The 71,090-nt window shown below is 35.1% G+C and overlaps 7 protein-coding genes and 1 pseudogene across 8 annotated transcripts in view; 7 read left to right on the top strand and 1 right to left on the bottom strand.

The window, feature by feature from the left end:
* Positions 1-305: 305 nt before the first annotated feature.
* LOC132616036 (uncharacterized) lies at positions 306-11,609 on the bottom strand. Of its 2 annotated transcripts, XM_060330646.1 has the most exons (5): positions 11,407-11,543; positions 9,947-10,021; positions 9,082-9,151; positions 6,889-8,533; positions 306-575 (listed from the first exon to the last, which is right to left on the bottom strand). In XM_060330646.1, exon 4 carries the CDS (start codon positions 8,531-8,533, stop codon positions 7,217-7,219), a length of 1,317 nt encoding a protein of 438 aa, XP_060186629.1. In that variant the 5' UTR covers positions 9,082-9,151; positions 9,947-10,021; positions 11,407-11,543; the 3' UTR covers positions 306-575; positions 6,889-7,216. The 2 variants fall into 2 exon arrangements, with proteins under 2 accessions (XP_060186629.1, XP_060186630.1); XM_060330647.1 differs by lacking the exon at positions 9,947-10,021 and having other exon boundaries at positions 11,407-11,609.
* A 3,473-nt stretch (positions 11,610-15,082) lies between these two features.
* On the top strand, positions 15,083-23,300 carry LOC132612606 (uricase-2 isozyme 1). The gene is made up of 8 exons (XM_060326703.1): positions 15,083-15,389; positions 16,437-16,529; positions 16,861-16,936; positions 19,998-20,107; positions 20,673-20,764; positions 20,888-21,061; positions 21,199-21,292; positions 22,809-23,300. Exons 1-8 carry the CDS (start codon positions 15,189-15,191, stop codon positions 22,890-22,892), a joined length of 924 nt encoding a protein of 307 aa, XP_060182686.1. The 5' UTR covers positions 15,083-15,188; the 3' UTR covers positions 22,893-23,300.
* Positions 23,301-24,657: 1,357 nt separating this feature from the next.
* Positions 24,658-28,709, top strand: LOC132612604 (uncharacterized). Its single transcript, XM_060326702.1, has 4 exons — positions 24,658-25,077; positions 25,731-25,987; positions 27,087-27,532; positions 28,293-28,709. The coding sequence occupies exons 1-4, from the start codon at positions 24,968-24,970 to the stop codon at positions 28,560-28,562; spliced, it is 1,083 nt and encodes a 360-aa protein (XP_060182685.1). The 5' UTR covers positions 24,658-24,967; the 3' UTR covers positions 28,563-28,709.
* Positions 28,710-34,373: 5,664 nt separating this feature from the next.
* Positions 34,374-36,790, top strand: LOC132612739 (ankyrin repeat-containing protein NPR4-like). Its single transcript, XM_060326836.1, has 3 exons — positions 34,374-34,926; positions 35,939-36,075; positions 36,200-36,790. Exons 1-3 carry the CDS (start codon positions 34,374-34,376, stop codon positions 36,788-36,790), a joined length of 1,281 nt encoding a protein of 426 aa, XP_060182819.1.
* Positions 36,791-44,799: 8,009 nt separating this feature from the next.
* On the top strand, positions 44,800-46,333 carry LOC132615408 (uncharacterized). Its single transcript, XM_060330015.1, has 2 exons — positions 44,800-45,003; positions 45,348-46,333. The coding sequence occupies exons 1-2, from the start codon at positions 44,891-44,893 to the stop codon at positions 45,577-45,579; spliced, it is 345 nt and encodes a 114-aa protein (XP_060185998.1). The 5' UTR covers positions 44,800-44,890; the 3' UTR covers positions 45,580-46,333.
* A 2,800-nt stretch (positions 46,334-49,133) lies between these two features.
* On the top strand, positions 49,134-53,247 carry LOC132612740 (protein ACCELERATED CELL DEATH 6-like). The gene is made up of 3 exons (XM_060326837.1): positions 49,134-49,765; positions 51,269-51,776; positions 52,657-53,247. The coding sequence occupies exons 1-3, from the start codon at positions 49,203-49,205 to the stop codon at positions 53,245-53,247; spliced, it is 1,662 nt and encodes a 553-aa protein (XP_060182820.1). The 5' UTR covers positions 49,134-49,202.
* Positions 53,248-57,443: 4,196 nt separating this feature from the next.
* LOC132614945 (uncharacterized) lies at positions 57,444-59,676 on the top strand (annotated as a pseudogene).
* Positions 59,677-67,935: 8,259 nt separating this feature from the next.
* Positions 67,936-71,090, top strand: part of LOC132615380 (vacuolar protein sorting-associated protein 60.1) — a 4,528-nt gene continuing 1,373 nt past the window's right edge. The window contains exons 1-3 of the mRNA XM_060329983.1: positions 67,936-68,150; positions 69,995-70,146; positions 70,326-70,419. Coding sequence (XP_060185966.1) covers positions 68,082-68,150; positions 69,995-70,146; positions 70,326-70,419 — 315 coding nt within the window. The 5' untranslated portion in view covers positions 67,936-68,081. The remainder of the gene's footprint in view (positions 68,151-69,994; positions 70,147-70,325; positions 70,420-71,090) is intronic.

Raw genomic sequence — 71,090 nt, forward strand, 5'->3', positions numbered from 1 at the left:
TTATCAAAAGTGTATTGTTTGAAGTCCAAACCTACTGGGCCCAGGTGTTTTTAATCCCTAACAAAGTCCATAAACAGATCACAACAATATGCAGAACTTCTCTTTGGAAGGAATCAACTGAAAGTAGCAACAAAGCTCATGTGGCTTGGGAAACACTCTGTAAGCCTAAATCATCAGGAGGATTGGATATCATAGACTTTATCAGTCACGACCCAATTTCGCGAGTCGTGATGGCACCTACACTATCCCTCCGAGTAGGCGAACCACATTACTAATAACAAGTTAAATAAGCGGAAAATTAAGAATAAGTTATCAAGTCTTAAATACTTATCATAACTAGAAATGTCACGACAATCCCAAAAATATGGTCAAAGGGTACAAGAGCGCTAACATATTACCGAATAGAAGTCTGAAAATGCCAGAAGGCTACATATTGTCTGTAGAATACAAAAACAGAATAAATAGAGGAGGTCCTTCAGGGGCCACGGATGACCAAGTAGCTCACCCTGAATGACTGAAAGATGTCACCCTCGCGTATCAGCCACGGGGTGTAGAACTGGAACCTGGATCGTACTCTGCACTCAACAATAGTGCAGCAAGAGTAGTATCAGTACAACACTTGTACCGGTAAGCATCATAGGCCGACAATGATTAGATAACGCATGAAGAAGTCGAAACCAACAAGTAGCACATAGAGCAAACGGGTATGGTCACGTATCATATACAAGTAAGGTGTAAAGGAATCATGAAATCAACCAAAACAGATATAATTCATCAAATGATCAGTCAAGTATATGAGTGGATGAATGCAATGCAATGCAATAGTCACCTCTCTCACTCCACTCTCGTACACACATGCTAAGGGCAGTGCCTCAAAGCCATGACCCATGGGGGACCCGCGAAGTCCATGTACCACTCGTGCTCTCCGGCAGAAACCTCGGAGGCTTTCAATCACTCTCAATCTCCGGCAAAGACCTCGGAGTCCCTCTGTCACTCTCAATCACCGACAAAAACCTCGGAGTCTCTCAATTACTTAACTCACCATCATCCCAAGAATAATATGAAAGGCATGTCATGCATGATATCAGTCTCAACAATAATACTAATATACCATCAACAAATACAAGTCATATTAATGTTACCATTCCTTTTCATATGATGAGTGAGCTAGTATGTGACAGAGATACAAACAGGTGATAATCACAGAAAATAACACATATGGCGACAAGCCCACATAACAGCTGACAGAGCCAACCTAATTGGAATCCACCTCCACTTCATGCCCGAAGACCTATATGCTATCCCCGTCACTTTCTACAACTACATGCGATTCTCTAATCAGAGTCTAACTAAAGTAGACCGTAACCTACCTCAATGCCGAGCGGGTGCCACGAACAATCAAACTAATGTCTTCCCTTTGCGTAGAGCCTATGAACGATCAAAATCTATAAAATATGCGATCTACGTTAGAATACGAATCTAATGACACCCATATTGCTATATTTCGAAGCCCAAAAACGCACCCCAAAAGTGGCCTTGGGCCCACAAGGGCAAGATTGGAATTTTATTTGAAAAATAATTTCGCCCATTATCTAAGGATTATATATTATTAAAATTGGTCAATTTCATCCATAAATATACTATTCAATCTTTAATTCTCCTTTCTTAGGACTAAGACTCGAAACCTTTAATTACTCCAATATCTTTAACTTCGGACAAAATCTGACTTTTCGTAATTCAAATACCATGATTACGAAGGTATTCATATTATTCACTACCAAATATTCAATTACATATACCTTATGTATTTAAAATTAAAGTGGCAAACTAATAACACAAAGACAAAATTCAAAAATGGAAGTGAAATAATGAAGCCGAGGACCTTCAGCAAAAGAATACGAACAGAATTAAACATAAGACTTAATATGTAAGGATTTAAATATTGGCAAGACAAACATAAAGGACACTTTCTAAAGCAAAAGCAAATCTGAAAATTCCTTACAAAAGCATACAAAAACGTGTGAAGTAATCATTTCATTTTTTTTAAAGATAACAATGAGGAAAAGAGAACAAGACAAAACTTGTTAATTCTCTGTACCCTCATTCTCAATTTTATAAAAACCAGAAGCTTTTAATAAGTAGCCACATGTATTATTTTATTTTTATAATCACTTGTATCATCATACCTATTTATAGCATAGGTGAGGACATCATTATGACATCCACTAACTTTCACCTAATTTTAATACCCAAAAACGTGAGATTGGTCTAACTGAAATCAAATTGCATCCCATGTGCATATCATCCAAGAAATACAACATCAATACTCAGTTATATTTCACACGATATTAAACAATTGGAATATATAATATGAACTAAACCCAAGTAAAAGAAATGGACCTTTAATTATATTTTAACTTCATTTTCATATTCCTAACAACTACCTTGATTATTAATTTATTAAATCCTTATCAATTCTTAGTGTACAAACATTTCTAAATAAACCACTAAATCATTTAATGGCTGGGAAGGAAACGTGACCATCATTACAGATGTGATGATTTTCTCTAAGTTCATGTATGCTTCACTTGGGCTCTATAATAGATATTGTCTTCTAGCATATCCTTATCAAGCTAAATAAAGAACCAATTTTTGTAATGACTAAATCATGGGACACTTTTCAAAGCTTGTAGAAAGCTGGAAATTGCTACGGTGTATTCAAGAAAAGCAAGAAAATGTGAGTCATAGATTTCCATAACTACCATACTAAACTAAACTTCCTGCAACATATTCTCTTGTAGGAGTGTATAAAACTAATTGTACCATACCTGATTGCCTTTGTATTTGGTGGAAATAAAATAAAGCTTCACTGCTCCTTCAACATTAATTGACAAAGCTCCTTCTGTTCGTCCTTTTTCTCCCCTCTAGGTTAGAAATAAGTGAATAATTTTTCCTTCTATTTTTTCCTCTTTCTTTCGTAATATATCTTGCACATAACGAGATTTTTCCTTCTACTTTTTTCCTCCTTTTGGAATATAACGTGCACAACACAAGGTTATGATGACTAAATGCACAAAACAAGGATGGACAAAATAAGGGATGCATAAAACAAGGAATGCATAAAACAAGGAATGGTGGGCTAGCCTACTTTATTATTATTATTTTTTTTTATTTCAAATGCCACTCATTCCTAGCATCATAATGAAAGTGGCCTTCTTTATTTATTTTTCCTTTTACATATCAAATGTCTTCCTAAGATATCAATTGCCCTTTCACCGGATGAAATATATCATTAGTCCTCAGATTACTTCGCTCTATTCATCATCTCATATAAACTATAACATGTATTCAAATCATATAAATAAATACAATATAGTCCCATACCCTTTTCGTAGTTTTAAAGTGCTAAACGACCAAACGGGTCGTTACATCAGATACTAATCAAACAATCGCTCGTCCTCGAGCGACTAGGGTAAAGGTGGAGAAAAGGAGGTACTTGAACTGTCGAACAACTGAGGATATCTACTCCGCATATCTGCCTCGGTCTCCCAAGTGGCCTCCTCCACCGGACGCACTGCACCTTTACTGAAGCAATATCCTTGGACCTTAACTTTCTCACTTGCCTATCTAGGATTGCTACCGGCTCTTCCTCGAAGGATAGATTCTGATCTAATAGTACCGAATCCCACTGAATGATATAAGACCCGTCTGAATGGTACTTTTTCAACATAGAAACATGGAATACCGGATGAACACCTGCCAAACCTGGTGGCAAAGCCAACTCGTAAGCCATCTCACCGACACGACGAAGAATCTCAAAAGGGCCAATAAACCTGGGGCTCAACTTGCCCTTCTTCCCGAACCGCATTACACCCTTCATGGGCGAAACCTTCAATAGGACTTGGTCACCAACCATGAACTCCATATCACGAACCTTCCGGTTAGCATACTCTTTCTGCCTACTCTGAGCTGCCAGAAGCTTTTCCTAAATAAGCTTGACCTTGTCCAAAGACTCCCTTAGCAAATCTGTACCCCAAGGTCGAACCTCAAAAGCATCAAACCACCCAATAGGAGAACGACACCTCCTACCATATAAAGCCTCGAATGGCGCCATATCAATACTAGAATGGTAGCTATTGTTGTACGCGAACTCTGCCAAGGGTAAGAATCTGTCCCAATGACCACCAAAATCAATAACACAAGCCCTCAACATATCCTCAAGCACCTGAATAGTCCTCTCGGACTGACCATCTGTCTGCGGGTGGAACGCGGTGCTAAAATCTAACTGATTTCCCAATTTCTTCTGTAAAGTCCTCCAGAAATGGGAAGTAAATTGAGTGCCTCTGTCGGAAATGATGGAAATAGGAACCCCGTGCAATCGCACTATCTCTCGGATGTAGATCCTAGCTAACTTCTCCGTGTTATAAGTAGTCTGAACTGGAATGAAGTGCGCAGACTTAGTCAACCTATCCACGATAACACAAATCGAATCAAACTTACCCAGAGTCTTTGGAAGACCAACCACGAAATCCATGACGATCCTTTCCCATTTCCACTCAGGAATGGGCATCCTTTGAAGTACACCACCTGGTCTCTGGTGCTCATACTTAACCTGCTGGCAATTCGAACACTGAGCAACAAACTCCACAATGTCTCTCTTCATTCTACCCCACCAATAGTGTTTCCTCAAGTCACGATACATCATCGTTGCTCCTGGATGAATGGAGTATCTGGAACTATGAGCCTCTTTCAAGATCAACAGAATCAAATCACTAACTTTAGGAACGCAAATGCGCCCCTTAATCCTCAAAACACCCTCATCATCAAGAATAGCCTCTTTGGCTTCTCCACTTAGCACTTTATCCCGAATCTTGCACAATTTTACATCCTCAAACTGTTGGACCCTAATTTGCTCTAAAAGTGACGACCTCGCCTCCACACAAGCTAGAACCTTACCAGGTTCTGAAATATCGAGCCTCACCATACTATTAGCCAAACACTGAACCTCCATAGCTAACAGACGCTCTCCCACAGTCAGACGCGCCAAGCTGCCCATACTTACTGCCTTTCGACTCAACGCATCAGCTACTACATTGGCTTTTCCCAGATGATAAAGGATATTAATATCATAATCCTTGAGCAACTCCATCCATCTACGTTGCCTCGAGTTCAAATCTCTCTGACTAAACACATGTTGAAGGCTACGATGATCTGTGAAGACCTCACAATGAACTCCATACAAGTAATGCCGCCAAATCTTCAAAGCGAAGACTACTGCAGCCAACTCCAAGTCATGAGTGGGGTAGTTCTTCTCGTGAACCTTCAACTGTCTCGAAGCATACACAATCACCTTACCCTCTTGCATCAACACACATCCCAAGCCAATGCGTGAAGCATCACAATAAACAGTAAAATCCTTTCCCTCCACTGGTAAAGCCAAAATCGGGGCTGAAGTCAATAAAGCCTTAAGCTTTTGAAAGCTCTCCTCACACTCATCGGACCACTGGAAAGGCACATTCTTTTGAGTCAACCTAGTCAAATAGGAAGCAATAGATGAAAATCCCTTCACAAATCGGCGATAATAACTCGCAAGGCCTACGAAGCTCCGAATCTCAGTCACCGAAGTAGGCCTGGCCCAATCTCTAACCGCCTCGATCTTTTTGGGATCAACCATAATCCCATCCTTGGAAACCACATGACCCAAAAAGGCCACGGAACTGAGCCAGAACTCACAATTTGAAAACTTGGCATATAATTTTTTTTCCTTCAACAGGCCAAGCACGATCCTCAGATGCTTCTCATGATCTTCCTTACTCCGAGAGTACACCAGCATGTCATCAATAAACACGATCACAAATTAATCTAAGTAAGGCTTGAATATCCTATTCATCAACTCCATGAAGGCTGCAGGGGCATTAGTAAGCCCGAAAGACATCACCAAGAACTCATAATGACCATAACGGGTCTTGAAGGCGGTCTTCGGAACATCCTCCGCTCGAATCTTCAACTGATGATAGCCTGACCTTAAATCAATCTTAGAAAAGATCGACGCACCCTGAAGCTGGTCAAATAAGTCATCAATGCGGGGTATTGGATACTTATTTCTGATTGTAACCTTGTTTAATTGCCGATAATCGATACACATCCGTATGGTACCATCTTTCTTTTTCACGAACAGGACGGGAGCACCCCAAGGGGAAATACTGGGTCTAATAAATCCTTTGCTCAACAAGTCTTGCAACTGCTCCTTCAACTCTCTCAACTCTGCCGGAGCCATCCGATAGGGTGGAATAGAAATAGGCCGGGTGCCTGGCTCCAAGTCAATGCAAAAGTCAATATCTCGATCAGGCGGCATACCAGGAAAATCTGTAGGGAAAACCTCTGAGAACTCACAAACAATTGGCACTGACTCTACGGAAGGAGTATCCACACTAGTATCCCGAATATGAGCCAAATATGCTAAACATCCCTTATCCACTAACTTCTTCGCCCGAAGAAATGATATGATCTTCTTAGGTGCTGGACTAGGAGTACCCTTCCACTCTAACCGTGGAATACCTGGCATGGCCAATGTGACTGTCTTGGCATGACAGTATAAAATAGCATGATAAGGAGATAACCAGTCCATGCCCAAAATAATATCAAAGTCCACCATATCTAAAATAACCAAGTCTACCCAAGTATCATACCTCATAAACGTGACCACACAAGACCTATAGACCCGATCTACTATCACAGAATCTCCGACAGGAGTAGATACACGAATAGGTACATCAAGCATATCACAAAGCATATCCAGACCCGTAGAGAAATAAGTGGACACATAAGATAAAGTAGAACCCGGATCAAATAAGACAGAAGCTGATTGGTGACAAACCGAAATAATACCTGTGATAACCGCATTAGAGGCCTCGACCTCTGGTCTACCCGGAAAAGCATAGAAATGGGAACGTCCACCTTCGGACTGTGTGCCTCCACGACCACCACGGACTGCCTGAGATCCTCCTCTCACTGACTGAGTGCTTCCCCTACCAGACTGATGACCACCTCTGCTAGGCTAATGGCCACCTATACTCCACTGCGAACCCCATTTATTAGAATATCCTCCTTCTCTAGCTGGCAGTGTTTGCGGCCTAGATATTTGAACCTTAGAACCCTGCCTGGATCTAGGACACTCTTTCGCGTAATGCCCTGTCTCACCACACTCAAAACATGCTCATCTGGCCATAGGCTGCTTAACTGTCATAGAAAAACCAGAATACCCACCGGGGTCTAAGGGTTGAGAGTAAGATCCTCGGGAAGTCTGTTTAGAACTTTTCCCACTATAATTTGAAGAACCACTTGCTAAAGCCTGTAGTGACGACTGGATGGGGCGGCTGTAGGGATGATGACGAACCCTGTCATGGTGTCCCCCACCTCTAATAGGACCTCCGAAACTGTCAAATCTACGAGCTTTCTTGTCGCCACCCCTATTATGTGCCCGACCCATCTCTGACTCGACCCTCTGGGCATGCTGTACAACTGACGGAAATGAGGCCCCAGAAGCCTCCAACTGTAAGGTGGCCAGTCGAAGCGGAAGGTCCAAACCCTTCACAAATCTCCTCACTCTCTCAGCCTCCGTGGGAAGTAATGCCGTCGCATAACGGGACAAAGCGAGAAATCTGGTCTCATACTCCACGACCGTCCTACCTCGCCGCTCTAATGTCGAAAACTCATCCTTCTTGTTGTCTCTCAGAGTACGAGGAACATATCTCTCCAGGAACACCTGGTAGAACTGGGTCCAGGTCAAAGGTGGCGATCCAACTGGTCGACACTCCATGTACGATCTCCACCACTGCTTGGCATCCCCAACTAACTGGAAAGAAACATAATCGACCCCATGAGACTCCACTACACCTAACTTATGAAGCATCTCATGGCAGCTAACAATAAACTCATACGCATCCTCCCCGGGAGTACCATAGAACCAAGGAGGAGACATTTTGGTAAATCCCTCGAACAATTTTCGCTCCTCGCTGGTCAACACTGGCCCATCCATAGGCCCTAGAGCAAAATCAGGCGCTGGAACAGCATCAATACGGGGAGCCACTGCTGCTGCCGGCAATACCCTCGATGTTCTAAATCCTGGAGCAACCGTAGCATCGGGAGTATGACCTCCCACTTTAGTCTGCGAGCCATCTGGAGCAACTGGAATCATGCCCGCCTGAGCCAAACTGTCAAAGTACCCCAACACTCGAAACACATCCTCCTGAAAATCAGGAGTAGCTGCGACCCCAGGCTGTGCCTCAGTAGCCCTAATCTCCTCTCCCGAAATGTCGTCAAGCTCCCGAGTTAAATCTCTGTCAGGGTCCTGAACAGGTGCTGGTGCTTGGTTCCTATTTGGATTAGCTGCACGGCCTCTGCCCCTGCCATGTCCTCCGCCACGTCCCCTGCCTCGCCCACGGACAGCTGCTCGGGCAACGGGTATGGATGCATGTGCGGGTGCAGGTGCAGGCTCCTGGCCTCCAGTAGCGGTCGATCGCGTCCTCACCATCTGTGCGCGAACATAGAAATGAGGTTAAGATACTAATCTGAACAATCTCGCACGAAAAGAATGAACCAGATACCAATCGGATTGAACTAGCACGAAACGAGAAAAAGAAGTGGAGTGTTTCCTAAATGTCCTATAGCCTCTCGAGGATGGGTACGGACGTCTACGTACCAATCCGCAAGACTCTACTAGACATTGCTCTTGTACTTATTAGACCAATTAACCTAGAGCTCTGATACCAACTTGTCACGACCCAATTTCGCGAGTCGTGGTGGCACCTACACTATCCCTCCGAGTAGGCGAACCACATTACTAATAACAAGTTAAATAAGCGGAAAATTAATTTAAGAATAAGTTATCAAGTCTTAAATACGTATCATAACTAGAAATGTCACGACAACCCCAAAAATCTGGTCAAAGGGTACAAGAGCGCTAACATATTACCGAATAGAAGTTTGAAAATGCCAGAAGGCTACATATTGTCTGTAGAATACAAAAACAGAATAAATAGAGGAGGTCCTTCAGGGGCCACGGATGACCAAGTAGCTCACCCTGAATGACTGAAAGATGTCACCCTCGCGTATCAGCCACGGGGTGTAGAACTGGAACCTGGATCGTACTCTGCACTCAACAATAGTGCAGCAAGAGTAGTATCAGTACAACACTTGTACCGGTAAGCATCATAGGCCGGCAATGATTAGATAACGCATGAAGAAGTCGAAACCAACAAGTAGCACATAGAGCAAACGGGTATGGTCACGTATCATATACAAGTAAGGTGTAAAGGAATCATGAAATCAACCAAGACAGATATAATTCACCAAATGATCAGTCAAGTATATGAGTGGATGGATGCAATGCAATGCAATAGTCACCTCTCTCACTCCACTCTCGTACACACATGCTAAGGGCAGTGCCTCAAAGCCATGACCCATGGGGGACCCGCGAAGTCCATGTACCACTCGTGCTCTCCGGCAGAAACCTCGGAGGCTTTCAATCACTCTCAATCTACGGAAAAGACCTCGGAGTCCCTCTGTCACTCTCAATCTCCGGCAAAAACCTCGGAGTCTCTCAATCACTTAACTCACCATCATCCCAAGAATAATATGAAAGGCATGTCATGCATGATATCAGTCTCAACAATAATACTAATATACCATCAACAAATACAAGTCATATTAATGTTACCATTCCTTTTCATATGATGAGTGAGCTAGTATGTGACAAAGATACAAACAGGTGATAATCACAGAAAATAACACATATGGCGACAAGCCCACATAACAGCTGACAGAGCCAACCTAATTGGAATCCACCTCCACTTCATGCCTGAAGGCCTATATGCTATCCCCGTCACTTTCTACAACTACATGCAATTCTCTAATCAGAGTCTAACTAAAGTAGACCGTAACCTACCTCAATGCCGAGCGGGTGCCACGAACAATCAAACTAATGTCTTCCCTTTGCGTAGAGCCTCTGAACGATCAAAATCTATAAAATATGCGATCTACGTCAGAATACGAATCTAATGACACCCATATTGCTATATTTCGAAGCCCAAAAACGCACCCCAAAAGTGGCCTTGGGCCCACAAGGGCAAGATTGGAATTTTATTTGAAAAATAATTTCGCCCATTATCTAAGGATTATATATTATTAAAATTGGTCAATTTCATCCATAAATATACTATTCAATCATTAATTCTCCTTTCTTAGGACTAAGACTCGAAACCTTTAATTACTCCAATATCTTTAACTTCGGACAAAATCTGACTTTTCGTAATTCAAATACCATGATTACGAAGGTATTCATATTATTCACTATCAAAATATTCAATTACATATACCTTATGTATTTAAAATTAAAGTGGCAAACTAATAACACAAAGACAAAATTCAAAAATGGAAGTGAAATAATGAAGCCGAGGACCTTCAGCAAAAGAATACGAACAGAATTAAACATAAGACTTAATATGTAAGGATTTAAATATTGGCTAGACAAACATAAAGGACACTTTCTAAAGCAAAAGCAAATCTGAAAATTCCCTACAAAAGCATACAAAAACGTGTGAAGTAATCATTTTTTTTTTTTTTTAAAGATAACAATGAGGAAAAGAGAACAAGACAAAACTTGTTAATTCTCTGTACCCTCATTCTCAATTCTATAAAAACCAGAAGCTTTTAATAAGTAGCCACATGTATTATTTTATTTTTATAATCACTCATATCATCATACCTATTTATAGCATAGGTGAGGACATCATTATGACATCCACAAACTTTCACCTAATTTATTATCCAAAAACGTGAGATTGGTCTAACTGAAATCAAATTGCATCCCATGTGCATATCATCCAAGAAATACAACATCAATACTCAGTTATATTTCACACGATATTAAACAATTGGAATATATAATATGAACTAAACCCAAGTAAAAGAAATGGACCTTTAATTATATTTTAACTTCATTTTCATATTCCTAACAACTACCTTGATTATTAATTTATTAAATCCTTATCAATTCTTAGTGTACAAACATTTCTAAATAAACCACTAAATCATTTAATGGCTGGGAAGGAAACGTGACCATCATTACAGATGTGATGATTTTCTCTAAGTTCATGTATGCTTCACTTGGGCTCTATAATAGATATTGTCTTCTAGCATATCCTTATCAAGCTAAATAAAGAACCAATTTTTGTAATGACTAAATCATGGGACACTTTTCAAAGCTTGTAGAAAGCTGGAAATTGCTACGGTGTATTCAAGAAAAGCAAGAAAATGTGAGTCATAGATTGCCATAACTACCATACTAAACTAAACTTCCTGCAACATATTCTCTTGTAGGAGTGTATAAAACTAATTGTACCATACCTGATTGCCTTTGTATTTGGTGGAAATAAAATAAAGCTTCACTGCTCCTTCAACATTAATTGACAAAGCTCCTTCTGTTCGTCCTTTTTCTCCCCTCTAGGTTAGAAATAAGTGAATAATTTTTCCTTCTATTTTTTCCTCTTTCTTTCGTAATATATCTTGCACAGAACGAGATTTTTCCTTCTACTTTTTTCCTCCTTTTGGAATATAACGTGCACAACACAAGGTTATGATGACTAAATGCACAAAACAAGGATGGACAAAATAAGGGATGCATAAAACAAGGAATGCATAAAACAAGGAATGGTGGGCTAGCCTACTTTATTATTTTTTTTTTTTAATTTCAAATGCCACTCATTCCTGGCATCATAATGAAAGTGGCCTTCTTTATTTATTTTTCCTTTTACATATCAAATGTCTTCCTAAGATATCAATTGCCCTTTCACCGGATGAAATATATCATTAGTCCTCAGATTACTTCGCTCTATTCATCATCTCATATAAACTATAACATGTATTCAAATCATATAAATAAATACAATATAGTCCCATACCCTTTTCGTAGTTTTAAAGTGCTAAACGACCAAACGGGTCGTTACATCATCTTATAGAATAAAGCAGCCATCCTTAAGCTACTATGGGCACTGGCTAAGAAAAAAGATAAACTCTGGGTAGTTTGGGTGCACAGTGTTTATATCAAGAGACAAGACCTGCAGGAAATGGAGACTCCCAAACAAGCAAGTTGGATCATGAGGAAAATATTTGACACCAGAAAAATGCTGACCATTGGACTTGAAGAATTAAACTCATATGAGGTACAGAAGAAATTCAAAATCAGCAAAGCTTACAGAGCCCTTCAACCATCCTGGCCAAAGGTACATTGGAAGAAATTGGTACTGTTAAAAGGATTGGTACCAAAGCACCAATTCATTCTATGGTTAGCCATACAAAGAAGGCTGGCAACAGTAGACAAACTTCAAAAATGGGGTATACAAGTGGAAAAGAAATGTGTTTTATCTGAAACAGATGTGGAGGAAAAGCTGGACCATTTATTCTTCCAATGCTCATACTCTCAGTTCGTATGGAAGACTCTTATGACATGGCTTGGGATCAACAGGCAGATTGGCAACTGGGAATCAGAGATTACTTGGCTAGCTCAAAGGACAACAAGTAGAAATTCAACATGTACAGTTCTTGGAATTGTATTTGCAGCATCAGTCTACCACATCTGGCTGGAAAGAAACACCAGAAGATTTCAACAACAAAGAAGAGAGAAGACAACAAGGGTTAGAGAAATAGTATTACTGCTACATATAATTGGCCAAAACTGTAAATGGAAAGGAGTCCTAGCTACTCTAAATAGTTATCCATGTTAGTCATATGATGTACACACTGAGGAAAATTGTCCAGGAACAATTCTTGAACCTGAGATAATGGACAGTGTTTAAAGTTTATTAGAAATTATGTCTGTGTGAGACCCTGACTCTATAGTCCAAAGAGCAGGCAGTGTAACTATTTCCAAATGGTTGAAATAAAATTTTCCTTTTCGACAAAAAAAAAAACACTTAATGGAGAAAAAATATAACTTTAGATATAAATAAAAATAAAATTAGTCAAATAATTAATTTTTTAAAGGAGGTATAATATAAAAAAAGACAAATAATGAAGAGCACATGGTCACGTGTACCCATATCTCTTTGGAGAACAAACAGATCGACCGAAAATGGGGGAATTGAGCAGACTGAAACTAGCGCAAAGGCATGGAAAATCAAGAGTGAGAGTAGGTAGGGTTTGGCCATAATGCAATGTTAACGTTTCATTACAATTGAGATTGATGTATATACTTAAAAAAGAAGGTAATATATTTTAAGTATTTAATTTATTTTTATTTTATGTATTATAAATGAGAACCACAAAGTGTTGTCTTCCTCAGAGGGTCAACTTGGTAATTTTGTTTTTGGATGCTCTGAAGTTGGACACGTGTTGTAGCTGAGCTTTGCCAAGGATTTTGCTGGTTCTGGAAAAGTAAAATATATGAGTCCCACTATCATATCTTATCTTAAGTTATCAATTTTCACATTTACGCATGTAAACTTTTTCTATTCATCTAATTCAATTTTGGCAAGATTATTTATTTTTAACATGTTCTTTTGGTAATCGCTTGCTAAAAAGTCAAATTACTATTACTACCATTATTATGGTTTAACTAAAGCTAATCTAAGACTCGAGATCATGACCATCTGTGTCTGATTATTGACAGAAGTTCAATGAAGAAATTTGCCTTTGTAAATGGTTTTTTTTTATGGTTTTTCACCTGGTATACAGTATCCACATTCGAGCCCGACTATATTGGGATTCACGTCGGATAAGACCCATTACTGAGTGAAGCTCTCTCTATCAGGGATTTCTCCATTCTCAAGGCTCGAAGCCGAAACCTCTGGTTAAGGAGGTAATATTGCTCAATTCTAAAAAAGAATCTAATAAATAGCATAACTCAATAAATAATACTTTGTATTTTTTTTAATGCACATGAAAAAGCCAAATAATAATTAAAATGGAATGGAGAAGGTATTTTCTTATGAGGCGTGAAATAAGCATAAAAGTAAAATGAATTGAATACTTTAATTATTACTCCTATTAATTAATATCCTTATAATATCATTAATAGGTAAATTTGAGCAAAGTCCCTAAACCAATGTTATAAATAATGTCGTATAAACTTGAAGCCATTTAAATTTGTTATTGTATTAGATGAAAAAATGCGTTTTGCAATAGCTCTTGCCACATGAAATTATGAGTAAAATTAAAAATTAAAACTTAAAAAATATCAAAATATATTTATTTCTATCTAAAACTAAGAAATTACATGCTCACAAATTCATAAAAATGCCAATGTTAAATTTTATATCATATATTTCTTTTTTTATAAAATATCGAATTACTTGCGGTCTTTTGATATTTTTAAAATTCTTCAGCCAAAATTCCTTCATCATAAATAATTTCTTAATTTAAAATTATCCAATTGTAATTAAGAATTTTAATAATTATAAAGTCTTATTAACAAGACTTATTTAACGTGCCATAAAAATTATATTCTTTATTTAATGAACCTACGTGCCTATGACTTCGTTTCTCAGGAAATTCGCGCAGCGGAAGATCCTGAATCTGAGACTTTCTACACCAAAAATATTCTCTTAAACGAAGGTACTCGCGCTTGGATGGCGACTCAAGATCAGCCTCATGAAAACCTTATATTCCCTGAGGAGGTTCTACCACGTGGAAAGGCTCTTTAATGGAACTTTAGCCTTAGCTGGTCGTGACCAAGAAACCACTGCTTTCGCTTGGTGGGCCGGGAATGCCCGACAACTCCATTTATCTGGTAAATTATTACTTTTATATCCTGAGTTTGGACCCAGGCTTAGCACGGACATAATGAAAACTAGTATGTGTATACGTGAGAACACACTCAATTTTTTTAAATATCTTTTTTATTATGTGTTCAATTGCTACAAATTTTGATTACAAGGTCTAAATGAAATTTGTTTAATGCCTATACTACACTGGTAGTAGTTGATGAATGTTCCACTGCAAAAAGCGCCCATGGTTTCAGTGGTGGGGCCAGCCAATAAATAAACTCTAGTTGTATTGAAAGAGATAAGTACTAATATGGGTTAACGTGGCAGTGCGACTATAGATAGATACGTGTCCAAATACACAAGTACAATGTACATCGCACAGAGCTTTGACTAGCAAAGACAAAAAGAGAAACAGATCAACCGAAAATGGAGGAATTGAAGGGACTGAAACTGGCACAAAGGCATGGAAAATCAAGAGTAAGAGTAGCCAGGGTTTGGAAAGATGGAGATGGAAAACATCACTTTGCTGAATGGAGTGTTAATATCAGTCTCCTCTCCGATTGTATATCTGCTTATATCGCTGGTGATAATTCTGATATCGTCGCCACCGATACCATGAAAAACACTGTAATTTCCTTTTTTTTTTTTTTTTGTGTGTGTGTGTGTGTGTAACAGTTGAATCATATGCTTGCGTGTAGAATTTTGTTAGATCAGGTACATCTGATGCTCAATATCATCATCCTTGAAACTTCAGAAATGTTATCTTTTTCTGATACAATTGTGGAAGATATTGTCTGATCGCGAATTTTCTTCACTAATATGCTACAAAAGTTTTAGACATTCAGCTTTTACTTGTTTGGAAGCCTGTTTGGCCATGTGGCAACGCGGGTGAATTAAAATCAGATCAGGGGTATTTTTATGTGTGACAATAGTTCGGGGACTGATACCAAGTTTAGGGGTATTTTAGTGAGAAGATGCCTAACTCAATTCATTATTTCCTAATGTATTTAAAAAAAAAAAACTAGAAAGGGCTCTTAGATATGAAACAAAATCGCATGTTTCGTTTTTTTTTTTTTGGACAAAAATATTTTTTTTCCTTCGCCCTTTGCATTGAAAGACCGGATTAAAAAAATGATTTTATTCCACAACAACGAAAGCACTTTTTCGCTCTTTCATGTACTAGGGGATTTCGCTTGGAAAAGAAAATGTTCTAAGGTCGGTGTGTTGGCCGATTAATTTAAAAATTATTTTGAGCAACAATTAATATTTGATCAAGCTTTTAAAAAGTACTTTTAAGAGTCCGTTTGGATTGACTTATAAGCTGTTTTTTGGTTTTTTAGGTGTTTGATAAACCAATTTATAAGCTAAAAAAGTGTTAGAATAAGCCAAAAAAAATAAAATTGGGGTGGCTCAATTTTTTTTTTTTTGGGTTTATAAGTTGTTTTTTGTCAAACTAGCTTATAAGCCACTTTTTTTAAGCTAAGCCAAACAGGCTCTACGTGTATTTTCTCTGGGAAAAAATTACTTTTTTTTTAGCTTCTCAAAAAGGCTTTTGCTACTATTTCTTGCAAAAGCTTGGCCCAACAGGCCAGATCGGATTAATATTGTGTTCGTGTAAGTTAGATTTTCCTTTGTCTTTTGGTTTTAATTCTAACAATTGGACACCTGAAACAGGTGTATGCCAAAGCTAAGGAATGTTCAGAGCAACTCTCAGCTGAAGATTTTGCCATTGTACTTGCAAAACACTTCACTTCCTATTATCAGCAGGTATCATTTTATCTCGTCACTTCCACCTATCCACGTCGTTATTCTAGCCACTGAATTTAGAAATTTCCGAAGGGTACTCTCTTTTGTAAACATCTAAGGCATCTCTTTTTTTTGGGCACAGATCAATCTTATTTCATGTCCTTTAATCTCATAATTGCTCTGTTGAGAAGAATAAGCAATTGTGTGTTTGTTGCATTCTGTTGTGTGCAGAGTTGGGGAGTTTTTGTGCTTTGCTCATGGCATTGTTTAATTATAGGACTGACTTATATGTCTTCTACAGCTCACCTTACATGGATCTTCTTAAGTGCTTTTTTATGTTCTGTTATTGTAGGTAACTGCTGCAATCGTTAATATAGTTGAAAAGCCATGGGAACGCATTAGCATAAAGGGGCAACAGCATGACCATGGTAAGCCTTTTGAATTACGACTGAATGTGTTACATACTTCCATATTGAATTTCCCCTCCCTTTAGAAGTTAAAATGAAGCTCTAACTTACATTGTGCTGCTAATTCTCATGAATTGTAGTGAGTATTCTTCTTGATTCCTCGTCTGCCGGTTGGCTGATTTCCTCCTTTGCTTGACTGTGTTTCATCTCCTTCGTGTCAAATTAATTTTCTTAGACCACCACCATGAGTGATTTGGACTTCCACTCCTATTGTAAGTTATGATAACACATTTTGTGAGTAATTCCCATATCCAATCCCCCCCTCTCTCTCTCACACACACACACATGTTACCATCTCTTCCAGAAAATCAGCCAGTGTCCCAGACATCTGAGCTTTCATTTAACAATATGGGGCCAAATTTGATAAGGCAAGATCAAGTTCAAAGTCAAGTCTGAGACAATCTTGCTTCCAAATAATGATTTCTTCCCGTCAAAGCTTCCTAAATGGTCTGAATTTTTTTTGGGAAGGCTAAATGGTGTGAATTTTCCTTTTTCTCATCTCATCATGATCATTTTTTTTTTAAATTAGATCTTAATGAAATGTTAAAGCATTTTGGTTGGTAATGACTACAAACTGGTTAATGCAGTTAACTAGATAAACCTGATCTAACATTGTAATCCTTGCTTGGTAGCATCATGAATTTCCATAGAATGTATTTGCTTGCTTTTGGTTTAAATTAGAATAAGCTCAATCTGGGTGATATCTTCTCATATCTTCTCATCTGCCTAAGTAGTCTTAGTAAGCAGAGTTACTGGGTACTTGTGCTAGTGGAGGTACCAAGTACCCGGTGGATTAGCAAGGTGTGTGCAAGCTGGCTCGGACACCACAATTATCCAAAAGAAAAAGAAAAGTAATCTATGGAAGAATCTACTTCGACTTTCCAAATTTGCTGAGCAATTTAGTGAGATTTCTTTCAGGAAATAACTGTTACATATTTTCTTTAATCAAGAAAATGATGGGTCCAAGTGGATCAGGGTGATAAAAGAAAATTTTGGCACTATCCACATCTTCAGGGAAACAGTAGAATATTTGTGGTCTATACAAGTTTCGAACCTGAACCTTCACGTTCAAGCAAAAACTGGAACTTCTTAAATTAGCTAATTAAATTTTCGCAACAAGAAACTTATCTTTCCAAAACCTTGTTCCCTTGATAAAAAGGACATCTATCTTCCGGAAACCTAGTCTTCTCCATGGTGAAAAGACTATACCTTTGTAGCTTTCTCCTTTTCTCCATCAATCACCATTTGCTACCCTCATACTGCTGCTCACTCGGATTTATTTCAACTAGTTTTCCCTCAACTTATGCATTTGTCAGCATTGTATAATAAGCTGAAATAGTTAGGTAGTTAAGATATCTTTTTTAGGAGACTGGATCTCCTCATGGGACTAATTGAAATGACAACACAGGGTTGACTTGCATAGTTGGTATCAACTCTACAAGTACCCACCAAGGTTTATCCCCTCTTTTTAAGTTCACGCTATGTAGCATTGTGCATGTTAAAAAAAGGTTAGATTTGACAAAGGCATGGATGCTCAAAAAACGATGGCATGGAGTAAAATGGTTTCCAGTGGCTGGAAATGTTTGCTCATCTTTTCTCATGTAATTCATATCAGATCGTCATGTAGAGACTACAATGACCTCTTAAACAATCAAACTATTTAGGGATATGTGCACCACCTCATGGGATGAATGATCTTCAGCATTAAATGCTGTTTGTAACTTGATAACTTGACTGAAGATGCTTGAACCTTGTATTTAACAGCTTGCTTGTCATCATTGAACCCCTTCTTCCTGGTGATTCACTAAAAGGTTACATATAACACCAGTCCCTGACACGCTGTCAAGCGTGGGTTGCGTAATCTGTTAAGCATTCAACTAGTTATCAGTCACAGATGTTAAATTAGAAGCTAAGTAATGTTAAATATAGAGTGGTGGTGGATCTTCTTGAGACAGTTTGATCACCAAATTAGAACATTAATGATAGATCTGGCCCAGCTTATCCACACCATGAGTTTCTCCTTGCTACTTTCCACCAGCACATGTATCACGTAACATCTAACTCTTCTAACAAAGGTGGCAGATGATTCTTGGTTTGTTGGGTTCAAACCTTGAAAGGCTCGCACCCGCTTCACTGACCACTAGGTCACTCTCTTTGGTGCTAAACCAAGGCTTAGGCAGATGTTTTTTTGTCTGTGGAAGGCTTCCTATTCTTCTGCTCTTCCTTGTCAAAATGAAAAAAAATTCTTCTGGTCTTTAATGCAACTGCAATCTAGGTCTTTCCTTTTGTTGTAAGTAGAATTCTTTTAGTTACTTTCTATCAAAAGACTGAAACGAAATAGGTCCTAAAATTATCAACTCGCCATTTTGGGCAAGTAATTTGACAAAATCCTTGCAGGTTCATATTGGACTGAGAATAAAGCTCTATGTGACCAGCTTTTCTTTTGCAAAATGCTTCCAAGAGCTATTTTATGGCTGAAGCAACTTTTCTGGAAATACTGTTCAAATCCATTTTAGCTGTTCATATCAATTTTTAGCTATAAAAGGGCTTAAAGTTCGACCTGTCGTATATTACATGGAGGTATAATTTTCCCTGGAACATAGTTGCGACCTGAGAGTTGCAGTTTGTGGACCTCCTGTTTCTTGAATTTATTGGCTTGGAATACGATCTAATCTAGGAGCTGAATTTTCACTGGATGAGACCCCTTGAAAAGGGTTTTGGAACCTCAAAAATGGGCGTCGTTGTATGAATCGAAAAACAGTTGTTGTTTTGTTTCAATGTTCAATGAAACTTAAGAGAATTCAAGTGGATTGCAGGGGAAAACATCTAGCTTGGGATGCCTAAGTGCCTTAAGCCGTTAATTTCGCTTTTGTTTGATATCTCTAACTCGGTGCACCTCCTAACTTTGCCTTCCATTTATACGATCTGATTTTCTATCTGATGAAGAGATCCACTGAGATTAACGAGGAAACTGGTTTTCCTTGGGACTAATTCTATTGTTCTATGTTGCCATCATTATAAGGTTTTAAGCTTGGCTCTGAGAGACACACAACTGAAGTAATGGTCGATAAATCGGGAATATTGCGCATGACATCTGGTATCGAAGGATTATCAATTCTGAAGACAACTCAGGTAATCCCTGTTACACATCTGCCTAAATTTAGCTGTATTTTCTGCTTCAAGTTGTTGCGGGTAAGGCTAAAGTTCCACATACCTCAAAAAACAAGAAAGAAAAGGGTTCTGGAGTTTAAGTGAAAGCTGTTTGCACTAGTTCTATTAAGATATGCGATCCTCCTTAATAAAAAAGAGATATGTCGCTCCCAAGGAAGTCTTTTTAGTTTGTTTTTCCCGCACCACCCGGACGGTGGTAGTGGAGGTGCAGGGCTATGGATCAGGGCAAGGCAACAAGGGTAGTACTCTCATGAATGATGGAGAATAGTCAATATATAGTTTATATGTGGGTAGACAAGATCCATTTGGCCCCGCACAGGTCCTTAGTCTTCTTTACTCTAAAATTGAAGTGTCAGCACCTAATACTTCTTCCTATGGGAATAAAGAACAACTTCTTCTTTTTTCACGCGTGATAAAAATTTGTAGCACACGTTTCTTGGTACACCACCCTAAACAAATGGCTAACAGAATTTCATTCATAATAAGTGCATTATCCATTTGCATAACAAATAGCTCATTGAAACAGTCAGGTTTTGAAGGATTCATTAGGGACAAGTACACTATCTTGCCTGAAACACAGGAAAGGATGATGGCTACAGAGGTCTCTGCATCTTGGAGGTAAATTATTCATCTTGTTAAAGTTAGATCTTGGTCTTGCTTTGTTAGTTCTTCATCATTGGACCATGTTTCATTTCTCCCCATTGTTGACCGTGTTGTGAACTTGAACATTGGTTCATATAGGTACTCTTTTGAGTCTCTCTCAAGTCTTCCCCTGAAGCCTCTGTATTTCACAGAGAGATACATGGATGTGAAGGAGGTCCTGCTAAACACATTCTTTGGCCCATCTAAGGAAGGAGTATACAGTCCTTCTGTTCAAGCCACGCTTTATGAAATGGCGAAGGCTGTTCTTGGAAGGTCTTTCTCTCAATTCCAACTCATAAGACGTTTTCCTAGATCTTATAGAAGAGAAACTAAACCTCAAAAACGCTTTATTTTCTTCTTCAAGTTTCATAATTGCCTTGAATCACAGTTTCTAGGTATTATTCTTTCAGGTTTCCCGACATTTCATTCATTCAGTTGAAGATGCCAAATCTCCATTTCCTGCCAGTCAATTTGCCAAGCAAAGATAATCCAGTAATTGTTAAGGTAAAGTTTCCCCTCCCTCATTTGCTGGACTTCAGTGAAACTGTGTGCTGACATGACAGTGAATTTGATGACCAAGTTATTTCCCAACACTTGTAATGATATTTACCAGGCAACATCCCTTCCAAAACTGAACCAATTTCCATGAGATAAGATGGGTCAGTTACTTAAACCTCCTCTCTAGCTTAGGAAAACTAAATAAACCTTTGAGAAAAACTTTTGAGGCCTTCCCTTTTGTGACAAGAGAAGAGGATGTTGTCAAGTTTAACAATAATGTGACCAAAATGGCGTCATTCGTGTGAATTGATTCTTTAAGAAGTTTTGAATGATATACACAGCGTACATATAAATTTAAAATGAAAGGAAATTCACAAAAGTGAAGAAAAGAAATATATAGTAAGAAAAAAGAAAGATAAGAAGTTAATCTTCCTGGCATCATCCTTAGTACTAGTTTATATTTTGTGGTATATACATTAATACATGTTCCAAAAAAAAAAAAAAAAGGGGGAGAGAAAGAGACCAATGGAGAAACTGAGCTGTTGTAGGAAAGTGCAAGACAGGCTGGGTTAGAAGGGGAAGGAAGGGACTAAGGGCCAGGGAAGTCAAGGCTGCTGGGGCATTTGTGCAGAGGAGTTATGGCTGGGCTTGGGAAGGGGAGCAATCATGGTAAGTGAATCAATGGAGCTGGCATAGAAGATTCATAGTGATAAGGTCCAATTTTTATTCATGTTAAAGAGAACTTCAAAGTAGATATATTGCAACGACTTCAAAATTGATGCTTGATAAATGCACAAAAGCTAGAGTAGCTGACACTGGCTAAGAAGAAACATCCAACAAACTAGGTGGATGTTCTCTTTACCAACTTTTGCCATGGCATAATGCAGCTTAATCATATAATGGTCTAATCTCTGGAAGCTGGAAAATATCTGAACTTTTTCGAAGCATTGAAAACGTGTCATTAATGGAGGGATGGCCTGCATGGATTTGGCCTCGGGGAGGAAGAGAGCAGTGGTTTGCCAACATTGTCAAAGGGAATCCTCCTGCGGGTCAAGGGCTCCTTCTCCCATCCCCTTCTTCAAACTCTGATTCATATTTTTCATAGAGAATTCTCTGATCAAGGATAGAACTAGAGCCCTTTTGCATCATAGTGTGATCCCCACACGTTCCCAATCTGAGTATAACAAATCCACATTCTCAATTTAATACTAATAACTTAATGCCAAGTTGCGGTGGTACAGTATCTACATGTATTGGAAGAGTTTGAAACAAGAGGAGTTAATGCAGTGGGTACAGTTAATAATCCACGTAAATGATTCGCGAGTTACATATCTTTAACCATGTATTGTCCAGTTGCTTCAAATGTTTAGTTTTCAAGTTTCAATGCTGCACAGCAGTCTGCCTTCTTTCGGTCAGAAATGTTATGCTGCTATAAGTTGATCCTCTTGGGCATTATATACCTCTTATCATATTCTCATGAGCTTGAATCAATGGCTGATATTAATCCATTGTAACCTTTCAGTTTGATGATGATGTTTATTTGCCTACGGATGAACCGCATGGAACAATTCAGGCCACTCTCAGTCGTATTAGGTCAAAGATGTAAAATGCTGCTGATCAAAGGGAGCCCATTTTCATTTTCTTACATTTAAGTTGTTACCACCCCAAATCAACTCAAGGGGAGAAGTTCCTAGCAAGAAGCAACAACGTAACATGGTTCTGAAACTTGGAAGTTTGCTGTACACATGTAGCACATGGGTGTCTAATTGTCATTGTCGTGTAAAATAAAGAATGTGATATTTGTTTCTCAAGTTCTTGGACAACATGATTTGTCATTGTGATATAATTGGAATTGTGGCTAAAAGAGGAACTACCCCTCCCGAGTCGACAATAAATCGATGTCTTGTTTAAGTCGTGTTGGTCATTGTACCTTATACTGATTATGTAACAGACAGCTCTGAAAATAGTATCAGGGGAAAATCTCTTTTATACTCAAGATTGAGATTAAAAACCTTACTCCTCCAATTTACAAAATGTTAAGGCTAAACACATCTACTTTTCAGGGTGCAATGAGACATTGAATCTTTATTTCTAGCAGATGAGTTTACTGATATACGAATCCTGGGGGATAAATTATAGGAAATGTATTAGGGCTCCGTACTAATCATAATGATCTTACATTTAAAAATAGTACTGAAAAAATCACAGGAAGACAATTGACTATTTAGTTCTACGAAACCATATACTCTCTCTGTTTCAGTTAATGTAGTAATATTTTATTTTTAGTTCGTTCCACAAAAAGAGGTAGCTTTTTAATTTGGAAATAATTTAACTTAAACTTGTCATTTTATCGGTGATAAACGTTATGAAATATAGTTGCTTGGTCACTACCCAGTGTAATCCCACAATAGTGGGGTCTGGGGAGGATAAGATGTACGCAGCCTTATCCCTACCTGGGTAGGGAGGCTGTTTCCGATTGACCCTCGGCAACCCTCCTCCTTTATCCGGGCTTGGGACCGGCAATGTGAGCGAGCTCACACAGGCGGAGTTGTTATGAAATATAGTTATGATGACAAATTTTGAAAGTGTTATGATCACACAATATTATGACATCCTGATGAATGATGATCAAACGTTTCAAAAATTTCACTCCTTTCGTTAAATTTGGTATTTTTTAAAAATATAACTGGAAGGGATAAGCGGCGGATGCTTTTTAATTTTTTTAAATTATTAATATATGGAAAGAACGTCAAGAGAAATAGAGACAGTGAAACATAAATACGATTATAATATGAAAAATTACTGTCCCTTCGAGCTAGATTTTGGTCTTCTATTTGAACTAATAACTAAGCGAGAAGAAACTCTTTCACACTAATATTCCCTCCATTTCGTTGTATGTGATGTTACTTAATTAAAAATAGAGTTGAAGAATTTTCTTTTTTGAAATTTGCGATTGAAAATAAGTCTCATGTGATTATATATTATCACATTAAGAATCAGATGAGAAGTTCAAGTTAAAAAAGAAAAAAAAAATCATTAAAACAAACTAAAATGGAAAGTTCATTAGGTAAATTGGGACCATTGAAATACTAATATAGTACTAGTATTATTTATATGCATATTAATCTTTAATGTACCTAGCCTCCAAACAAAGCAATGGGAGGATTAGAGAAGACAGAAACAAAGAACTCTTTAAATTCTTCATTGGTTACCTCATTGGTTTTAATAATATAAAAAAGGAAAGACAATTTAAAGACAATTTCTCCTTTTCCTCTTCCATTTTTAGTATTTAAAAAACAAAAAATAAACATTATTCTGTTTGCATTAATTCTTCTACCAAGTACCAAAAAGAAATCCAAGAATCTTCCTCTTGCTTTCTCTTTCTATAATCAGAAAAAACAATTCCCTTTTGATTTTCATGTTCTAGAATACAGGTTTTTGACTTTTGGTTCATCTCTTAACTAAGAAGATTCCATTCTTTTTATTATTGGGGCACACACCTTTTTTCTTGTATATAAGTGGGTATTTGATGTTCTATTCTCCCCACAAAATTAAATTGCAAATTGTGCATTAATACAACTTGGGTATAGCTTTGTTTTGTGATACGGGAAATTGGGTCTGCTATTTCTTGATTTTTTTTCTTAAAGTTGAGATTTTTTTTTTTTAACCTGAAATTTGGATATGAGTTTAGGGGGAGAAAAGAAAAATGTGGTAGTTATTGGGGGTGGTGTTGCAGGTTCTGTTGTTGCTAAAACTCTTCAAAATGAGGCCAATGTTTCCCTTATTGATGAGTAAGCATTTCTCTTTTTATCAACTTTTTACCTCTCATTCTTCAATTGCTTGTTACTCCCTCCGTCTCAATTTAAGTGTCTTAGTTTAACTAGACACGGAGTTTAAGAAACAAAGACAGACTTTTGAATCTTGTGATCTCAGATTAAAGTTGTGTACTAAAATATCCTTTGATTCTTGTGGTTATAAACTTGCTAGCTAGGTAGAATGTTTGAATTGTCAAATTATTAAATATAGAGAGAGACACTTTTTTTTGGGACAAGACCAAAAATAAAAGTAAGACACTTAAATTGGGACGGAGGGAGTAGTTGTTAGCTTTAGGGATTGATCATTTCAAGTTCTTGATTTTTATCATGACTACTTGTTTGAACTTGTTTATTACTACTCCATTTCATTTTATGTGTCTTAGTTTGACTGAGCACAGAGTTAAGGAAGATTTTTGAATCTTGTGATCTTAAACCGAAGATGTTAAAATGTCATTTGATCTTATGGTTTTAAATATGTCATGTAGGATGTTGGATTTTAAGATTTACTAAACATGAAAAGTGGCATTCTTTTTTAAACAGACTTAAAGGGACAGTAAGTCACATAAGCTGAATTGGAGAGAGTATTAGTTTGTTGTGCGTAAATTAACTGTATGCATGAAATGGAACAGGAAGGAGTATTTTGAGATAACATGGGCAAGCTTAAGGTCTATTGTTGAACCTACATTTGCTACAAGATCAGTGATTACTCACACTGAGTACCTTCCTCAAGCGAAAATCATTGCATCAGCTGCAGTTGACATCACAGACACCGATATATTAACCAAACAAGGCAATCGAATTCCCTATGACTATCTTGTTGTTGCCACTGGTCATACACAAAGCGGTGCTTCAACGAAACTGGTGAAGATTAGTCAATACCTAGCAGGTATTGGTTCATCTCATTCAATGTAGTCACTTTTGTGTTCTGCTTTCATAGAACGCAAAAGCTTATGTCCAACTAGTTTTACTTTTACCTTAAGACACCAACCTTAAGAAATTCAACGGTTTTCTGATAGATTCTTAAATACTCAAATGGTGATATATTTCCATCACTTTACTAACAGCTTGTCTTACTTCACAATCCCATAGTTTTGAACATGCACAATTACCTTCCTTTAGATTGTCATTTTACCTGTATTATAGCTATGCATTTTTATTTTTTTTTGACTTTCTATCACTCCAAATACCATATGATTGTAGGAAAAAAGTATGAGGAGGAGGCCAAGATATATGGAAAAGAAAGGAACAAAGTGACCAGAGAATCACTTTTTTTCTTTTGTCTGTTTAGGAGCCTAGAGAGGCTAACAAAAATTCTTAACTCTGGTCATGTTAGCAGCACAGATGTCTGAATGTTATTCGTCGAAACCATAGATTGATGTAGGCTCTTACTATTTGATACCACGTGTATACTGGAGCTTAAATCCACAACTTCATTATTTATTTATTTTTTTGATAACCGTGGTGTCCATGCCAGCTTACGCGCACCTCGACTAGTTCCACGGGATACGTGCCACCTCCCACCAGCAATAGGTACCAGGTAACTCTGTCCACCACGGCTAGGACGGGAAGAAATCACCTAGTGTTTTTTTATCAGAAGCAGTCTCTCTACCTTCACAAGGTAGAGGGGTAGGCTGCGAACACACCACCCTCCCAGACTCCACTTGTGGGATTACTCTGGGTATGGTGTTGTTGTTGTTGCTGAGATTTGAACCTTAGACCTCATGGTTCTCGACCCACTTCATTGACCACTGGGCCATACACTTGGGTGCTACTTCATTAAAGCTTTACCTTAAAGAAAAAAGCAGAGAATGATAGCTCTTCAATCTGTTTTGCCTGAGAGGAGGATGACTTACCTAGGGATGACTGATTTATCATGAAAGAGCAGTAATACAAATCTAACTTTCCATTGTTCATCAAATGAAGCTGAAATTGTACTTAATCAGGGTAAGCATACTTGTGCTTAACTGTTGTTCCTTGGTTTACAGAGAATGAAAAGATAAAGGCTGCAAACTCCATATTAATAGTCGGAGGAGGGCCAACAGGTGTGGAGCTGGCTGGTGAAATTGCTGTTGATTTTCCTGCTAAGAAGGTGACGCTGGTGCACAGGGGATCAAGATTGTTGGAATTTATCGGAGAAAGTGCCAGAAAAAAGGCACTGAATTGGCTTACTTCAAAGAAAGTTGAGGTCATCTTAGGGCAATCTGTCGATGTAAACTCTGCATCAGAAGGCGTTTATAAAACATCGGGTGGAGAAACCATAGTTGCTGATTGCCATTTTTTCTGCATCGGTACACCATTTGGTTCAGCATGGCTAAAAGAAACTATCTTAAAGGATAGTTTGGACAGTCGTGGAAGGCTAATGGTTGATTCAAATTTGAGGATCAAGGGACACAACAATATCTTTGCTACTGGGGACATTACCGATATTCCGGTAAGTCAATCAAACCCTTTTTAATCTTTTCTTAAGGGTTTTCATGTCTCATACTTGTTGTCATCCCTATAAACCTTTAAATGTTAACCTCCCTCTTCCAAGACAAGTGGTAGTACTTAAAAAGTATGTTTCAATTATTGTTCAAGAACCCCCTGTCTATGCATCCTCTATTCCTGGTTCCCTTTTCCATAGTCATAAACCGAGTTTGGGTCTAGAGTTCAATTTTTTTTTTCCTTCATTTTTTGAGATTGTTGCAGCTGTAAAAGATTAATTACTGAAAGCTCTTGATATGCTATATGTCCATTTCTTGTTATCACCAAAAAAAAGTGTCATGTCTAATTTTATCATCATAATCTGCTTACCTATGTTTGTGTTGGTGTTTATAGAGCTAACAATATGTTAAATCTATTATGATATATGCTAATGCTACTTAAGTACTTGAATAGCAACTTCAGAAAACATGACGATGGTGTTGCTATCTCCAATGCATTTCAGTATAACATTAACCTTTGCTAATATAGCTGCAGCTACTTGTTCATACTTTTCCTTCCCCTCCTTATATAGAAAAGCCATGAAAGTAGCTAGACTTGGCTAATTTTTTTATTTTTTTTTGGAAGTAGCTAGACTTGGCTAATATGCATATATGTAACTGGATAACTATTACTCTACCAGTAAAAGCTCCAATAGATCATAGTAATTCTTGCGTCATAAGAAGTATTTTATCTGCAAGTCGTCCTTACTTTGTGATGGTGCAATACAGGAACTTAAACAGGGATATTTGGCTCAAGAACATGCAAAGGTAGCAGCCAAGAATATCACGTCGTTAATAAAGGGAGCGGAAGACGATCACAAATTGGCTGTGTATAAGCCAGCAACCAAGGCATTGGCTTTAGTTTCTCTTGGGAGAAAAGACGCAGTGGCTCAATTTCCTTGTTTGTCAATTGCTGGACGCGTTCCAGGCATGATAAAATCCGGGGATCTATTTGTTGGAAAGACGCGCAAGGGACTTGGTCTACAGCCCGATGTTTAGTTGTCTTGTATATCAAGAACTACGCATGTTATATAAGTTAAATTTATTTATTTATTAACTTTGTTGTTTGATGGTTCTTCTAAATATTCATGTTCTCTCGTTTGATTTTCTTTTTTCAATCTTAATACAAGAGAGTGTGTTTTTACAGCCCTCAGTTCTTTTATTTTCCTAACCTGCTGCTCAACATAATTTCCTGAGCAGTTAAAAATTGGCATGCTACCTATAAGTTCACTGGCAATATACCATTAACACTTCTCATAAGGCATAATACGTATACTGACTTTCAAACTTGGCCTCAGCTGGCAAGTATGTCTTCGAACTTTGGGTGTGCATAAGTAGACAACTCAACTTGTAAGAAGTTAAACAGGTAAACATAAATGCTGATGTGGCACTGACGTGACACATAATTTTTTGAGATGTCTAGATGATTATTTTGTAAGGTGGAGTGCACAATTGCCAAAGTGGAAACAAGTTGAAGTGACTACTTGTATACACCCAAAATTGAAAGGCATACTTGCTATCTGAGGTCAAGTTTGAAGGTCTGTTTATGTATTATGTTCTTTTTCATAACAGTATGAACTTCTGGGCAATAACATAGCACAAAGAAACTTCTGTTTGTATACCGTATGTATACATAGGTGTGTTCATGGGTCAGTTTGGGTTAGTTTTAGGTTAAAACCAAAACCAAATCAATCTAGCCTGTTTTTAAAATTATTAAAACCAAACCAAACCAAATAGAATACATATTCATCGGTTTTGTTTGGTTTGGGTCGGTTTTTATGAAAATTAACAGTATTTCTCTCTTTCATGTTTTTTTTCCCTACAATTTGGAGAGAATTTTCTATCCTTTTCCAACTTATAATTCATTACTACCCTTTTATTGTGGTAGCTATAGTTTCTTGCATTATGGAGAAAATGTCTTAAAATTTATGATTTAAATTAAGTGAATAAAGTTTATAAGAAATACAAAAAATAAATCAACGTAAATCTCATATAGTTGTTTCTTTGAATAAATGAGTTTGATTTCATGTTTTTTTTTTTTTAACTCGGCTTACAGATAAAGTTCATTAGCCTATTAAAAATGAATAAAATTTTACTTAAACAATATATAAATTATTTAAAAGTATTTATAAAAACTAATATATTGTATATATATAATTATACAAATTATCTATAAAATTTGTCGGTTCGGTTCGGTTTTTTCTTCAGTTTGCTTTTAGTAAAACCAAAACCAAACCAAATATTATCGGTTTTTAAAAATTCAAAACCAAACCAAACCTAACCCAAGTAAATATCGGTTTATTTAATCGGTTTGATTTGGTTTTCGGTTTGGATCGGTTTTTAACCAAACCGTGAACACCCGTACTTATGCATCCCTTTGAATTATCTAAACACCGATGCAATTCCACACCCAAAAAACACGGTCGCAAAGCTCTACACATCGTATTTCGATGTTGCAAAATGTATTAACTTGACCTGGGAGGTGTGATAAAATAATTTCAAATTTGATGGGGTAAGATGAGATATCCAGAATTAAGTATGAGATTAAATGTATACTGTGTTTTGGTTGATGGTATAAATTTAATGTGGGATAATTTTATACCAACCAAGATAAATTTAAACCGTCAATCAAATACAACATAAATTTAATCATGGACTTAATTCTGAATATCCACCTTATCCCGCGTAGCAAACCTAAGTCCTAATAAGGTTTTGATAAATGAAAATGAATTATGGATATAAGTAAAACTTTTAAGTAGAAAATCAGAATATCAATTACCAGTAAATATATTTTTGCATGATGTAGGCGTAACAGAGGTTTAAACAACTCTTGTATTTAAATCATTTGCTTTCTGTGATTTTAACCCAATTTATTACACATAGAAGTGTGCATAGCGCAGTTTCTTTTTCTCTCATTTGAACTTCAAATTGCAGGTACAAACTCCAATCTTTTCTCTGTAAAATTAGAGGGTGAATCATATGATTTTAATTTCTTATTTATTTCTGTCTCTTTGGCTGAACTTGAGCACACTATCTTTGATCTTCTTTGTTTGAGTTAAAATTTTTGGGTACTTCAATTTCTGTTACTATGTGCTGCTTCTTGTAATTCGATTATTGTTCTATTTTGTTGTAGTTACTGTGCATGATGTTGTACGCTTTCTATTGTATTTTGTCATGACTTCTTCATTTATGTTATTACCTTTTCCGGACTGCTTTGAATTGTTTTTTCCTCGAGCCAAGTGTCTATCAAAAACAACCTGCAAGGTAGGGGTAAGGTCTGCTACTCTGCTTACACTCTACCCTTCCAGACCCCACTTTATGGGATAACACTGGGTATGTTGTTATAAAATTTTTGGGAAACAAAACCTGCAATTGGGTAAGGATTTGAGACTCAATCTGTGTACTAAAATTTGGAAACAGAGGAGAATTTACACTCCCGAAATTGTTTACATTGACTAGAATTCCTTCCTGCCCACAAATGTTTGTAATAGTCCCTCAAAGAAAGAATTAGTTGCTGCCTACCTGGGTGAATGTAAAGCCTGTGTTGATTGTCTTTTGGGTTAAGTATTATTTTCCTGGATTATAGTTCTGATATACGTGCAATGTTCTCACTTGTCCACTTAAGAGACAATAATTAAACCAAAATGGGGGTGTGCTTTAGTGAAAAATACTCTTTATGGTGACACTGATATGTGCTGCCCTGTTTGAAACACTTGGAATTTGCTGACTTGTTGTGAAACATTAGTTCAGGGTTTGGTCAAAGAATGTACTTCTTTTTATATCGTATTATCTCGTTGTTGTTGTTTACTGCTTTCATTTTCGTATTTTTTTTTTTCAAATTTACTTGATTCGAGAGTCTGTCAGGAACAACCTCTCTATCAAGACCTCACCTATGGAATCACACTGGGTATGTTGTTGTTGTTGAGTTTTCTACTGCTCACACTTGAACTTTTTTTGTGTTGGTTAGTGTTAAATTCCTTTGCAAAAAAGGATGAGTTGATTCTGTCGAGAGGGGGTGAATTAAACTGATCATCAAAACCCTAATGACTTTAACAATATTCTTAGTAGGGGTATATATTCTTAAATTTTCTAAAGTTTATCAAGAAAACCACCGTTCCTTGTCTGCTTTTTAATTGTTTGCTTTCTAATTGAAACAAAAGTCAAATATCATATTCCTCCAGTTTGGTTGGTTCAATTTTTCTTTTTCATTTTTAATATTTTTTAATTAAATATATAGTAAGAAAAGAGATCTTCTAGATCTTTTTACCCTTGTAAAATATTCTAACCCCGCGTTTGGGGTTGACGATGACACTCTCAACGACTCAAAGCCAATAATTAAAACCTTGAGGTTGACAACTTTTAAATAAGTAATATCAGCTGGCCACAACATGTGAAACAAACACTCTTCAAAGATTCGTCAACATTAGTCTTTTCCAATATCGAAACTATTAGCAAGTGATTCATGGTATGTTTCCACGTTACTTCGAGGCTAAAGTTACTTTAAAAAATAAAAAAAGGCCTTATTTTGAAATTTGAGGTGTTTGATGAAAAAAAAAAAAAAAAAAGGTGCTTGTGAATAGCAGTAGAAACATTTTTTTCTACCTGTTAGGAAGAAGCTACAAATATCTACTTTTTGCCACAGCATGTGAAAATTAATATTTTCAAGAATACAATTGTCCTTACCATAAATTTTAGGGCAAATGATCAAATTTACCCTCTAAGTATGATTTATAGTTTAAATTTACCCTACGTCAAAGTTTGAAATCAAATTTGCCCTCCCCGTTAAGATACTTGATATATTTACCCTCATATGGATGGAAGTCTGACTTGGACTGCACAACACAAAAAAATTAGCTATGGCTCCCAATTATTTTAACCCATAACCCGTTTTCCCTTCCCATAAAATCATGCAACCCTAGATTATTTTAGAAAGAGAGAGAATCACCCCCATTTGGGTCTTCTTAAACCAGATTGTGCCTCACATCTACTTTTTTGGTGTAAAATCATATATTTATCATATAACCCTAGCCCTATCCGTTTTTTTTTCCCCCATCTTATTGGATGAATTGAAAGTTTTTATGTTTAATTGGATTTGAACTTATAATGGTGATGAAGTAATTCAAATAGGTGTTTGTTTTGATTAGGGTTACTTATATGCTATTGATTGTTTTATTTGAATTGCTTGATGGGATGTGATTAATGGGTACATCTCTATGTGTAGTTATGGTTTATGGAGTATTACAGAGATGGCATTCTGGTTAAGCGCGATAATTTTAGAAAGAGTGATAGAGTTTGGAATAGGAGTACCAAAACATCCACTTTTTTGGTGTAAAATAAGATATTTATGTTTTGAAATCAAATTACACCGTTAGAAATTACGGAAAAGAGCAGATTAGATGAAAGCTATAAGCTGTATTTGGTGATCCTGGTGGGTGGGGAGTATTGCCTATGGTTGGCCTCTATGTTAGGATCTAAAGACCCATATGGGGGTGATTCCCTCTCTTGCTAAAATAAAATGAGCTAGGGTTGTATGATTTTATGAGACGGGGCAATCGGTTACGGGTTATGCGTTAAAATAACTGGGTTTGAGAGCTTATGCGGCGCCTACGTGGATCTGACCTGGCTAATTTTTTTTTTTTTTGTGTTGTGGAGTCCAAGTCAGACTCCATTCATATAAGGGCAATTTATCAAGTATGCTAACGGGGAGGGCAAATTTAAACTATAAACCATACTTAGAGGATAAATTTGACCCTTTGCCCTAAATTTTATTTATCAAACTACCCTACCTTAATAAAAGGGATAAGGCATCATTACCCTCCTGAACTATACCCGAAGTTGTTACGACACACCTTATCTTTTCTTGGGTCCTATTACCTCCCTAAACTTTTTTAAACGAAATAATTACCCCCTAAACGTTGATGTCCACTCTCAGATGGGAGAGTGACACACACTCTCCTTGCCATACGTATATTTATTTGTTTTAAAAAAAAAACGCTTACGTGTCAACTTTTTTTAGAAAAACTGAATTTTCTTCAAAAAACAAAATGAAAAATGGATATTTAAAAGATACGAAAATTTATTTTTTTAAACCTTTTTTTTTAAACAAAACTGAAAATATGGATTTTTTTAAAATATGGAAAACTTGATTATTTTTTAAAATGTCTTAAAAAATCTTGATTTTCATGATTTCATTTTCTTAGGACAATTTTATTTTTCAAATAAAGTCTGGATTATTAAAAAGAAATGAAAAAAAGTGTTTTTCTTGTCAAAATGTGAAAAAACTAAATTTTATAAAAAAAATTGGAAAAATTAATTATTTTTTTAAAATGTGAAAACCCCATTTTTTAAACTAAATTTGGAAAACTAGATTTCTAAAAAAATGGATTTTTCAGGATCTCTTTCTTCTATCGCTCTTTTTCCTATTTGGAGTAACAATGCCAATGCTATAAAATATGTGAGTTAATATCTTTTCTCGTAGCATTAAAATCTTTCATAATAAATATTCAAAATAATTTTTCTATTTTAAATAATCTTAATTGAAAAACGTGCCTTGATACTTTTCTTTTTTTCATAATTTGATACGCAAAAGCACTTTTAAAAATGATTGGCCAGACACAATGTGCTCATCAAATACTGAAAAAAGCAATCGTCAAACGAATTAGCCAAACAAAAGGTGCTTTTCTAAAAAGTTGTATTGACAAAAATTTATCAGAATAAGCAGTTTTTGATAGCTTGAAACATGCTCTTGGTCACAAGATCTTATATAATAGGGAGATTTCCCTTAATACTACATCCACTAAATCAAAAGGGATGGATCCAACCTTGTACAAAGCAGCTGTGGAAGGCAATGTCCAGCTGATGAAAACAGATGTTGAAGTTGGCTGCCAAGTTACTCCACAAGGCAACACCATTCTGCATCTTGCAGCACTCTATGGTCACTTTGATTTGGCCCGAGAAGTTCTTGCTGTTTCTCCAGCATTACTATGTCGTCAGAACAAGAAAAATGAAACCGCACTTCATGTGGCAGCAAAGGAAGGGCACACAGAAGTAGTTCGCTTGTTACTATCTGGCGCCATAGGAGAGGCGAAGGAAACCCTTATGAGGATGACAGATGACAATGGTGATACAACCTTGCACAAGGCCGTGAGGAAGCAACATGTAGAAGTGGTCAGGGTCTTGGTGAAAGAAGATCCTGAGTGTGAATTTCCAGCAAACAAAGCTGGGGAGACACCACTTTTTCTTGCTGCGGAGTCTGGTTTTTATGATGCTTTGGTTGAAATCTTGGAATCCTGCAAGACACCAACTTATGCTGGTCCATGTCATCGAACAGCTTTGCATGCAGCAATAATTCATGGACGAGAAGGTAACTTTCCTTATTGATCTTACTTACCGCATGTAATAGTTTGATACTGATATACATCTTGAGCGAATAGGTTAAAAAATCCATAAACTACATTATTTAAAAAAAAAAGGCATATGCACAAAGAGGCTGTCAAACTTGGCTTCAACTGGCAAGTATGTCCTCCAACTTTGGGTGTGCACAAGTAGGCACCTCAACTCGTATAAAGTTGAACATGTAAACACAAATGTTGACGTGGCACGCAGGGGTGGAGCTACAGTGCAACATGGGGGTTTGGATGAACCCAGTAGCTTTTGCATAGACCCTCTACTAGTACTAGACAATCTAGTAGATATATTTCAATATAATTACGTGTGAACCCCCTAACAAATAAGGTATGCACCAAAACTTCCTACTCCCTCCGTCCTAATTTATGTGGCACCTTTTGAAAACGAGTTTCTTTTTACCAGAATTTTTGCATATGCCTTTTAAATATTTGAAGTTGTTCACTATTCATGTGATTTATAGTAGTATTTTTCACATAGTTTCCAAATATATAAATTTGATTTCAAAAAAAGTTAAAGCTTCTATGTCCGAATTCATAGTCAAAATTAAGAAGTTTGACTTTTAAAATCTGAAAAATTGAAACAAAGAGGAATACTTAGGCTCCCCTTTCGTAGCATGACTAGATTTCATTCCATTTATGTTTTTGGTGTTGGTAATACATGTGTTGACTCTTGCCTAATAATTTTTCCTTTTTTCTTTTTGAAATAAAACAACTTAATAAGGTAGCTGAAATTTAATAAATTAAATGCAAATATTTAAAGCTAGCTGTAAAATTGACAATTTTCGCCTTGTTTTGGAGCAACCGTTAGTACGAAGGGTATTTTTGAGCTACTTGGCCAGTTGGAGGGCATCTTTGAGTTAATTGACTAACGGCGAGAGCATTTTTATGCCAAAAACGTCATGGAGGGTAAAGTTAACCTATTTCGAAGAGTTCAGGAGTGTTTTTGACCCTTTTCCCTTTTTACTATAGCTATGCCTTTTACAGAACTGATGTTTTTTTACTATAGCTATGCCTTTTACAGAACTGATGTTTTTGGCATTTGTGTCCAAAAAAAGATATATGGAGTTGTGGTTCTAAACATTGAAAGCATATACAAGCTGCATCACGTACAATTACTTCTTAACCTGTCTTACTGTACCAGAATTTATTATTTCCTTCAACCAATTTTTTTCAGCTAAACAAATTCTCTGTTCTTCAACTTTGTGTATAAACTCAACTGTGAAAACTTAGGGCTCACTGCTGAAGAATTTGTTAAGATTTGGTCAATTCGGAGGACGTGACTTTGAGATAAAACGGGAGGAAAAGCGAATGCCAACGACAGAAAATGAAACGGAGACGAGGTGGGAGAATTATAAAGGAAGGATCGATAATTATATGAAGGTAGCTCAGACTCATCTAGTTGTGGCCACACTAATAGCTGCAGTCACCTTCACAGCTGGTTTGACATTGCCGGGAGGCTTCGATAACAATCCAGGTCCTAATCAAGGGATGGCACTTCTAATAAGAAAAGCGGTTTTCAAAGCATTCGTTGTTACAAATGCCATTTCCTTTGTATGCTCTTCTGGTGCTGTATTCAGCTACATCGCCATGGCAGCAATCGATGCATTTGCCAAGAATCTCGCTGCTATCACGTTGTTATACCGACTCTCAACTTTTTGGCTGTTTTTTGCTTTGGCAGCAGTTATGCTTGCATTTGTAACTGGTACATATGCTACTTTAGCACATTCCACTACTACTCTTGCCATTGTTGTCTCTGCCCTCAGCAGCATCTACTTTTTTATGCTGTTTGTGTACATGTCAGCCATGAAATACGGCCTCTAGGTTGATTTGCCAAAGCATATTCAATCAATTGTAGCTTTAATTTCTTTGTTGAAATAAGTTGTTCAGTAAGATCAATATTTTCACCTTTTGTCAAAGACTTGTGCTACATATATAGGATCAGTTAATTTGCAAAGGATCAACTGTTCTATTATTATATACCCTTTCAGTTTTATATATACACCAATTGCCAAGAATATTGATTAGTAGAAATAAATAGGAAGTTTAAAATTAAATTGCTTCTAGATATTAAAATATAACATTACTGAAAAAGAAAGTGTGCCACGTAAAACGAAACCATCCAAATTAATATTGTTCAGTTTTTAATTTCCATTCATTTTGTAAACTTTCTTTTCAAAATCCCCCAATTTCACAAGCTGGCTTTGAAGATTTGAACTTTTCTTCACCTCAGCTGCATTTTTGGCTCCAACCATATCATGAAAGTAGCAGATATCCAACGGTTTAGTCGAGGCGCATGTAAGTTTTGTTCGGAGACCACCTTAATAGATTGAAAAAAAAATTAAAAAGAGTGTTTGTCTTTAAATATCGTATCAATATTAGTCTTCCCAGTCGTAACTTTTCAAGAGTATACAATATTTTATAAATCTATAAGCACTCGATTTTATAATCTACCAAAATAATAATAATAATAATAATACTCCCCCCGTCCCAAAAAGATTATCCCCTTTCTATATGTAAAAACAATTTAACTTTATGAGATGATTTACAGTCAAACAAATATCTAAGGCTTGTTTTGGACCACACATTTCAAAAGTCTTCCTTTATTTTTTAAATTTTGTGTCAAGTCAAAAGAGGACAATTTTTTTGGGACTAAGGGAGTAATAATAACAATGACCCGACATTTTTCTGGAATTATTATAAAAATAAATAGTACAATTTGGAAATTCTTTTCTTAATATGCACAGAGACAGAAGGTCTAACCTAAAATATTTAATATATATTCGAGAATTATTGTTTTTTTGAATTTGATATGAGATCTTTATTCTTAACTCTCAAGGAGCCTTAATTAACAAAACGAGTCGAATGAATTACAAAGTTCACCTGGCAGATCATGCAGTGTGAAATGAATGTTAACTTTTTCAGACTATTTTAGTACTAGTGAATTGGTCTGCACGAATACCTCATTAAATATTACAATTTTTTTTTATAGTGATGAAATATTACAATTTTTTAAAACTTCAAAAAATTTAAGCACTTTTTATTTTTCAAACAAATGAATTAGATTAGTGAAATGCCTTTCTCTAACTTTGCTTTTGTATTAATATAATATAAGTAAAGATAAAACTTATTTCCGTCAAAAATTATGTATAGGAGAAATGAACTTAAAGAAGAATTAATCAAGGTATATAGTTTATGAGTTTAAGTTTGGTGCACTGTCGGTGTATTCTTTTTTCAACACCATCAGGTAATTTCTAAGTTTTAAAAAAAAAAAATTGTAACTTTCTTAAGTTATTATAGTAATTGAGTAATTAACAGTACCTTTTAAATATAATTATAATTTAAAAGAAAAAAGACAATAAAGGCAAGTTAGAGTCCTATCGAATGTTTAACCAAAATTAATTCTAGAGTTGTACCCGTACTCAAACTCTTTCCTTTTTCTAATTATCGAACCTCATCGTTCTGATGCTTTCATGGTTTTCTTACCAACAACATCGTCCAAAGCAGTGAAGTTTTTCCCGGCTCATACACTGTGACTCTGTAGGAAGTAATTTTTCAACTCTCAAGATTAATAGAACTTGGGTAGCTTCTTCTGCTTAACCGTATGTCCTCAAACATTCACTTCAGATTTTATTTTTTTGGTTTACAATCATCCAATGACTTTTTTATCTCTGCTTTTACTTGTTGAAATATTATAACTTTGCATTTATTTTGTATTTAGAGGTATACTAACCTCAATGCAGCATATAACTTTGAATTAAATTAGTAGACTACGTAACTAAAAAATCTAAATTAATATTGCACATATAAGATAGATTTTCTATGTTAAATTCCATTAATTTCATTACCCGGACACGGGCTGCACAAGCGAAGGCGCGTTGAAACTTTGCCATTTTTAGCCGGAAAAAGCTGGAATTCACGTGGAATTGTTGAAGGGTTTTGAGGTCCATTTTGGTTTAAGGATTCTGCTAGTGTTTGCTGGATGAAATGGTTAAGGTTTGTTTTTGGGGAATTAAAGGGTGTGGGCTGGATTAGAGTTGTTGGGCCGGATTATTTAATGATTTGGGTTGAAAAGAGGTCTGGAAATGGGCAATTCGCAGAATTGCCCTTTTTTTGGGGTGGTATTTAAATTTTGCCCCTCATATTTGTGGTCTTTAAATTTTGTCCTTCGGCTAAAACCCATAGGTTCCGGGTTCGAACCCCCGCTCAGTCAAAAATTTTAAAAAAATTTGCAAAGCAGAGTTTAAATTTCGTTGTGCCCCCTCCGGCAGACTTTTAGTCATGTTTAACTAAAAGTCTGCCGGAGGGGGCAGACTTTGCCTTGAAGCATATATACGTTTTTTTTTTTTTTTTAACTTTTCAAGGTAGACTTTTAGTAATGTCTTAACTAAAAGTGTGCCCCATGAAACATAACTAAAAGTATGCCCCATAAGGCGTAAGTTTTCCTTAAGGCATAACTAAAAGTTGTCTTATAAGGCAAAGTTTAAATTTTGCTATGCCCCCTCCCGCAGACTTTTAGTTGTGTTTAACTAGAAGTCTGCCGGAGGGGGCAGACTTTTCGTTGTGTTTAACTAAAAGTCTGCCGGAGGGGGCAGACTTTTAGTTGTGTTTAACTAAAAGTCTGCCCCCTCCGGCAGACTTTGCCTTGAAGTATATATATATATATATATATATATATATATATATATATATATTTTACTTTTCAAGGTAAACTTTTAGTTATGCCTTAAATAAAAAGAATGCCCCAAAGACATAACTAAAAGTATGCCTATAAGGCGGAACTTTTCCTTAAGGCATAACTTAAACTTTGCCTTATAAGGCAAAGTCTATGCCTTAAGAAAAGTTCTTGCCTTATGGAGTTATGGGGCATAATTTTGTTATGCCTTAACTAAAATTCTGCCCCATAAGGCATAACTAAACTATGTCTTAGGAAAAATTCTGCCTTATGGGGCAGACTTTTAGTTATACCGGATCCAACATAACTTTAGTTTTTCCTTAAAGATTGTATGTTGGATCCGGCATACACTCCCCAGTCCTGCCTTGCGAAATTATTTTTTTATTTTATGCCTGAGTGGGGGTTCGAACCCAGAACTTCATGTATTCACCCACCTTTCCAAGCAAAGGGCAAAACTTAAAGACCACAAATATGAGGGGCAAAATTTAAAGACCACAAATTTGAAGGGCAAAATTTAAAGACCACCCCAAAAGAAGGGCAATCCGCGCAAAAAAATGTCTAGAAATAAAGATAAGGTAAGACATGAGTTATTGAAATAGCCTTTCTCGTGTCAATTATAACCACAACCTGTCTAATAACCAATTTGAAATTGATTTGAGACGAATTAATTAAGTTTCTTGACTTAACCAAGTAAAATACTTATTTCGTAAATACGGACTTGTTATAGTAATTAAGTCGTAAATGACTTTGATTGACTATTTAGAATATGTACACGGTTACAAATATACTTATCTTTTTACAATATTAGTTACAAATATATGATTATTAATTAATACATTTTCAAGAAAAAATATGTTATTAAATAACAAATTTAATATCATTTATAAAGGCACATATTTTTTAAATATTAATTTTTAAATTTTTATAATTAAATTTTATTTTTAAATTAAACTAACTGTGTAATTACACTTTTGCAATCAAACAACACGTTTGTCATTACACTGTAATTACCTTATGACAAATAAACATTTCGTTGTAATTACAATACTGTGTAATTACAAATGTGTTGTTTGATTACGCAAGTGTAATTACACCAATTTCTTACGAGGTGGCTTTCCAAACAGACCCTAAATGAAATAACTTCGTCATTTTAGAAAGAAAAAAACTGTACGTTTGCAACTTTAATACCGCAATCATTTAAAGGTTGTAAAGGTTCATTAGTCTAAAAAGACTTTTAGACTTTCTAGTACAATGTAAAATCCGAGGAAAGCTTTTGCACGTTGCTTAGCATCTCCAAAATTAAGTTTAATACTTGTAAAATCTGAGGAGGCTTTTTCACGTGGCTTGCATCTTTAAAATTAGTGAATTTATTACTTCGCACAGTCATTAAAGACATCAATATATATATATTATTTATATATTAATTAACCAAATAAAAAATAATATGCTGACACTTTTCATACCTAAAATAACATTACATGTTAAAAGTTGTCCATAAAATGCCCATACAAGTGACTCCATAGAAGAAAACATTTCTTTAGTAGTTAGTAGATTTTCAGCAAAGTCATAATTTACTATTTTTAATCAAAGAAAATTTATTTGTACAAATTGAGTAAATATAAAACATAAAGCATTTTCAATATATGCCGGCAATTTTCATACTTCAAGCAATATTATGTGTTAGGAGTTGTCCATAAAATGCCATACAATTGATTCCATAGAGGAAAACACTTGTTTTATAGTTAACAGATTGTTTTATAGTTAACAGAATTTTAATAAAGTCATAAGTTACTATTTTGAATCAAAAGAAATTATAAACTTACGCCATTCAGAAATCATACAAAAATCAAACTAAAGAAAGATCAAGAGAGCATAGGAAAAAATAAATAAAGAAGAAAATAATACAATACGCACATCACTCTTACAACCTTAATCATAAAAATATAGACGTAAAAAAAAATGAAACCAGAGCATAATTTTCTGAGCTTTTATCGACATCCACTACCGTAAACCGATCATCATTCAAGAGTCTTCTTCTTTGTCAAGCCAAACTAAAGCATGAATATAATACGGTTGTAAATATAATTACTACTTCAAATATGAAATGTAAGGTAACATTGGGTAGGGCTCGTGAAACAAAAATTATGAATTTATGATATCTAATTCTCAAGAAGGGTGACATGATTTACTAATGTGATCATTTTTTTTTCGCAACAAAATCTTACAATGCATCTATTTATAGGACTACAATATGGAGTATCAAGTAATGTGTTGAACATGTCTATTAATGATTTAGGTATTATGGTGATAATAAGTTCTGGGAGTAACGAAAATAAAGACCATTAAACTTTTACATTAAAGAACATGAATGAATGGTTAATTGACATATTTATTCTGCTACAATAAAACATAAAGATGTTGGAAAATTGGAAAAAAAAAGAGAGAGAGCGAGCTAAATAGAATCTTTAACCAAAGAGAAGTGTCACATCACTCTTATTTGATGCTTTTAATTTGTATTTTGTTTCTAAATGTGAATTGTTGGCACTTAGATTTGGTAGATCGATATTTTCTCATTTCTTCAAATATAAAATTTAAATTAAATGGAAAGAATAGAAGAAACAAAAAGAAAAGATGAAAAAACATATGCAAATAAACTGTAAAGATAACATAATGCAGACAGAGACATAACAGCAAGAGTTATTGGTGTCTTTGTAAATTATAAATGTTACCTGATAAGTTGATATTTTACCAACTTATCTCTTCTTTAATTTTATATTTTTGCTATGTTTCATTGAGAAAGTAGTGCATTTAATACCGTTTATATCTACTTTACAGGTTTTATGTGATTTAGAAGTGATTGGAAGAAATCAAGTGAAAATAAAGTCAAAAAGAAATGTAGGGTAGTTTTGTTAAAATAACCTTATTCTCTTGTTTGTTTACCTTTCAATTTATTGATTTTTTTTGCTACTTTTTCAGTTTATTGTATTCTTTTTGAAAGATTCAATTGGTACCAATGGAAAAGAGGCTCAACACAAATAGTTAACCAGAGGTTCTATTGTCACAGTACCAATTGAAAAATTGGCCACATCAGTGATTTGTCTTCGCATTTTGCTTCATTCTCTGCTATTTTTCCGAGTTTCCTCATTTTTTATTTACTCAGACGGCAAGTATGTTTTACAAACTTGCAAACTGGTTCTTGGATATGCAAAATTCTTTTTCTTCCCTTTTTCCATGTGTGTCCCGTTTTAAAAAATCCCAAGTTGCAGGATAAATGAATTAGATCAGTCGACATTTTCTCTTTACCTTCCTATTTATCTTTCCATTTACTCATTTTCCCACCAAACTACTAACGGTTCTTTCCTATTAAATAACAAGACAAATACCAAATGCTCATCCTATTTTCATTTATTAAGGGATCTTTCCCTGACCGCGAGTCAGAAGTGCCTAAGTTGCTGGCACCGCGGGTTCCTTGTCTTGCTCGGTTTAGGGGGGGGGGGGGGGTATGTGGCCCGGGCTGCGGAGGGTTCTAAGGTGAAATTCACTTTGTTATCTAATGACAAGGCGTGACATTGACACCAACTTTCACTCTGAGTCAAAATTTTGATTGGCGCAATCCTCTCTAGAACCCACCCTTCTTCTTCGTACTTGCGAGGGGGCCGACAGCCCGTCTCTGATCCTCTTAGGTTTGGTGACCAATTCTTAATAGTAACAGTTACAAAGCTATTAAAAGGGTTCAGAAATTGAGGCCATATTTTCCATACATACAATTACATGATATACATATGTAATCCTTAATATCAAAATTCTTGTGTTTTCCTGCATTTTTTGTGATTTACATTTAAATAGAGTAAAAATATTCTTACAGTGATCAATTCTTATAGATGATAGATCATGCACGTTAAATCGTTTTGAATAATCGTCAAAGTAAATTGTGTATGCTAAATTTAACAATTGTATTACTTTGTTGTTCTTTAGAATTAACATTACACTATCTTTTATTACATATGCAACTAAAAAGTTTCCCTAGATGTGATATGAACAAAAAACTCACAATTGCGGATTAATTTTTTGAAAAATAAACAAGTCTAATTGAGAAACAAAATATATAAAGAAGTTTTACCAGATCATGTAACGAGTGGCTGCGAATATATTTGTGTATGTACAAATATTATGTTATTGCAATTACGATTTTTGAATTACATTGTTACACATAAATAATTTTAAATGGCACCTAATTTTACATGTCATTGTTAAGGCCGAATGGCTAAAGGTGTTGATTTATTTATTTAAATATTTTATGGGTCCTTCTCATTTGACATATCTCCTTCATTTTCTTAAAATATAACAAATCAATCGGTTATTAGGGAGTATATATTCGGCTTATTGCTGCAGAATGTATCACCTATTATTTATTTGATTTTGAATTGTTGAGGTTGGTCTTTTTCTACATTTGGTATCAACACTGAGAATATAATTAGTACAATTGATAGTGTTATGGTGGGAAGCTGGAGAGAAATTAAAATTAATCAAAGAGTACGGATTTCTTAATTAGATTTTTTTTTATTTTCTTTAACAACCGCGCGAAACGCGAGAAAATTCCCTAGTAATGTTATATTAGCAAACATCACAGTCGTTAAGAAATCAATAAATATAATGTGAAGTTTACTAAATTAACTCTATTTATTAAATATTTATTGATAATTGAGCATATTAAAGATGACTACTTTTTTAAACACTTGTTATATTTCTATTGAACGGTTAAAGTGACACTTATTTGGATATAATTTTTGTTGCTGATGTGACCCTTATTTTGGGACGGAGGAAGTTGTAACAACTAACAAGCAGTGTACAGATTCATTTTTTTTTTCAACCAGCTACTATAAATCTATAATGTCTTTTGTTTATTCGCTGTCGGCATATACATATTTATAATACTGCCTCCTCGTACCAGCTACCTAAAGGAAAGCTAGGAATCTTCCTACATATATCTCTATGTAAAGCCAATTACTACTTGATTTTCTTCTTCTAGATAACGATTTTTTTTGTGGGGCTTTTCACCTTCTAGATTCCACATCATTTCTTGTTTCCCAATTTATATCTGTGTGTATATAAATGGCTATTCCTTCTTCAGTTCTCCAAGCAAAAGCATATTGTGAATTTTGTTTAAGTATATTAAGTGCAATTACGTCTACTCTTTCTTGATTTTCTTGCTCAAAAGTTGTGAACTTTTCTTTGAAGTTAAGATTATTATGGCTGGTTTAGGGGCAGAGAAAAAAATTGTGGTAGTTATTGGGGGTGGAGTTGCTGGCTCTCTTGTTGCCAAGTCCCTTCAAAACAATGCCAATATCTTCCTCATCGATGAGTAATATAAATTTCTCCTTCCACTCTTTCCTCTCATTCTTAAGTTATTTATTTGCTTGTAGGATCACTACAAAAAAAAAAAAAAAAAAAAAAAAAAAAAATTTGCTACGAAATTTGTCACTAATCTGTCGTTAATCCATTGTTAATCCGTTGCTAAACAAGAATAGCGATGAATTTTGTTGTTTAGCTATAGAATTTATAAAACATGTCTTTTGTTTTAGTAGTGGTTGTAGCTAAAAGTTTTTAACTTTGATACAATTACTGATTGATCCCTTCCTTTTCTTGATTTATCATGAGGACTCATTTGCATTGTCTTATTATTTTTTATGTATGAAATGTTGACAGGAAAGAGTATTTTGAGATAACATGGGCAAGCTTAAGGTCTATGGTTGAACCTTCATTTGCTAAAAGATCAGTCATTTCTCACTCTGAATACCTTTCAGCTGTAGTAAACATCACAGACACTGATGTATTGACCAAAAAAGGTAGTCAAATTCCCTATGACTATCTTGTTGTTGCCACTGATCATACACAAAATAGTGCTTCCACGAAAACTGAGAAAATCAGTCAATACTAAACAGGTACTAATGGGTTTTGATAATACGCGCAAAAGGATTTCCACAATTTGAGGCGGAAGTATCTAATATAAACACTTTATCATATCTTAAGGTATGATATTGGAAAATGCCATAATTTTGAATGTCTAAATGAAATCTACTGACAAGTTTTAAGGGGCTATCGATATATTTAGCCTACAAATTAACTGTTGATAAAGGCGGCTAATTCCCTTTTAATAGTAGGTGGAGGTCCAACAGGTGTGGAGTTGGCTGCTGAAATTGCTGTTGATTTTGCACAAGGGACCAAGATTATTGGAATTTATCGGAGAAAGCGCAAGCAGAAAGACTCTGAATTGGCTTACTTCAAATAAAGTTGAAGTCATTTTGGGACAATCTGTTGATTTGAAATCTGCATCAGATGGCATTTATCAAACATCGGGCGGAGAAACCATAGTTGCTGATTGCCATTTTATTTGCATCGGAAAATCAATTGGTTCGTCATGGCTAAAAGAAACTATCGGGCGGAGAAACCATAGTTGCTGAGTTGGTGTGTTGAGTTTGATGGTTCTTCTTTTAAAGAAATGTTGTTTTTAAGTTTCGTAGTTCTTCTAATAAGTAGTCTATCAAGTCAGAAAAGTTATTCTAACTGATTTGTTTCCTCTTTTTGATTTTATTTTCAGTGTTGAATTGTTGATTATACTAGAGTGTGGAGTTGCAATTTTCGTAAAGTAATGTAATAGATGTCCATTTTATTTTCTCTACTTCTTCTGCAAACTAGGCTGAGAATGTCATACAACTCTTTAAAATTGTTTCAAAGAGATACTTTCATTAAAGAGTATATGCTCCTCTATTTTAACCAAGACGTGCTATTTAATATTCCATATTGGCTCGTATACACCCATAATTGAAGGCATACTTGCTATCTAAGGTCAAATTTGAAGGTCTGTTAATGTATTATGCTTTTTTTCATAACAGGTTGAACTTCTGGGTAACAACATAGCGCATAGAAACTTTTGTTTGTATACCTCATGCATCCCTTTGAATTATCTAAACACCGATGCAATTCCACACCCAAAAACACGTTCACAAAGCTCCCCACATCATATTTTGATGTTGCAAAATATATTAACGTGACCTGAGGGGTGGGATAAAATAATTTCAAATTTGATGGGGTAAGATGAGATATGCAAAATTAAGTATGAGATTAAATGTATACCGTGTTTGGTTGATGGTATAAATTTAATCTGGGATAATTTTATACCGTCAACCAAGATAAATTTAAACCGTCAATCAAATACAACATAAATTCAATCATGGACTTAATTCTGAATATTCCACCTTATCCCGCGTAGCAAACCTAAGTCCTAATAAGGTTTTGATAAAATGAAAATGAATTATGGATATAAGTAGAAAATCAGAATATCAATTACCAGTAAAAATATTTTTGCATGATGTAGGCGTAACAGAGGTTTAAACAACTCTTGTATTTAAATCATTTGCTTTCTGTGATTTGAACCCAATTTATTACACATAGAAGTGTGCATAGCACAGTTTCTATTTCTCTCATTTGAACTTCAAATTGCAGAATTGCAGGTACAAACTCCAATCTTTTCTCTGTAAAATTAGAGGGTGAATCATATAATTTTAATTTCTTATTTATTTTCTGTCTCTTTAGCTGAACTTGAGCACACTATCTTTGATCATCTTTGTTTGAGTTAAAAATTTTGGGAACTTCAATTTCTGTTACTATCTGTTGTAATTCGATCATCTTTCTATTTTGTTGTAGTTACTGTTCATGATGTTGTCACGCTTTCTATCGTATTTTGCCATGAATTCTTCATTCCTGTTATTACCTTTTCCAAACTGTTTTGAATTGTTTTTTTTGTGAGCAGAGTGTCTATCAAAAACAACCTCCAAGGTAGGGGTAAGGACCAGTGGCGGAGCCAGAATTTCCGCCGAGGGGGTTCAAAATATAAAAAAGTAAACATACGAAGAAGCCTAAGGAGTTCAACATCTACTATATATACATAAAAAATAATTTTAACCTTGTAAAAATAGTGTTTTTTTCTGCCGAAGGGGTTCGGATGAACACTCTCGGCATAGTGTGGCTCCGCCACTGGTAAGGACTGCTACTCTGCTTAAACTCTACCCTCCCAAATCTCACTTTGTGGAATTACACTGGGTATGTTGTTGTAAAAATTTTGGGAAACAAAACCTGCAATTGGGTAAGGATTTGAGACTCAATCTGTGTACTAAAATTTGGAAAAACAGAGGAGAATTTACACTCCCGAAATTGTTTACATTGACTAGAATTCCTTCCTGCCCACAAATGTTTGTAATAGTGCCTCAAAGAAATAATTGTTGCTGCCTACCTGTGTGAATGTAAAGCCTGTGTTGATTGTCTTTTGGGTTAAGTATTATTTTACTGGAGTATAGTTCTGATATACGTGCAATGTTCTCACTTGTCCACTTAAGAGACAATAAATTTCGCTTAAAATTTTGTGTATGAAAATTATATGAACGTGTATATTTCGCTCAAGGTTTAAAATTTCACTCAATTTTTTATGTATGAAAGTTGTATGAAATATGTACTTCTCGTTCAAGGCTTAAAAATTTTGCTTAATATTTTGTGTATGAAAATTATATGAAATGCGTACATATCTCTCAAAGCTTAGAATTCTCACATTTTCCGTGTATCGCTCAAGGTTTAGAATTTTGGTCAGAACTGTATAAAATCGATATGAAATATGTATATAACTGTATAATTTTTTTATAAAGTTCATGTTAGTTTTTTTGAAATTTAATACAACTATAACAACATTGTATACAACTTTCATACAAGTTTAATACAAATAATACAACATACAAAACTTAAAATACAATTTTCATACAATCCATGTCCCATTATCATACAACTTTAATACAATTTGATTGTAACTTCGAACTTCAACGAACTAGGATTGAAATTCAAATCTGACCCAAATAGCCTCAAATTATAGATTCGAACTCCCCTCGATGTTTTGATTCTTTTGAGATATAACCCACGTTTGCGGTAATCAATTTTTAGAATTTGAGCTTCGAACTCTTTTAATGGATGACAATGGAATTTTGAGACAAAGGCTTTGTGATTCATAATGTTTCAGATTTCGGTACTTAGGTGTAGTGAAGACTCCAAAATTTAACAAATTTTTGGCTGATTCTTTGTTTTCTTGTTGTAGCGAATATTTTCTCAATTTCACCAACAAAATAAAGCTTCGAGTAAAATCTACCTAAGTTACTCAGCAAAGAAGTTAAGTCCTTTCCACTATTTCTTACTTTTTATTTTTCGTTCGTACGTATCTTTCTTTCCCTAGTTGCTTTTCCCCTTTGTCTTCCTGTCCAATTGATATCAGGTTATACATACAAAAGGAGGGCAAATGGTGATACTCAAAGCACTTTAAAAAATGATTGACTATTAGTCAAACAAATATTTAAAAAGCAATCAACTGGAAAGTACCGAGAAGGTACTTCTAAAAAGTTAGTTATTTTGACAAAAATACTTATCATTTAAAGTTTTGACAGCTTGACCAAACATGCTCTTGGTCACAAGATCTTATATAATTGGGAGACTTCCCTTAATACTACATGCACTAAATCAAAAGGGATGGATCCAACCTTGTACAGAGCAGCTGTGGAAGGCAATGTCCAGCTGATGAAAACAGATGTTGAAGTTGGCTGCCAAGTTACTCCACAAGGCAACACCATTCTGCATCTTGCAGCACTCTATGGTCACTTTGATTTGGCCCGAGAAGTTCTTACTGTTTCCCCAGCATTACTATGTCGTCAGAACAAGAAAAATGAAACCGCACTTCACGTGGCAGCAAAGGAAGGGCACACAGAAGTAGTTCGCTTGTTACTATCTGGTGCGGTAGGAGAGTCAAAGGAAACCCTTATGAGGATGACAGATGACAATGGTGATACAACTTTGCACAAGGCCGTGAGGAAGCAACATGTAGATGTGGTCAGGGTCTTGGTGAAAGAAGATCCTGAGTGTGAATTTCCAGCAAACAAAGCTGGGGAGACACCACTTTATCTTGCTGCGGAGTCTGGTTTTTATGATGCTTTGGTTGAAATCTTGGAATCCTGCAAGACACCAACTTATGCTGGTCCATGTCATCGAACAGCTTTGCATGCAGCAATAATTCATAGACGAGAAGGTAACTTTTCTTATTGATCTCACTTACCGCATGTGATAGTTTGATACTGATATATATCTGGAGTGAATAGGTTAAAAACTCCATAAACTACATTATTAAAAAAAGGCATATGCACAAATAGGCCCTCAAACTTGGCCTCAACTGGCAAGCATGCCCTTCAACTTTGGGTGTGCACAAGTAGGCACCTCAACTTGTATAAAGTTGAACATGTAAACACAAATGTTGACGTGGCACGCAGAAGTGGAGCTACAATGCAACGTGGGGGTTCGGATGAACCCAGTAACTTTTGCGTATATCTTCTATTAGTACTAAACAATCCAGTAGATATATTTCAATATAATGACGTGCGAACCCACTAACAAATATAGCAGATGGTTCAATAGTGAGGATGAGGCTAGCAAAGCGTCGTTCTACGAGAGGAGGGATCGAAACCTGGCTCTAGCGTTTCTTTCTTTTTCATTTGAGTTTTGTTTGTCGGTCCCACTGATGTTAGTCTTTTAGTTTTCCGTACTTAGATTTTGTTTTCTTTTCCTATATTATCAATAATATGTCCTCCACTAAGAGTTGGTTAATGGTTCTTGAAATTAAAGTTTATAATAATCATCCTAGAGCTTTTCTAACGTCTGCTACTATTACCAAAACAGACAATTGGTTCCACATTTGAATTAGCTTAAATCCTTGAATTCAATGGACTTAAATGTCTTTTATTGGAAGGTTACAATGACTGTTATCCTATTTGGTTGACTATTTATTCTTTCTCTTGGCCTTTGCTTCATTATGGGATATCAATCTTTTTAATTTTATTAAATCCTTTTTCCATTGGAGCTAGACTATTCATCCATTCTTATGAGATCAGTTTTGACGATTATAAATATTGAAAAGTCCTTTCTTGTGGGAGGAGTGATACTAAGAAATAAACTTTTTTCTTTTAATAGTTTTTTGTGTTGGGTTTTATATTATTTAATCTTTATTAGATTTTGACTCCTAATTTTATACTAGAAGAGTTTGTTGAATCCTAGGGGATACACTTATACCGAGTGAAATATCCTTAAGGACAGTGTCTTAATTGACACGTGTCAAGCTATGAGATTGTTAACAATGTTCGTGATCGAGTATTTTCCATAAGATTTCCAACAAAACCATCACCGTACTGCGAGTTTTATATCTAAACTATTGGGTACGTGCAGAACCCCATGAACTACCATGAACTCATTGTGCCAAGTGCACTCATTTCTAAGACATTTGTCATCTCTCACACGCCTCTCAACAAGTTGTTCCAAACATTTTGCCACATATATTCACCCGGGTGGTTTTAAATCTATAGGAAGTCATAGTCCAGGGGTAAACATGAACATCCAATAGTCATGAAACTCACAAAATGATGATAATTTAGGAAGGTTTTAGCCTATTCACTCAGATATCTGCGATCAGTTAATTTGAATATTTGTCCTTAAATCGTGGTTGGTTGTTTAATACATACAGAGTGCGCGAAATTACTATGGCAATGGAATAGATCATCATGCGAAGAAGCTGACAAATGGGGTTGGAATTCACTTCACTATGCTGTTAAACAAGGTCTGAAAGAAATAGTTTCTGATATGCTAAGTTGGAAGACATCCTTAGGCTACTGTCCAGCCGGCAGTGAGGATGACTGGACGACCATATTTCACATTGCAGCCCATGAATTAGGTTGTGTACTCATGATGAAAGAGATAATAAAGCACTGCCCAGATTGTTGGGAAATGCTAAACAGCAGCGGCAGAAATGCTCTTCATGTTGCCATATTGAACAATAATAGAAGGGTAGTTAAATTCCTTTTGAATTCTCCAGGCTATAGTAATCTAATTGATGCCACTGATTGGGATGGCAATACTCCTCTCCATTTGCTTGCTGCTTCTGGATACCATATACGAGAATTAATAAACCATCCCAGAGCAAAGAAGATGGAATTTAACAAAGAAAACCAGACTCCATTGGATTTAGCTGTGTCTTCGGCTATCACAGGTTGGCCAGAAAATAAGGTATGCCCCAAAACTTCCTACTCCCTCAGTCCTAATTTATGTGGCACCTTTTGAAAACGAGTTTCTTTTTACCAGAATTTTTTCATATGCCTTTTAAATATTTGAAGTTGTTCACTATTCATGTGATTTATAGTAGTATTCTTCACATAGTTTCCAAATATATAAATTTGATTTCAAAAAAAGTTAAAGTTTCTATGTCCGAATTCATAGTCAAAATTAAGAAGTTTGACTTTTAAAATCTGAATGATGCCACATAAATTGAGACAAAGAGGAATACTTAGGCTCCCCTTTATTCGTAGCATGACTAGATTTCATTCCATTTATGTTTTTGGTGTTGGTAATACATGTGTTGACTCTTGCCTAATAATTTTTTCTTTTTTCTTTTTGAAATAAAACAACTTAATAAGGTAGCTGAAATTTAATAAATTAAATGCAAATATTTAAAGCTAGCTGTAAAATTGACCATTTTCGCCTTGTTTTGGAGCAACCATTAGTACGAAGGGTATTTTTGAGCTACTTGGCCAGTTGGAGGGCATCTTTGAGTTAATTGACTAACGCAAGAGCATTTTTATGCCAAAAACGTAATGGAGGGTAAAATTAACCTATTTCGAAGAGTTCAGGGGTGTTTTTTTTTTTTACCCTTTTCCCTTTTATAGCTATGCCTTTTACAGAACTGCTGTTTTTGGCATTTGTGTCCAAAAAAAGATGTATGGAGTTGTGGTTCTAAACGTTGAAAGCATATACAAGCTGCATCACGTAGAATGACTTCTTAACCTATCTTACTGTACCAGAATTTATTATTTCCTTCAACCAATTTTTTTCAGCTAAACAAATTCTCTGTTCTTCAACTTTGTGTATAAACTCAACTGTGAAAACTTAGGGCTCACTGCTGAAGAATTTGTTAAGATTTGGTCAATTCGGAGGACGTGACTTTGAGATAAAACGGGAGGAAAAGCGAATGCCAACGGCAGAAAATGAAACGGAGACGAGGTGGGAGAATTATAAAGGAAGGATCGATAATTATATGAAGGTAGCTCAGACTCATCTAGTTGTGGCCACACTAATAGCTGCAGTCACCTTCACAGCTGGTTTGACATTGCCGGGAGGCTTCGATAACAATCCAGGTCCTAATCAAGGGATGGCACTTCTAATAAGAAAAACGGTTTTCAAAGCATTCGTTGTTACAAATGCCATTTCCTTTGTATGCTCTTCTGGTGCTGTATTCAGCTACATCGCCATGGCAGCAATCGATGCATTTGCCAAGAATCTCGCTGCTATCACGTTGTTATACCGACTCTCAACTTTTTGGCTGTTTTTTGCTTTGGCAGCAGTTATGCTTGCATTTGTAACTGGTACATATGCTACTTTAGCACATTCCACTACTACTCTTGCCATTGTTGTCTCTGCCCTCAGCAGCATCTACTTTTTTATGCTGTTTGTGTACATGTCAGCCATGAAATACGGCCTCTAGGTTGATTTGCCAAAGCATATTCAATCAATTGTAGCTTTAATTTCTTTGTTGAAATAAGTTGTTCAGTAAGATCAATATTTTCACCTTTTGTCAAAGACCCTAAATGAAATAACTTCGTCATTTTAGAAAGAAAAAAACTGTACGTTTGCAACTTTAATACCGCAATCATTTAAAGGTTGTAAAGGTTCATTAGTCTAAAAAGACTTTTAGACTTTCTAGTACAATGTAAAATCCGAGGAAAGCTTTTGCACGTTGCTTAGCATCTCCAAAATTAAGTTTAATACTTGTAAAATCTGAAGAGGCTTTTGCACGTGGCTTGCATCTTTAAAATTAGTGAATTTATCTGTACTTCGCACAGTCATTAAAGACATCAATATATATATATATATATATATATATATATATATATATATATATATATATATATATATTATTTATATATTAATTAACCAAATAAAAAATAATATGCTGACACTTTTCATACCTCAAATAACATTACATGTTAAAAGTTGTCCATAAAATGCCCATACAAGTGACTCCATAGAAGAAAACATTTCTTTAGTAGTTAGTAGATTTTCAGCAAAGTCATAATTTACTATTTTTAATCAAAGAAAATTTATTTGTACAAATTGAGTAAATATAAAACATAAAGCATTTTCAATATATGCTGGCAATTTTCATACTTCAAGCAATATTATGTGTGAGGAGTTGTCCATAAAATGCCATACAATTGATTCCATAGAGGAAAACACTTGTTTTATAGTTAACAGATTGTTTTATAGTTAACAGAATTTTAATAAAGTCATAAGTTACTATTTTGAACCAAAAGAAATTATAAACTTACGCCATTCAGAAATCATACAAAAATCAAACTAAAGAAAGATCAAGAGAGCATAGGAAAAAATAAATAAAGAAGAAAATAATACAATACGCACATCACTCTTACAACCTTAATCATAAAAATATAGACGTAAAAAAAAATGAAACCAGAGCATAATTTTCCGAGCTCTTATCGACATCCACTACCGTAAACCGATCATCATTCAAGAGTCTTCTTCTTTGTCAAGCCAAACTAAAGCATGAATATAATACGGTTGTAAATATAATTACTACTTCAAATATGAAATGTAAGGTAACATTGGGTAGGGCTCGTGAAACAAAAATTATGAATTTATGATATCTGATTCTCAAGAAGGGTGACATGATTTACTAATGTGATCATTTTTTTTTCGCAACAAAATCTTACAATGCATCTATTTATAGGACTACAATATGGAGTATCAAGTAATGTGTTGAACATGTCTATTAATGATTTAGGTATTATGGTGATAATAAGTTGTGGGAGTAACGAAAATAAAGACCATTAAACTTTTACATTAAAGAACATGAATGAATGGTTAATTGACATATTTATTCTGCTACAATAAAACATAAAGATGTTGGAAAATTGGAAAAGAGAGAGAGAGAGAGCGCTAAATAGAATCTTTAACCAAAGAGAAGTGTCACATCACTCTTATTTGATGCTTTTAATTTGTATTTTGTTTCTAAATGTGAATTGTTGGCACTTAGATTTGGTAGATCGATATTTTCTCATTTCTTCAAATATAAAATTTAAATTAAATGGAAAGAATAGAAGAAACAAAAAGAAAAGATGAAAAAACATATGCAAATAAACTGTAAAGATAACATAATGCAGACAGAGACATAGCAGCAAGAGTTATTGGTGTCTTTGTAAATTATAAATGTTACCTGATAAGTTGATATTTTACCAACTTATCTCTTCTTTAATTTTATATTTTTGCTATGTTTCATTGAGAAAGTAGTGCATTTAATACCGTTTATATCTACTTTACAGGTTTTATGTGATTTAGAAGTGATTGGAAGAAATCAAGTGAAAATAAAGTCAAAAAGAAATGTATGGTAGTTTTGTTAAAATAACCTTATTCTCTTGTTTGTTTACCTTTCAATTTATTGATTTTTTTTGCTACTTTTTCAGTTTATTGTATTCTTTTTGAAAGATTCAATTGGTACCAATGGAAAAGAGGCTCAACACAAATAGTTAACCAGAGGTTCTATTGTCACAGTACCAATTGAAAAATTGGCCACATCAGTGATTTGTCTTCGCATTTTGCTTCATTCTCTGCTATTTTTCCGAGTTTCCTCATTTTTTATTTACTCAGACGGCAAATATGTTTTACAAACTTGCAAACTGGTTCTTGGATATGCAAAATTCTTTTTCTTCCCTTTTTCCATGTGTGTCCCGTTTTAAAAAATCCCAAGTTGCAGGATAAATGAATTAGATCAGTCGACATTTTCTCTTTACCTTCCTATTTATCTTTCCATTTACTCATTTTCCCACCAAACTACTAACGGTTCTTTCCTATTAAATAACAAGACAAATACCAAATGCTCATCCTATTTTCATTTATTAAGGGATCTTTCCCTGACCGCGAGTCAGAAGTGCCTAAGTTGCTGGCACCGCGGGTTCCTTGTCTTGCTCGGTTTAGGGGGGGGGGGGTATGTGGCCCGGGCTGCGGAGGGTTCTAAGGTGAAATTCACTTTGTTATCTAATGACAAGGCGTGACATTGACACCAACTTTCACTCTGAGTCAAAATTTTGATTGGCGCAATCCTCTCTAGAACCCACCCTTCTTCTTCGTACTTGCGAGGGGGCCGACAGCCCGTCTCTGATCCTCTTAGGTTTGGTGACCAATTCTTAATAGTAACAGTTACAAAGCTATTAAAAGGGTTCAGAAATTGAGGCCATATTTTCCATACATACAATTACATGATATACATATGTAATCCTTAATATCAAAATTCTTGTGTTTTCCTGCATTTTTTGTGATTTACATTTAAATAGAGTAAAAATATTCTTACAGTGATCAATTCTTATAGATGATAGATCATGCACGTTAAATCGTTTTGAATAATCGTCAAAGTAAATTGTGTATGCTAAATTTAACAATTGTATTACTTTGTTGTTCTTTAGAATTAACATTACACTATCTTTTATTACATATGCAACTAAAAAGTTTCCCTAGATGTGATATGAACAAAAAACTCACAATTGCGGATTAATTTTTTGAAAAATAAACAAGTCTAATTGAGAAACAAAATATATAAAGAAGTTTTACCAGATCATGTAACGAGTGGCTGCGAATATATTTGTGTATGTACAAATATTATGTTATTGCAATTACGATTTTTGAATTACATTGTTACACATAAATAATTTTAAATGGCACCTAATTTTACTTGTCATTGTTAAGGCCGAATGGCTAAAGGTGTTGATTTATTTATTTAAATATTTTATGGGTCCTTCTCATTTGACATATCTCCTTCATTTTCTTAAAATATAACAAATCAATCGGTTATTAGGGAGTATATATTCGGCTTATTGCTGCAGAATGTATCACCTATTATTTATTTGATTTTGAATTGTTGAGGTTGGTCTTTTTCTACATTTGGTATCAACAGTGAGAATATAATTAGTACAATTGATAGTGTTATGGTGGGAAGCTAGAGAGAAATTAAAATTAATCAAAGAGTACGGATTTCTTAATTAGAATTTTTTTTATTTTCTTTAACAACCGCGCGAAACGCGGGAAAATTCCCTAGTAATGTTATATTAGCAAACATCACAGTCGTTAAGAAATCAATAAATATAATGTGAAGTTTACTAAATTAACCCTATTTATTAAATATTTATTGATAATTGAGCATATTAAAGATGATTACTTTTTTAAACACTTGTTATATTTCTATTGAACGGTTAAAGTGACACTTATTTGGATATAATTTTTGTTGCTGATGTGACCCTTATTTTGGGACGGAGGAAGTTGTAACAACTAACAAGCAGTGTACAGATTCATTTTTTTTTTTTTCAACCAGCTACTATAAATCTATAATGTCTTTTGTTTATTCGCTGTCGGCATATACATATTTATAATACTGCCTCCTCGTACCAGCTACCTAAAGGAAAGCTAGGAATCTTCCTACATATATCTCTATGTAAAGCCAATTACTACTTGATTTTCTTCTTCTAGATAACGATTTTTTTTTGTGGGGCTTTTCACCTTCTAGATTCCACATCATTTCTTGTTTCCCAATTTATATCTGTGTGTATATAAATGGCTATTCCTTCTTCAGTTCTCCAAGCAAAAGCATATTGTGAATTTTGTTTAAGTATATTAAGTGCAATTACGTCTACTCTTTCTTGATTTTCTTGCTCAAAAGTTGTGAACTTTTCTTTGAAATTAAGATTATTATGGCTGGTTTAGGGGCAGAGAAAAAAATTGTGGTAGTTATTGGGGGTGGAGTTGCTGGCTCTCTTGTTGCCAAGTCCCTTCAAAACAATGCCAATATCTTCCTCATCGATGAGTAATATAAATTTCTCCTTCCACTCTTTCCTCTCATTCTTTAGTTATTTATTTGCTTGTAGGATCACTACAAAAAAAAAAAAAAAAAATTTGCTACGAAATTTGTCACTAATCTGTCGTTAATCCATTGTTAATCCGTTGCTAAACAAGAATAGCGATGAATTTTGTTGTTTAGCTATAGAATTTATAAAACATGTCTTTTGTTTTAGTAGTGGTTGTAGCTAAAAGTTTTTAACTTTGATACAATTACTGATTGATCCCTTCCTTGTCTTGATTTATCATGAGGACTCATTTGCATTGTCTTATTATTTTTTATGTATGAAATGTTTACAGGAAAGAGTATTTTGAGATAACATGGGCAAGCTTAAGGTCTATGGTTGAACCTTCATTTGCTAAAAGATCAGTCATTTCTCACTCTGAATACCTTTCAGCTGTAGTAAACATCACAGACACTGATGTATTGACCAAAAAAGGTAGTCAAATTCCCTATGACTATCTTGTTGTTGCCACTGATCATACACAAAATAGTGCTTCCACGAAAACTGAGAAAATCAGTCAATACTAAACAGGTACTAATGGGTTTTGATAATACGCGCAAAAGGATTTCCACAATTTGAGGCGGAAGTATCTAATATAAACACTTTATCATATCTTAAGGTATGATATTGGAAAATGCCATAATTTTGAATGTCTAAATGAAATCTACTGACAAATTTTAAGGGGCTATCGATATATTTAGCCTACAAATTAACTGTTGCTTAACTCAGTTTTGTTTTTGGTTTACAGATTATGAAAAGATAAAGGCGGCTAATTCCCTTTTAATAGTACGTGGAGGTCCAACAGGTGTGGAGTTGGCTGCTGAAATTGCTGTTGATTTTGCACAAGGGACCAAGATTATTGGAATTTATCGGAGAAAGCGCAGGCAGAAAGACTCTGAATTGGCTTACTTCAAATAAAGTTGAAGTCATTTTGGGACAATCTGTTGATTTGAAATCTGCATCAGATGGCATTTATCAGACATCGGGCGGAGAAACCATAGTTGCTGATTGCCATTTTATTTGCATCGGAAAATCAATTGGTTCGTCATGGCTAAAAGAAACTATCTTGAAGGATAGTTTGGAGAGCAAAGGAAGGCTAATGGTTGATTCAAATTTAAGAGTCAAGGGTCACAACAACATTTTTGGTATGGTGGATATCACTGATAATCCGGTAAGTAAATGAATCCTTTCTCAACTTCTTTAATGTTCTTATTGCATCGGATATGTTCTTAACTGGTGAAATGCAGGAACTTAAACAAGGATATTTGGCTCAAGGTCACGCAAAAATAGCTGCCAAGAACATCGCGTTGTTAATAAAGGGATCAAAAGATCAGAAATTAGCTATGTATAAGCCAGCAACTAAGGCATTTGCCATAGTTTCTTTAGGGAGAAAAAAAGCAGTGGCTCAATTTCCTTGTTTCTCTATTGCTGGACGCGTCCCAGGCATGACAAAATCCGGGGATTTATTTGTTGGAAATAAGCGCAAGGGACTTGGTCTACAACCTGATGCTTAGTGATCTTGACATCGAGCATCAGGATGTATGAATCTTTTACAAGTCGCAATATGAGTTGGTGTGTTGAGTTTGATGGTTCTTCTTTTAAGGAAATGTTGTTTAAAGTTTCATAGTTCTTCTAATAAGTGGTGTATCAAGTTCGAAAGGTTATTCTAACTGATTTGTTTCCTCTTTTTGATTTTATTTTCAATGTTAATTATACTGGGGTGTGGAGTTGCAGTTTTCGTAAAGTAATACTCCCTCTGTTTCAATTTGTTTGAACCTATTTCTTTTTTAGTCCGTGCCAAAATGAATGACCTCTTTCCTAATTTGGAAACAAATTCACTTTATGAATGATTTACAACCACACAAATTTTCAAAGCTTATTTTGAACCACAAGTTTCAAAAGTCTTCCCTCTTTCTTAAATGTCGTGCCCAGTCAAATGGGTTCATATAAATTGAAGCGGAGGGAGTATAATAGAAGTCCATTTTTTTCTCTAGTTCTTCTGCAAGCTAGGTTCCTCTATCTTAACCAAGATGTGCTACATAATATTCCATATTGGCTCGTGACAGTATGAACATATGAGTTTTTCTTACCCGCACTGGATGCCTACATCAAATAGTGTAAACTTATTATAATTAAGTGGATGCCTACATCAAATAGTGTAAACTTATTATAATTAAGTGATTTCATAAGGACATGACGCATGTTATTAAGAAACTGAAAAAAAAAAGTTTACATAAATAAAAGAAAGAAAATAGAATGAATGCGCGTAAAGAAGAAAAAATCAGAGAATTAAATTGAAACCTTAGCCCATTCAAATAGAAAGGAAGCAAATATACCCTTAATTTTTGCAAATGGCAACCTCAAAAATGATTCAAGAGGCAAATCTTTTCAAACATTCCCTTCAATTTTGCAAAGGTATCTCTTTCTGTCTGCTTTTACAGTATGCCCGGATACATAGTGCCCTTTGAATTTTTAGCACCAAGGCTAGGCTTGGTTTGCTCAATTTTTGTGCCAAGGCATTCAACAACTTATATATATATATATAAAATAATTTTCTCCTATGCCTCCACCCCTGGGGCTAATCACAATATTTTTTTTAATTAGTTGCAGTTGTGGAGCCGTCAAAGAAGGCAAAACTGATGGATGTTGATCGGGTTAGTTCTTTATTTCAGGGTGTTACAATTTAGAGCTAATCGGTGTTTGTTAATAGTTGTTCTTAGACCTTTTATCTCTTCACAAGGGATTACATGATTTTTACAACTTAAATTTATGATCCTAGAACATCATAAAATGACTAAAAACTGGACCAGGGGAATTGAAAAGAATGTCTTATCTATTTAAGGTACAAGGTTGGGGTAGATGACTTTGGCTGACAGAGAATTACTTGAATGATTCCCTTATTGTCACTATTATCTGTTTTTTTTTTTTTTTGGCTTCATTAGTCTTGTGTAGGGCTATGCTACATTTCCTCAGTCAACTCTTGTTATTGGAACTTGGTTTTTAGTTTGTATTAAGGTTTAATCAAGTTTGGAGTTGTGGTTGAAGCTTATCTCCTTCACCAACTAATTTAAATCAAATCAGGCAGCAGAAGGCTAGTTCGTATATTATCAATATCTCTAAAGGAATATAAAAAGATGTACTTGTCCATTTTGAGAATGGAACAAACATAATTTATGTATTGAACGCCACACTCCTGCTTTGTATCCTTCTAGGATGTGGACTAAGAAGTATTCCCTTTAGGAATCAAATTTCATTTCTACAAGGTCTTAAAATACTTTTTCCCTTCAGATAAATTATAAATAGTAATAGCAGTAGTAGTAGTACTTACTGGGAAACACAATCACTAGATCAACACTAAAAACCGAACAAATCGTTGGCGGGGCTTCTCAAACATATAAAGGTAAGTGGTACAAGTTGTACTAGAAAACCTGTTTATATTTCTAGTTGCTGAAGCTTTCTTCTTAATAGTCGTTCTTGGTTTTCGTATATATATGCACCCGAAAGATTTAACTTCTTCAACATGTGAATTACTGAAGCATTGGCCTTGTCTTATCTAGGCCATGGGAATTTACTTCCAGGAGGTAATAATTGTGGAGATCCTCAGCAGGTTACCTCTGTGGTCTCTTCTTCGATTCAAATGTGTTTCAAAATTTTGGAAGACATTAATCTCAGATCCTTACTGTAAGATGCAGCATCTCAACCATGCCAAAAATGACGATAATTGTCGAAAGTTCTTTGTTAGCCAATTGTGCCTAATAAGGGTACATATTCCTTTTATTGTTCGTATATATCGGCAGTAGAGATTGAAGATGTACAAAAAATTGATTGCCCTTCAAACTGTAGCCAAAAAATCTATGGTTGCGATGGCTTATTTCTTATCGGGGTTCGTAATTGTCCTGATAAGCACCTCATACTTATTGCTATGGAACCCCACCACAAGAGAATCAATGGTATTTCCCCGTCCAGAATTTCCATCGGATGATCTTTGTACTTGGGGATTGGGATATGACTCAACTAGTGATGACTATAAGATCCTAATTCATCGCGGAGTATGTACTGAATTTTTTATGCTGAAAAGTGGTTCCCGGAGAAAAATTGATACCATCCTACTGGCATTTATCCTGACTTGTCTGGTATGGACTCTTTTGCATTTGTACATGGAGCATTTCATTGGATTGGTTCGTCACTAAATTATTATAATGTGGTTTCATTTAATATAGTGGCCGAGCCAGGATTTTCACTAAAGGGGTTTAAAATATAAAAAGGTAAACACATGAAGAAGACAAAGGGGTCCAATGTTTATTATATATACATAAAAAATAATTTTAATCATGTATACACAGTATAATTTTCCGCCGAAGGGGGTTCGGAACCCCCTTGCCCCTTCCTCCCTCCGCCCCTCTGGAGAGATACTGTTGCCAGAGAAATTGTGCTTGACTGCCAACGTGGAGTATGTTGAACGTGGCATTTCAGTATTGGATGGAATGCTTTGTGGTTATTGCATTTCTACTTATCTGGGAAAGGGCACTTTTAAGTTATGGGTAATGCAAGACTATGGTGTCAAGGAATCTTGGCATCAAATTTTAATTGTGGATTATCCAGATCTTTATTCAGCCATACCGAAATATATGTCCGCGGACTATGGAGTGATACTCTGCTTCATAATTTTGGACGTTGTTGGTCCAATATTCTGGACTACCCATACCCAATTTGGTGGTTTATGGAAATATGATGCCATTCGAGATTCGCTTATACAGAAAGCTTGATCGTTCCAAATTTTTACTTAGTATTTATTTATGTATGATCGAGGCACTTTTTCCTTTTTTTTTTTTTTTTTTTTTTTTTTTTTGATCCATTGCTCGCCAATATTTGGCTCCAGAATGTATACCAAAGCAGTCAACTGGCTTATCTCGTGTTGTCTGGAACTATTTCTTTGCTAAGAAAGAAGTTGCTGAAGTTGAACCCCGTGTCTTTTGCCTTAGTGTTGCTTGTCTAATCATATATACCAATTGCTACGGGTAATCCATTTTTTACTCTTGAGCTGTGGTTAGTGGTTATTCTGTTTGGCCATCTTTTCCGGTTTGAAAGATGTTACGCAAGTAATCTTCCCATAATAACAATGCAGGAAATGTAACATCTACTTTTACAACTTTTGTGTGTTCTGTATTTTAACTTAATGTCATCATTGTGGTGAGAGGTTATGGCTGACCTCAACTTGTGTATTAACGATAAAGTCTTTACAAGAAGAGATGGAGAATTAAAACAGCTCTGCTGAGGATAAAATAGGCATCATGCTATAAAAACAAAACAAAAGGCAAACGAAGGATGATGCCATATATTACAGATGTGGATGTAAGTCATCCATTCTGGAGTTGTAAAACCAAAAAACAATCTTACAAAAAAGCCTTCTTTTTGGTTCTGAATCTGAAACTGATCAGTTGATAGTTAACAATATTACAAAAAAGCCTTCTTTTTGGTTATGAATCTGAAACTGATCAGTTGATCGTTATCATTCTCTCAAAATAACTCTTACTTTGGCTGATAAAGAATGAGCTGCCCTGAAGAAAGCAGTTGGTTTCTTGTGTAAACTTCAGTTTGTTAGAAGATTTGTAGTGTTATTAGCTTTCCTGAAACAGTGAGCAAAGAGGAAATGTCCTTCCTGTTTCAGTTTATAGATTTGAATAAGTATGCCTGCTCAGGGGCGGATTTAGAGGCTGCCCAGGGTGTTCACCCGAACACCCTCGGCGAAAAATTACAGTGTATGTATAAGGTAGATTTTTTGTGTTTATGTACATATATTAACTTCTGAACACCCTGAACAAATGCAAAAGGTTAGCTCAAGTGGTTCAGGGTGTTCAAATTGAATCTAGCATCCTAGGTTTGATTCCAGTAAAAACATTATTTTTTATATTTAGCTTTTGTTGTTTTTTCCAAACCCCCTGAGTCAAAATCCTGGATTCGCCACTGCTACTTGCCATGGGCCTTTTGAGAATCTACCTATGGTGTTGATAAAAAATTGTGAATCAGATCCCTCTGAGTTGCTTGGTATTTCATTGGTTGCTCAGCAGAACAGTAGTTAGTCTCAATAGTAAACGCATTGCTAAAACTACAAATGTAACTAATGTACTAATTATTTTGGGGTTATGAAAATGAAGAGTCATGGGAGATGCGGTTTTGAAGTAGTAAGAATTATATCTCCAAGCTAAGTCGTTTGGTTGGAAGTAAGTTATCCGAGGATAATTTATCCCGGGATTAGTTATTCCGGAATTAGTTATTCTACCCTCCCACAAGAATAAAATAACATTAAAATCTCGGGATTAGTTATACCTCCATTTTATCCCAACCAAACATGGGATAAATTCATCTCAAATATAATTCCGGGATTATTTATCATTATCCCTTGTACCAAACGAGTTCGCTCCATGGGTTACAAAGATAAAAGAATAACAACTTTAGAATAAAATGTATGATTATTTATATATGGATGATTATTTGGTTCAATTTTCTTATTCAGGTATAAATAGTTTCAAAATTGTTTGTACTGCAATTATAGTATTATTTTAATATCATACTCAATGTGGATAACCAAAAAAAAAAAAAAGCAAAGCTAAAAATAAAATTAAAATATTTATTTAAATTTATCTAGTATAAAATGAAAGAACTTATTTTATATTATTTAACTACTATATAGAAATGACATTTGTGGTGTACGAACACTGCAATAATATATTGTACAAAAGGTATTGTAAATTGTACCATAGACTTGCCCTTTTTCATTGTTGAATGAACACGTGTATTCAATTTATCTTTGGAGAACCACGTGTAGCCCTTTTTACACAAACTAACCCTATCTGGTAGTCTTTACAATTCTCTCATTGCAATTTTCCCTTCACAAATCCACAGTTCCCTAAGTTGAATCTGCAAACTAAAAACATAAGTCTAAGTGCCTTATCAACAACAATATTGAACCCAATTTTAGTACCAGAATCAGCTCACCCAAGCAAAAATTGGGTTACTATCTAACCAGGGGCGGACCCACGTGTTGCCAAGTGGATTCAATTGAACCCACTTGGTCTGTAAATCTACTGTTTATGTAGGGAAAATCATCATCACATTTTAATATATGAAACCTTTTGAATCCACTTGACACAAAGCTTGGCTCTGGCGCAGCGGTCAAGTGGGTTCAAATACACCTTCAGAATGCGGGATCGAACCTCTTTAGACACGCTGCATGTATTTTGTTACTTTTGGCCAATTTTCCTGCTATGCTACAAAGATCAAAGTATTGGCCAACAAAAGTCAGTTAATGTTGATTGGTGGTCAACTAGCTAGCCTTTATATTGTCTTTCTTTTTTTCCAATGTCACCTTTTATATTTTGTTTTCTTACTCAAATTCAATAAAAAATAATTATATAAAATCTATTTTACCTTAAAGAAATTAAAATTTTATAAAATGAATTTTGATACTCTCTTTTATAGTTTTTTTGCTAAAAGATGCAACTATATTTGTTGAAATTATATATAGTTTATTTTAATATAGTTAATCAGTTTATATTAGTTTTTTAGTTTATAACTTTTTTGTATCGTCTTTTGTTCGTAAATAACAAAATTGGTCATTATGAATGAATTTTGTTAAATTACATAGAGTTAATAGATTTTTTAATTCTTGTTGAAGTAAAACTCTTTTAATTAGATAGTTTTTCTTTAAAAAAAAAAGTAATAGGTTCTTTGTAATTTTTTTTTTCTCAAGTTGTTTTAAAAAAAATTGAGGGTTGAGTTTAAAATAAGTCTATTTTGAGATTACATTATTAACCAAAAAAGGCGGGGGGGGGGGGGGGGGGGGGGGGGGGGGGGATTGTTCTGCCTAACGCTGCTTAAACTATTGGTTATCAATCCTCATTTATTACGTCGTAATTGAACCCGCTTGTGTAAAATCCTGGGTCCGCCACTGTATCTAACAATCTAGCAATTTCTGGGCAACATTTCTATTATATATAAGTGTGGTGGGTGTTCGAACAAAACTATTAAAAGTGGTACCATGTGCTCCATTAATAAGACCACTAATCTCTTTCCTTAATCCAACCTTCAGCCTTTCATTCAATCTAATTCCCAGTTCCCACTTATTGTAAATTTCATTTTACCACGATTATCCAATTTTTGAATTTATCATCTAAAAATTAATTTTCTATTTTTAGTATAAAATTATTTAATTTTAATTTTATCATACAAAATTACTTCTAAATTTATCATATAAAAGTTATCCAACTATAAAATTTATTAGACAAAAATCATTTTTTTATTTTTTAATATATAAAATCCATCCAAATTTGACCAAGTTGAGTAAAAAGTCCAATTCACTTGAATTTTTATATTTTGTTCAAAAAATATGACATGACACTCCAAAATAAGTTAATTATATTTGGGATAATTTCAGAAACCTCGCTCAATGTTTCACTTTATATAACACTAATCTTTATTGAGGTTTACAATATCGCATTTACACACTTATTTTGATTCCATTTTGAGAATTTCATCTTATTATCATTAATGTAAAAATATATGATTTTATTATTTTATCTTTGTGAATATACTCATTTGTTTAGTGAATTTCATAAGCACTTTTTTAATTAGCAAAAGATTTATTCTTAGAGCATCAAAGAACTAAATGACAAATATAAAAACTACGAGTCTGATATGGTACATGACTTTAAATTGTTACACAAAAATAAAAATTAGGAGGTAAACATAATTTCGTAAATCAGAAAGGACACTAAAAATTGAATGACAAGTATAAAATACGGAAAAGACTCAAATATGCCATCGAATTATCGGAAATGACTCATTTATGTCACGTCAATAGTTTGGCTCATTTATGTCATCGAACTACAGGAAATGACTCATTTATACCATCGAACTATAGGAAATGGCTCATTTATGCCACTCATCAATAGTTTGACTCATTTATGTCATCGCTCGCAACCAAAATGACTCATCCATGCTATTTTTCATTAACACCGGTTTTATAATACAAGATATGACACGTGGCCTCCAATTAGAGGTCTACGTCATTTAATTAAACCAGCCCAATTTTAAATACCAAATTAACAAAAAATCCAACCCATACACCCTGCCCACCCACAACCATAACCTAGTTGGAGGCCACGTGTCATATATGGTATTGTAAAATCAGGTTTAATAAAATATGGCATGGATGAGTCATTTTGGTAACAGACGGTGACATAAATGAATCAAACTATTAATGAGTGGCATAAATGAGTCATTTCCTATAGTTCGATGGCATAAATGAGCCATTCCTATAGTTCGATGGCATATTTGAGCCTTTTCCGTATAAAATATAAGAGTTTGAATACAACAACAACAAATTGTACAAAAAGTTGTTTGAGTTGTACACTAAATTTGGACTTATTTCAATTATACTTGGTTTCTTTTCTTTTTTTTCCAGTTGTGGGTCCACTTCATTTAACAAATACTACTACTTGATTTGCTACCTATTCTCTATACACGTGTATTCCACTTTTACGTTATCATATTTCTTTACTTTTACGCTTCATTTTATTACTCTATTATAGAAAGCACATGAAATTGTACTCTAAGCAGGGACTGACATGTGTACTTTTCAGAAGTTTAACATTAATTCTACCTCTTGTGTGTTTAATTTTTAAGTTCTCACGTGTCCGCACAGTCTCAATTATCCTTTCATTTGCTTCATTTGGCATATACTCCCTCTGTCTCAATTTAAGTGTCTAATTTTGACTAGACACGGAGTTTAAGAAATAAAGATAGACTTTTGAATCTTGTGGTTCTAAATTAAAAATGTATATAATATAATAAAATATCCTTTAAATCCTGTGATTATAAACTTGATATGTAGAATATTTGAATTGTCAACTTACTAAATATAAAGAGAAGCGGACATAACCAAAATAAGACAAATTTTGATAACAATTGAGAAATTAAGGGGAAAAATAAGAGGAAAATAAATAAAATATGGAGACTCACTAAGGAGAATCGTGATATCCTTTACAAAATATACAAATCATAAAGACTAACTAAAATGAGTAATCAAATTAATCATGTTTACTTGTAACTGGTATATCTCATAGTTAGTTTACTAAATTAAATATTTAACAATAAAATATAAATAATCCAGTCATTATTTACTCCTCATTCAGTCCCTCATGACACGTGATAAACACGTGCAGCATTAGCTCTTGAACAAACATATCCCCAAAATTGAGATCACCACCAACGACTTTAACTGATTTTCTTCGAAACTTCGTCGTAGAAACTCCTCAGCAAGTCATAATACAAATCCGCGGATTTAGCTATTAATCTTCTCCTTATAAATCAGCAATTGGAAACCCTAAATCTCGTCGCAGAAGATTCTAGAAAGATGAGGAGAGTTTTCGGTGTTAAGAAACAAACAGAACCTCCTGCTTCCATTCAAGATGCCTCCGAACGGGTACGTGAATTGATTAAATGACCCTCTACAAAATATAACAGATCGTCTCTCTGTTATGTCAGACATAGGGTCATATACCTCTTTTAACTAATTTTCTCTTTCCCTCATTAATTACTCCAATGCAATTGTTATATTTGGCTATGTATAATCCGTTTTAGATAATTATACTCTTTCCGTCTCAATTTATGTGGCACAGTTTGACTTAGACATAAATATAGGACTTTTGAAATTTGTAGTCTGGAACAAACCTTAGACATTTGTGTGGCTAGAACCATGTAAAAAGGGAAATTTTAAAGGTAAAGTTGTTTTTACTTATAGAAATGTGAGATTCTATTTTTGGGACAGACTAAAAAGGAAAGAGTGTCAGATAAATTGGAACGGATGGAGCAGTTTGATTGTGTAATGCAGTTATACAGCTGTTTTATTGAGAAGAAATGATAACGTATTGTGCAAGTTTTGAATTTTGAGATATGGAGATTGGATTAGTTAGATCGATTGGCGATCATATACGTAATACATATAGAAAAACTTGCCCAGGCATATGCACCAAGTATAATTAATTTAAAAGCAATTTGGTAAGTTTGATTTCAATTTTTGTTATAAGTTCGCTTTACTTGATTATGAATCACTGGTGTTGCTTTAACTTTTATGAACTGTTGGTTTTGATATCCATTGTGGAATGTGGATGATGCTACAATATGTGAGAGAAAATTTCTTATACTTTCGTGTAACGTTATGTGCAAAACAAAATCTAATTAACCATGATTAAGTGATAGTAGTTTGAACAAAACAGAATAACACGTGGCAAGTACTTAATGTGTTGGTGCATACAGCAGCATGCACAACAGCACAAGTAGGTGTATTCAATTGAATTGGCTTGCTAGTGCTTCATATGTTGGGGTAGTTTTTCGTTTAGCTGTTTCAAACGTGATATTTTATTGTGTTTTTTTTGGGGTTGGTTGAGACAAGACTGAGTATTTCTCCAAGGTATAAGTATACATTTACAGAGATATACAAATTCCATAGACCTGTCAATAGGTGCAAAAGAAGGTCACTCACATTCATAGGATCTAATAATGTGGAACAGTCAAATTGTTGTGCTTTTCGTGGCATGTAATGGTTAACTATTTGGTTTTGAATAAAGCATTGTCGTTGTTTCTTTTTCAACGTGTATGGCAGTGCATTTTCTGAGGTTAAAACGCGTGAGGTTTTGTACCAATGTCATTTTTGAACTAGTTATGCTGCCGAACTTCGGTGGTTTCATGCAAATATGATTGTCTTCTGTTTTCGGTTGAGATTAGACTGAAATAGTTTGTCCATTTTTATTTTTTTTCAAACGAGTGCATCGAACCCAGTGTTCATTTGATGAGATGAGTGATTTCACACGTATGGACCAATAAGAATCTTTCTATGAGCTGGCCATCTTCTCCCTTCTATACTCGCTAATTCTTTGAATGCATTTACTCCTATGAATCTGATGCACACAAGTCCTTCTGTCTGTTGGAAGGTTTATACATAATACATAATGAAAGGAATACTTATAATGTAACCATTGCCAGATAAAACCATCTTTTCTGGCGAAAAGCAATTGTGCTTTTGCTAATTCTATGCACAAGATATCTGATTTTAGTATTGTTCTTATTTGTCCAGATCAGTAAAAGAGGTGATGTCTGTTGGAAGGTCTATGCATAATACATAAAAAATAAAAAAAAATACATAACGAAAGGAGTACCTATAGTATATCCAATACCTGATAAAACCATCTTTACTGGTAATTACAATTGTTCTCTTGCTAATTCTTTGCACTAGATATCTGATTTTTGCATTGGTTCATATTTATTCAGATCAATAAAAGAGGTGACACCGTGGAGGAGAAAATCAAGAAGCTTGATGCTGAACTTGCAAGATATAAGGAACAGCTCAAGAAGACCCGGCCTGGTCCAGCTCAGGAAGCTGTAAAAGCTCGAGCAATGAGGGTTTTGAAGCAAAAAAGAATGTGCGTCTATCCTTTTTTAAGAGTACAGCGATGTTTAGAGTGTGGCTGGTTGAGGCACTGTTTAGGCATAGTTCTCTGCAAATTGGGGGGAAAAATTCTTGCTTGTTTGACAAGCTTATAGTTTATGTGTTGATCTATTTTTTACAATGCATAAACTATTCTGTTCAAATATCCAACAGGTATGAAGGCCAACGTGATATGCTTTATAATCAGACGTACAACCTAGATCAAGTTTCATTTGCTGCTGAGGGAATTAAAGATGCTCAGCAAACAGTAAGTTAAATGGAGTTCAGTCTTTTTTTCGTTTACTATTACTTTTTTCAGATACCTAGTTTTCTCCTCCATTTATGAATCGCCTAATCCAGAGAAACTGTTATATGCATTACGCCTGTAGGAAACTTGTCCATTCCATTGTTGGTTCTGATACTCCAAGTATCTGAAAGCGTCATTGAACCTTTTTGTGTTTGAAGTTCATAATACTTAATGGATGTTAGTCTGCAAAGCTTAGCATTCTTTTCAAAAAAAAAAATATATATATATATATATACAAGGAAGCATCATTTTCTTTACCAATCCATTTTAGTTAAGTTGAAAATGCTTTAAATTGAGTTTGACAAATGAGAATTTTGGGGCGTCACTCCCAAGTCTGATTCACTAATATGTTTATCAAGTCAATGGTATTTGTGGAAATGAAGGGCTGCTATTTTGGACTATTTAACTCGGGGTCATACTTCATAATCAATCATTATTAGGTATTTCGAGTCATTTGGGCTATATCAATTCATCGTAAAGTGTATCTTCTTCTTGATAGCGCCCCACAGGGCACAGTCAAGGCTTGTCAGACCAAGCTAATTCTGTAACCTAATTGGAACCTACTGCCTACCTCCCTAGAGGTAGGAAGGACAAACCGTTTATCATGAGAACAGATTTCTTTATATGTCCTA

The sequence above is a fragment of the Lycium barbarum genome, chromosome 10 (genome assembly GCF_019175385.1).
Source record: "Lycium barbarum isolate Lr01 chromosome 10, ASM1917538v2, whole genome shotgun sequence".
NCBI lineage: Eukaryota > Viridiplantae > Streptophyta > Magnoliopsida > Solanales > Solanaceae > Lycium > Lycium barbarum.

What these genes read in the sequence shown, in the direction of transcription:
- LOC132615408 (XM_060330015.1), top strand. Translation starts at nt 44,891, where the DNA reads ATGGCTGGTTTAGGGGCAGAGAAAAAAATTGTGGTAGTTATTGGGGGT. An exon ending in AATATCTTCCTCATCGATGA is followed by an intron (nt 45,004 to 45,347) that starts GTAATATAAATT and finishes AAATGTTGACAG; the next exon opens with GAAAGAGTATTTTGAGATAA.
- LOC132612739 (XM_060326836.1), top strand. Translation starts at nt 34,374, where the DNA reads ATGGATCCAACCTTGTACAAAGCAGCTGTGGAAGGCAATGTCCAGCTG. An exon ending in AATAATTCATGGACGAGAAG is followed by an intron (nt 34,927 to 35,938) that starts GTAACTTTCCTT and finishes TTTTTACTATAG; the next exon opens with CTATGCCTTTTACAGAACTG. An exon ending in GCATATACAAGCTGCATCAC is followed by an intron (nt 36,076 to 36,199) that starts GTACAATTACTT and finishes GTGAAAACTTAG; the next exon opens with GGCTCACTGCTGAAGAATTT.
- LOC132616036 (XM_060330647.1), bottom strand. Translation starts at nt 8,533, where the DNA reads ATGGTGAGGACGCGATCGACCGCTACTGGAGGCCAGGAGCCTGCACCT.
- LOC132612740 (XM_060326837.1), top strand. Translation starts at nt 49,203, where the DNA reads ATGGATCCAACCTTGTACAGAGCAGCTGTGGAAGGCAATGTCCAGCTG. An exon ending in AGACGAGAAGGTAACTTTTC is followed by an intron (nt 49,766 to 51,268) that starts TTATTGATCTCA and finishes GCAATGGAATAG; the next exon opens with ATCATCATGCGAAGAAGCTG. An exon ending in CAGGTTGGCCAGAAAATAAG is followed by an intron (nt 51,777 to 52,656) that starts GTATGCCCCAAA and finishes GTGAAAACTTAG; the next exon opens with GGCTCACTGCTGAAGAATTT.
- LOC132612604 (XM_060326702.1), top strand. Translation starts at nt 24,968, where the DNA reads ATGAGTTTAGGGGGAGAAAAGAAAAATGTGGTAGTTATTGGGGGTGGT. An exon ending in AATGTTTCCCTTATTGATGA is followed by an intron (nt 25,078 to 25,730) that starts GTAAGCATTTCT and finishes GAAATGGAACAG; the next exon opens with GAAGGAGTATTTTGAGATAA. An exon ending in GGGACATTACCGATATTCCG is followed by an intron (nt 27,533 to 28,292) that starts GTAAGTCAATCA and finishes GGTGCAATACAG; the next exon opens with GAACTTAAACAGGGATATTT.
- LOC132612606 (XM_060326703.1), top strand. Translation starts at nt 15,189, where the DNA reads ATGGAGGAATTGAAGGGACTGAAACTGGCACAAAGGCATGGAAAATCA. An exon ending in CAATTCTGAAGACAACTCAG is followed by an intron (nt 20,108 to 20,672) that starts GTAATCCCTGTT and finishes TCATTGAAACAG; the next exon opens with TCAGGTTTTGAAGGATTCAT. An exon ending in GAGGTCTCTGCATCTTGGAG is followed by an intron (nt 20,765 to 20,887) that starts GTAAATTATTCA and finishes TGGTTCATATAG; the next exon opens with GTACTCTTTTGAGTCTCTCT.